This window comes from Cyprinodon tularosa, unplaced genomic scaffold (assembly GCF_016077235.1).
Source record: "Cyprinodon tularosa strain WSP-4 unplaced genomic scaffold, ASM1607723v1 ctg280, whole genome shotgun sequence".
Classification (NCBI taxonomy): Eukaryota; Metazoa; Chordata; class Actinopteri; order Cyprinodontiformes; family Cyprinodontidae; genus Cyprinodon; species Cyprinodon tularosa.
This window is the reverse complement of record NW_024038986.1, coordinates 480104-543545: the sequence shown is the minus strand read 5'-3', so window position 1 is coordinate 543545 and position 63442 is coordinate 480104. Positions and strand designations below refer to the sequence as shown.

At 37.9% G+C, this 63442-nt stretch overlaps 2 protein-coding genes across 3 annotated transcripts; one reads left to right on the top strand and one right to left on the bottom strand.

The window, feature by feature from the left end:
- Positions 1 to 17042: 17042 nt before the first annotated feature.
- On the top strand, positions 17043 to 18787 carry junbb (JunB proto-oncogene, AP-1 transcription factor subunit b). The gene has a single exon (XM_038290421.1). The coding sequence runs from the start codon at positions 17359 to 17361 to the stop codon at positions 18346 to 18348; it is 990 nt and encodes a 329-aa protein (XP_038146349.1). The 5' UTR covers positions 17043 to 17358; the 3' UTR covers positions 18349 to 18787.
- Positions 18788 to 35517: 16730 nt separating this feature from the next.
- Positions 35518 to 55998, bottom strand: rtbdn (retbindin). 2 transcript variants are annotated; one of them, XM_038290436.1, is made up of 6 exons: positions 55775 to 55998; positions 51377 to 51594; positions 51182 to 51281; positions 48949 to 49077; positions 43997 to 44093; positions 36276 to 36623 (listed from the first exon to the last, which is right to left on the bottom strand). In XM_038290436.1, the coding sequence occupies exons 2-6, from the start codon at positions 51528 to 51530 to the stop codon at positions 36276 to 36278; spliced, it is 828 nt and encodes a 275-aa protein (XP_038146364.1). In that variant the 5' UTR covers positions 51531 to 51594; positions 55775 to 55998. The 2 variants fall into 2 exon arrangements, with proteins under 2 accessions (XP_038146365.1, XP_038146364.1); XM_038290437.1 differs by lacking the exon at positions 55775 to 55998 and having other exon boundaries at positions 35518 to 36623; positions 51377 to 51530.
- Between the last annotated feature and the right edge of the window lie 7444 nt (positions 55999 to 63442).

Here is a 63442-nt window from a genome sequence, read left to right as displayed (position 1 = left end):
TCTTCTTTTTTAGAGGGGCCTCTTCAATCGCAAGGCCGGGTCGTTATGGATGCTAGCCTCTCGCCGCCAGCTATTATTCGGCTATTTCTGTCCAAGCGTTTTACAGTAAAAGGCAGAGCGAGGCCCCATTAGGACCAGAACCTGTGCTTGAAAACACAAGAAAAATCAGATTCTTTCCTTTTTCTCAGTTGAAAAGAAAACAAGCAAACGAAAATGGTTCTGTGAAGAAGGAAGAAGACGACTTTGTCTCAGAATCTGGTAAAAATTCACCATAACAAACTTTTCTTTGTTTTGGATCTAGATGTGATAATAAATGACTCTGTTCTCAGGCTGACACTGTGATGAGGAATGACAAAGCAGTGAACTGTTTGACAGGCACTGTGAAGATGACTAAGTCCAGCCTTTCAGAGTCAGAAATGAAAGGAGGAAGATGGAGTTTCTCTTGACATGAGGATAAACTATCGAAGACTTCAAATGCTGAAGATGTTTTTTCTGTTTTCTTTTTTTTTTTCCTGCATTGTGGTGCGTGTCAGCTGCTAGTTCTCTGGAAGATGAATGCTTTTAGTGTTATTCAGGTTTGTCTGCGTAACAAATCTTGACAGCTTTGAAACAGAGGATTTGCATTTAAGAAAAATCAGATAAGATTGACTGCATCTAAATGCTCTGATAAGGTGCAAGTCAACCTGCAGCAACAAAAAGACATGTTGCATCTTGTTCTTTTTTAATTTATAAGACAAAAACTAGCTTTATAATGGTGCAAAAATGTTTTCACATTTGTTTATGTTAAAACCACAGTATTCATTGTACTTCATTGTGAAGTGATGTGATATTGACCAACACAAGGTAGTAATCGTTTAGTATTTTTACATGTTTTTTATGATGAACTTCACAAAAATATAGCATACAAGGAAACGTGGGAAAGGAAATTCTTCAAAGAAAACTGTATGAAGAATCATTTGAAGTTTTGTTCACGAAAGGTATGCTCTGAAAAGATCAACATTGAAAATATCTTAGCCTGATTGCAAAACATGACAAAAAATAGTACTGCAAAGCATCTTAAATAAAAGGACCATCGCTGTGATGAAACACGATGAGAGCTTCATGCTGTGGGAATTATTATTTTCAGCATCGACAGCAGAAGTGGTTTGAGTTGGTGTGTTGATGGATGGAGGCCAAAATCATCCATACCCCTAGCAGATTTAGTTTTGGAGTAACTCTCTATTTTTACCAACATGCAACATTAAAGTTGTGGAGCGGCTAAGCCAGGGTCCTGACTAATATTTAGTGGGAGTTAAAGATAGATAGATATAGATAATAGATAGATAGATAGATAGATAGATAGATAGATAGATAGATAGATAGATAGATAGATAGATAGATAGATAGATAGATAGATAGATAGATAGATAGATAGATAGATATTAGTTAATAAAAATGAAAATATGTTAAAGTTTACAAACATATTCGCAAGGAAGTGTAAAAATTACAAATACAGGGGCTAGCAAAAGCAAATCATTGTATTTCTAAACTTCTTTGGCTTGTTATTGTTATTATCTCATTAAAGAGCTTTCCTCATTTAATTTCTAATACTTAAATGATATGTTTACCACAGTACAATCCTTAAAATACAGGGACATCCTCAACTCTCACTATTTGGAAATCTTCTCAGATTTCTTTGCTGGTTGGCATGGAAGTAAACAACCCAGCAAGACAAACAATTACACCATAATTTGTGATCCTACAAGGCTCTTAATTTACCCCAGACAGACTCTATTTTTGGTGCAGGACTTCCTAAATGCAGCACTTAGTGTAAACTGCATTAAATGTGAGGTAATTAGTGTGCTAAGAGTAGACCGCAAACTGCTAATTGTGCTGCCCGTGCTCGCCTCCACCTATCACAACCTCCTAATTCCCACCTCCACACATATCATGGGGCCTGTGTCCGAGCACGGAGCTCAAAAACAGTAATTGACAGCTGCGGAGAGACACAAAAACAAGTCTAATAGCAAACCCAATGCTCGGCATGTGAGCCCGCTTTAAAAACACATTTACATATGTGAGTAAGACTGAGGGAGTGTGTGTAAGCAGGTGAAATATGTGGGTGTTTGTAGGACTGTTGGTGAATTTTCTCTCTTTTTCAATTTATTTATGTTTTTTTTTTTTTTCTTCTTTTTTTCCAACAGCTACGGATTCGCCACAGGGCGTCCATGTCCAGGCTTGTTTAAGACGTGTCGTGTCCCGAGAGTTAGGAATGGAAGCTCAGTTACAGGATCACGCAAATCCTCCCTGAGGCTTAACGGGAGTTGCAGACGCAGACAAAGTCAGAGAATCTGCGGTCTCTGAGGTCGACAGTAAAGCTGCATGTGAGCATTTGCCCCCAGAAAGTGCTGGTGCTGCAGCTTTTCCCTGAACCGTCACCAACCTGTGGTAAAGCCAGTGAATTTGTGCCTCAGTTGCACAGCAGGAGTTTGACATAAACTCACAAATTAGAGCTGAGTATTTATATTATAGAGTATGAAGGCCTCTGTGAACTTCTTGTTTTCTTGTCATACGTACTGCATCAGGCGCTGGGTGTCTTTGCCAAGCATGACCTCATTTCTGACTAAATTCACCTTTGACTTTTTGTACAATTCATAACACAGCCCACCCCCCTCAGATGTGACTTTACCCTTGTGTACGGTATATACTATACCCTCTTTTAAATTCTCTGTCATACTTTCATCAGTATGCTGATGGCGCTGCAAAAACGATCCAGAAATAAAGATTTCCTTAAATTAAGTGTATTTACCCTTAATCTGAGCAAAATACAATGCTTAAATATGATGATCTGCCAATGGAATTAGTATTTCCACTCTTAAAATAATATAATTAGATGAAATACACTTGAAATAAGACAATGTGGCTGATTTTTCTTATTTTAAATGTAGATTGTCTTATTCCATTGGCAAAGTGTCTCACTTACTTCCTCAGTTCAACACAAAATGCATTTACTTTAAGAAAAAATTACTTATTTAGATTTCTATTTTTTTGCAGTGTGTACGTTAGTGTATATAGAGGAAGCGAACCAAACATAGATATCACTCTCAAAAAAGCCCTTTGCTATCCTAACAAAGGGTACTCCTGTTCACCGTCACTTTAAGAAGATGTAACAACTGTTTTTAACTATGTTTTCTCATAAATTGATGTTTATTAATGCTTTTGTGGAACCAAGAGTGGGGAAAGAAAATTTTAAGTAATCCCAACTAGAGATGCAAGTAATTGATTAACAATTTAATCTAAAGTTGGTTGATCTTTACGACTCACTAAAAATAACTCATAAGTGGCCATTTTCTTATCAACATGCAAAATCCCATAACAAGAAGGTCTAAATAGTATTTTACAACATGGTGCATATAAAAAAAAGACAACATCATTATATTTCAACAACTTATTGTGCAAGCTGTATGAAATATTGACTGAATAAACAAAAAGAAAAAAACCCTATATCAACTGAACTTATTAGAAGATATAACAAAGTTACAAAATGTATGTACAGGAAAGGAAGACATACAGAAACCTGTTATATTTACTGAATAAAATAGGTGAAATACTTATTATTCCGAATACACAGAGATGTACCATTATCATTGAAAGGCAGAGTATGTTGCTCTGAAATACTGTCAGGCTATTTGGCACTTCGTTTCAGTGAAGAGGACCCTAACTGTGATTCAGCTCTCTGTTTTTATTGTAATCCAGCAATCGGTGCTGAGAGAGACTTTTTGCTGTTAGTATAGCTTTAAAACAGCTTATTCTGGCTGTGCTTAAAGAAATGTTCTAACTTGAAGTGCATTAACTCACCAGAGCCTTCCCCATTTATTGTGCCTATTGCAAGCATGTATTTTAACATGTTTCATATTCTTACAATGCTCTCCTCTTTTCAATCACTTTTCAAGCGCAGCAGAAAAGTTAAGATGGTACATCATTTAGGAATGTATGGAGTGTTTATATTTCCAAACAGAACCACATAAAGTGCATTTTGCACCCTTTTTTGCCATTAGACAGTGTAAATAATCCCAGACTGATTTTAATTTAAGTTTCTGCTCTTTCTTAGTTTATGGAGTTGCAAGAATTTACTGTTATCTGCATAAATCCCCTAAAAGGTTTCTAACCACCCAAAAAAAGCCATAAATGGTCTCTCTATCTATGAGTTTAAGAAAATATAGAATATTTTATGTGTACGGTATATCTAGAAATCATTAGAAGCTTGCAACGTCCTAAAGGTAAACAAAAAACAGAAATGAACAAAAACTATCCAATAAAATAAAATAAAAACTTAAATTAAATAGTAAAAAAATGGTTCAGAAGTGTCAGAACTATCGCTGTGCAACTAGGTATTTCAATTCAATTCATTTCAGTCTATTTCTGTGGAAACATTTACAACACATGTCATCTTAAGATTGTTCAACCAGATCATACAGTCAGATTGGTTCAAAGTTTACTTTTTAAGGAAAACCAGCTTATTGCATAGGCCTCATTGATGCAAAAGTAATCCCTCACACCAAGCAGGCTTGTAGCGACAGTGGAGAGGAAAAACTCCCTTTTAACAGGAAGAAACCTCCAGCAGAACCAGACTCAGTGTGAGCGGCCATCTGCTGAGGCCGACTGGGGTTCAAGGAGACAGAAGCAGGCATCGAAAAAGAAGCAGAGATACAAAAGGCAACTGTCAACTAGCTGCACAGATGAGCTCCAAGCCAGCTCCCATGTCAGAGGATGAAAGGCAGCACATATAGTTAAGGCTGATTTATGCTCAGAAACCAGGTCGTCTGCGTGTGTGTCACAGTGAACGCAGATATGCCCCCACCCCTTCCGCAGACACTCTGGTGCACCTCAGACAGAAGGCATCTAATTGGTCAAATTTACATCCGCTCTACACTATAGGTATGTCCTGTTTCGTACCTTACCAGCTTGTTTTGTTTGTATGACCACCATTGTGGAAGCTAGAAGAACATGGTGTGCGAAAACGCTGGGACCCTTTTTCTACCCTGCTATTTTTTTACCCTCATGTCTCGCCTTACAGTATGTCCTCCACCAGTCTAATCCTATAGCAGCTATAAAGTCAATTTAAAAATATAGATATATTTTGGGCAGATCTTTAGCTAGATTCTGATGTCGTCATGTCTCTGTTTAAAAAGAGACCACACTTAACCGCGTTTGAAAAATGTCCTCCCTTGCTGGCAGGTTTATCATTCAGATGATCTCTATTTGGAATGGTACATTGGTCAAAGAGAGTTATGTGAAGGTGAATAAAGCTCTTATATGGAGGAGGTGTTGGGAGTCCAACAATAAGCTGGAGGATATCAGCTATTTACCATACAGGATATCAACTCACAGACTAGAAGTACTGTTTTCACCAGTCCAACATTCCTTGTCCACCTAATGTACCATATTACATCAATGTTCTCATGACAGGTATTAAAGACCTTTCTATTTCACACACCCACAATTTTATTTTATTTTTTACTTTATCGTCTTTTTTGGTTATTTTGGTTACTGTAACACTTTGAGATTTTGTTTCAAATGTAAAATGCATTAAAAATACAATGTACTATAATAATAATAATTATTATTATTATTTTTGCTGGTGAAGACTCTAAGTCATCCGGGTCATAGTCATTCATAAAAAGCAAAAAAAAAAAAAACAATCCACTGGACTTTTTTTCCAAGTAAGAAGACATTTCACCTCCCATCCAGGAGGCTTTTTCAATTCAAAATGTCAGAAATAGCGTTGAGTTTGAGGCTTTATAGAGTGGAACAAAAACAATGCCTTGTTTTGGCTTAGAAAACATGTAAATTGAATCGGACAAAAGGGTCCACCCCTTAGGAATGGGTGGTTGTTTGGCTAACAGAGAAAACCAAATTATGTGCACTTAAAACAAGCTTGTATTGTTTCATGAGTCCTATTCATTTGGCCAAGATTTAATTCTTTATTGGTTGGTCAGATTTGATGGGGATACAGATTAAGTTTAATACAAAGAAACCTAAAAGAATAAACTGTCAGGTGCTGTAGTTGAACAATTGTTCAAACTTCCAGCACAAAACAACTGATCATCCTATCAATCATGTTAGTCTTATAAAAGCTAACTGTATATAATTCTAAATGCATATTCTGTTTAGTGAGCTGTGGAGGACATGGAAAAACTGTGTAAGGCTGTTTGGAGTCAAAAGTACATAAAATACATTGGTAAGGATGGATATTGTAATATAAATATTACAATTTTGCGTTGCTAGATTGTATTTGAGTTGTAAATAAAACGTCACAATGCAAAAAGAAGAGACATAAAAAAAGATTAAGAAGACAATGTATAGAAATTATACAAAAAACACATTTGAACTAAAACAGGCTATTCTCTAATTTAATGGAAAGTCAGTCATGGCCTTATATATTTATATCTGGTGTCTGACTGTGGCTTTGTCTAAAAAAACTTCTTCCACTACCTTTACCCCCCAACCCCCCCAAAAAGGGATTCCCTGGTCTTACTTTAGCACCACTGTGATGACTTGATGTCTGGATCTAAGATATTTCATCTGGTTTCAGACAAGGAGGGACACCAGGAAGTGGAGCAGACACCGAGGATGAGACTCAACACAGACTAGAAACAATTGCTGACAGGCTGATGTGGAAACCGGACTTTTTCAAAGCAAACATGATTATTCCCACACAGACATTCACGACAGAATTCAGAGCAGCTGTTTTCCAGCATGCTGGTATAAAGAAAAAAAAACAAAACAATAAAAGAGGGATTCCTGCTTGTGTTGATGATTTATATAGCACACAATCGAAACAGATCATGAGCTTCTCACTGATGGGAGTGGCTGTTCTCTGGAGACATTTTTTTGTTTTGAGAAAAGCCAAAATGTTTGGACCATGTGGCAGATGAAGAAGCTAAAGCAAACACACTTCTGAGCTGCGGCTGTCTGACTGAGCCAAACCATAGCTGAGGAGACCCACTCAAAGAAAGATCTGATGCAGTTTGGCAGACACAGAGCATGCTGAGTTCAAATGTGCCGCAGACTTTGTTGGATAAGAGAAATCTGAACCATATTTCTTCTGCGCCACTTCAAGACTATGAGGATAAAATGTCAGCAGTCCTGAATTTCTGGCTTCTTCCCCAGAGATCCACAGATGAACCCGATCTAGGGCCGGCCGATCCCTCACCCTCCCCGTCCTCTTTCAGTAAATGTCCTCTTGCGCTATCGGCTCTCTGACTTTTAACTACATTAAGAGCTTGTTTTGCATTCATTAACTCGGTTTTCCGTTTCTGTTATAAAGTAAAACACAGGGAAGAACGAGGCAGGGCGGTGTAAAGGTTTCTGAAATTAAATGATTTTTTTGGCAGACTTAAAGCCAGGAAGGCTGCCCCACAGGTTGCAGCCTGACTCACAGATCCTGCAGACGGATTCAGGTTCACTGAGCCAATAGAAAGGGGAACGGGTCAAGGAGATCTCCGAGGCCTTTTACTTAAGCATGCATGACAAACAACTCTGCCAATAAGGTCTTAAGACGTTTCCATACAAAATATCATTTAAGTCAGTTTATGATGATATGGGATTAGAAAAAATAACTATTTTAATCAAAATACCTGAATTATTAATGGAGCGTCTCTATATTAAGTGGATAATTGCAAGTAGAATTGTCTCAGAGCTTACACGGTGGATCTTGGCAAAGTTAAAGCATTTTAGCAAGAAATGGCAAACAGGTTTAGAACTCATTTGGAGTTTTGCCTCAGGCATGGGTGTGTGCAGCTGTTTTCCCTCCAACTATCTCCACGTGTAGGATCAGCTTCAGTTTAGTTTGCTTTACCTTTGGGGTTATTCTTACCGCCATGTGACAGCCTTAGCGTCACATTTATTGTGTAATGGAAAGTTTTTTACAGCTTTAAAGATTTGATCTGTTTTTTGTTTTGTTGTGTCACTATATTTTAGATCTAAAGAATTAAAAAATTAGTTTTAAAACAATAACCTTATTCATTAAAAGTTGTCCAAACTAACTTGGCCATGCTTGAAAATATAATCACTTTATTTGTTAATTATAACTTAATATTATGAACCAATTTTTTTGACTCAATCAAACTGTCTACATCAGCTAGTTAATAGCAAAAGTGATTAAATCACTTGAAAAGAACCTGTCAGAAAACATGAAGTAGGCCAAAACACCTTTATAAAAACAAAAAACTAAGTAATGAAGTCAATGGCATGTATCAGATCTGAAACGATAATAAGGCCATTTTTAAGACTCTGCGACTACAGCTAAACCAGTCAGATGCTTTTTACAAAGAAACGAAAAAAACACGGAACACTAGAGAAGCTCAGGAGTGACCGGCTCACAAACATAACTCTAAGAGCAACATCAACGACTAATCAAGGAAATTGCAAAGGACCCCAAACTATGTCTAAACCTCTGCATGCCAGGCCTAACTTTCTACAGGTAAGTTAGCTTTCCTGATTCAGGAGTAAGAAACTGGGTAAAAATGGCCTCCATGGGGAGAGTTTTAAGGAAAGAACATTTGCTCTAAAGTAAAACAGACGTATATCCTATAGGCAAACATGGTGGTGGCAGCATGATGGTCTGGGACTGCTTTGTTGCTTCTGGATTTTGATGAATTTAGAAACCAGTGAGTACAAGTGAGTTCACCGCTGCTTGGTAAAAAAAGAGGGTTTTAAAGTGGCCTAGTCAAAGTCTGTGCTTAAAGTCAGAAAACCTCAAATATGTCGATGCTGGAAAACCTTTTAGTCGAGCTTAATTAAAACAGTTTGAATGAAGAGTGATCCTTGACACAAAGAGGGGCAGTATACTCAGTATACTGATTTATACCAGTATACTCAGAAACAAAGTCATCTGAGTGTGTGTCACAGTGAACGCAGATATGCCCCAACTCCTTCCGCAGAGACTCTAGTGAGCCTCTTGCGCATGCAATTGCAGGTGATCGCAGACAGTGCTGCAGACAGGAGGCCTCTGATTGGTCAAATCTACATCCGCTCTGCACTATGCGTATTTCCTGTTTGGTACCTTATCAGCTTGTTTTGTTTGTATGACCGCCATTGGGGAAAACAACCCATGCAAATGGATCTGCTAGAAGAGCGAGGTGCGCGAGAACGCTGGGACGCTTTTTCCACCTGGATCCCCGCTGTTTTTCGCCCTCATGTCCCTCCGTTGTCACACAAACTTGCCCCCACTTCCTCTCTGCCTTGGCCGTATCTCGACCTGCAGCTAGTTCCTGAATGTCCCTTTTGCGTTGTGGTGTGGAATAACAAGACCACGCTTCAATATTGGGCATAAATCAAAAATATCTGCAACAAGCTCACTGCGACACACTGCTGTAGGGAAGATAACCAGCCCTTAAGGCCGATAGAGTTTATCTAAATGCAGGGAAAACCTGACAATTATGTGTAATTTTTCTGCTTTGCAATCATGCACTGCTTTGTTTGTAGTTGTTTTATACTGTATCTATATTTCTGCTTCTGTTGCATACATGGTTAGAGAAGTAAAAAAGTTTCATATACAGTTTGAGCCACTTTAGAAGATGATGCACATAGATATAAATATGTTTGTTATGACCTTTGGCTGTTTACAGTAATTGTTAGTAGATTCCAAAAAATTGTGGACTTTCTCCTCTAACGCAGTTAAAGTTGTCCTGCCACTCAGCAGCTGCAGTTTTTAAACCAGCTCTCTGAAATAAAAATTGACGAAACAGAGAAAGTGAGGAGTGAACTAAGATAGCATTTCCTGGTAGGTGCTTACTCATTTCACAGTGTGACAACAAAGTGACAATTAACAGGAACATAAGAGGGGTGGGTAAAGGTCAAAAAAATATTTCATCAGAGGCCAGAGTGTTTACAAGAACTGCTATCCACCTGTTGGTCATAATGACCAGTGAATGTCCCTGATGGGATAGGAACATGTTATGAGCCTGAAAAAGTAAAGTATGAGAATGAAAAAGTTTTCTTACTTCAAACTTTTATTCATCATCCTACTGTTTCCCCTGAAGAAGTAATCCCAAGGGATAAATAAAGTTGAGTCTAAGTCTTTTAATGCAGTGGGACATTTTTTCCTTGTGTCCCATCTTTCCTTTGTATTAATTTCCTTCCCCTTATTCTGTCCTCCTTCTCTTCCTTCCTTTCTTCTTTTCTTCTATCCACCTGATCAACCTCCATCTTTTAAATATCTCCCAGAAATTTATAGGGAAGTTTCTTTTAGAGAATGTAAACTAAAAGCCTGGAAATTTCACATGAAAAACATGCAAGAATGCTCAATAAAACCAGTCAGTAAAAAATATTTGAAATATTTGTAATGAAAGTTAAAAACTTGATTATATTTGGCCACTGGATGCTACTAAGTGAACCTTAATGTGACCTAAGCTTTTGTAGAGCTCGCTTCAATTCTTGCTTTTATTTCATTATGCAACCTTTAACAGGTTTGCAGCTCTGATTGTAGGTAGAATATCTGCTTCATCCAATATTCAACCAGTAATGGTTTGTGCTTAAAAGTTTTATTGAATACTGTGGTAAGATGGTGTCTGATTGGAAAGGCAGAAAATTGCTGATCAGATGGATTGTAGAAGGCTGATGATTGAGGCAGTCCATGTTGTGACCAGAGTCAAAAGCTGATGAGAGTCTAACAGAGGAAGTACAAAATACAGAGAGCAGGCGATGCACACAGACACTGAATCAATCCTTATGTCGGCAACAAGGCAATCTGGCAGGGAATGACTGAGAGAGGCAGGTTAAATCGACAAAGTAATGGGAGGAATGAGAGCGATTAGAAACGAGGCAGGTACATCTTCTCACTCTAATTAACAGAGTGGAACAAGCAGCCAGCTAACCCAAAAATCATCTTAGCAGAGGCCCTGTCCAGCTTTCCTGACCCTTCCCACAGCATAATGCTTCCACCACCATGGAACCGACAGCAGTGTTTAAGATTTCAGCCAGAAAAGTTCAACTTTGGCATCATCTGACCAGAGCAGATGAAGCCAAACTCTTCTCTTTGCTTCCTGGAATACATCAAATATCGATCGTCTGTACCGTCTACTAAAGAGCTTTGGATTTGTTTCTAATGATGGCTGAGTAAGAAATTGAAATGTAGATTAACAGTGACCATGTGGAATCTATGGAGTAGAGAGGAGGAAAAACATCAACATGTCATCATGTGATGTGCTCACAAGAGTTCCCTATGATGGATCTCTCTATTAATAGATCTTGCAATGAAGTGACCACGGTCACAAAGGCGAACAACAACGCCACGGATGAGAGGCCCCATTATGTCCAAACGAAGGAGTCAGCCGCTTTGTCAAGAGAATGCATCGCAAACAAACCTCATCTGACCGAGCCGGCCTGTGTCTCCTCCAAGTGCCCACCCGCTCCCGCTGTGCTAACCTATGACCCGTTTCTGCAGATTGGGTGCCAAGCAGGAGTTGTGAAGGTCAGGGGGAAAGACTCTGAGGCTTCAGGCTTTGACCTCTGCTTTACTACCCCGCTGCACACACACACGCACACACGATCCACAGTGGCCAAGCTACTCTGAGTCACCCAGATAGAAGCAAAAAGGGAACTGCATGTGGAGAGGCAGACGACAAGTAGGCTGCAGCCCCCCTCCCATTGCTCTGACAAAAAGAGAGCTGTGCAGAGGTGGTGAGGAACAATGTGATGGTTTCAGAGGAGGAATTGAGGAGAGTGCAATCCTTAGCATAAGCACCTTATTGTAAGAAAAAAGATCTTTGCTGAAAACAGAGGATGCAGGAGTTGGAAAATAAGGGGATTTCATCTAAAGGGAGAAGAAGAGCCTCATTCTGAGCTTAACACTGCTGTAATGAAAATAAAACCCTCAAATATGATCTTTTCAATTTTGCACAGACTTAAATACAGGATATTTATATATATATATATATATAATATATATTACAAACAACACAAAGTATAGTGTTAGCAAGCAGATTCATTTTTAATTAAACAGTTTCTGCAGATAAAAGTCTGAAAATGTGGGTGTATTTGTATCCAGTCTAACACTTTGATTGGAAACTCAATATTTGACCTTTTCTTTACAAAATAACTCATTAAGGTTGGATGGAGAGCATCTCTCCTTCCAACAGCAGTTTGTAGGTCTTGCCATATATTCTAGCCTTCAGTAGATTTGGCTGTATGCTCACAGCGTAGGCCATGAGCCCCTCTCTCAACTCTTGCTTTTCTTGCTTTCGATTTTGCAGCCCCTACTGCATCTCCACATGAGAGGTGCTGTGCTCAAAATACTTTTTTCACAACAAAGTACTTTGCACCTTGGGGTGTGGCAAATTAATAACACTTTAACCAGATCCCTTCATTTGAGCTGCAGATCTCTGCAGCTCCTCCAAAGCCGGACGGTGTTTTTGCAATACATGTAAGCATTCGCTAATTCAGGCATTGCTGCTTCATTAGCTACCCACTTTAATGTTTATTTTGATTTGTTGTTAAATGTTTATCTTTTCATTCAATTCAGATTTAGTTGATAGTTATTTTTGTGTAATTTTTATCATGTAAATGATTGAAGAAAAAGCTAACTTGGTTTCAAGAATTTGCTCGTAATCAGCAGGTCATAACAGGCATCAGTTAGACTGATGTCAACATAATCTGTATCAGCATTTTCCTTTAAAAAAAACTGAATCCGTTGATCTCTACACTTTAATTCTATATATTAACTAAATACAGGGTCGTATGACGGATGCTGATACCTATTCTAATGCTCTTCAGTATTTTAGGCTGACATTTCATCAAACTTCTGACTTTTAAGACTTCTGTCTTATTTTTTCTCTTCTGATGTTATCGAGATTTTGGATTGATTTGCTACCACTACTGATCAAACCTCTCATATGTTGGCTTTTATGTCGATGTGTCTGACAAAATGTCGAAGTTTAGTTTTTAAAAAATGTATTCGAACGACATTTATTACATTTGGTCCCATTTTATTTTTTCACGCCACTGTAAATTAAAATAAATTACTCTGCTTTTCAAAAAGTTATGAAAGGACAAACTGTAAAAAGGTTCAGGTAACAGGAGTACTACAGATAACATTTCCCACAGAACAGTTGTTTATCTTTCTTATCTCCACCCTTAATGCAGATGTTCAGAATGCGGTAAAAAGAAGAATCCATGATCACACTCCGCCCTTGGTTATACACTGTTCACACACGCACTCACCCATACGCACATGGATGTTTCCTAATCTTACGGTAAACAGCTTCCATCCACCCTTAGGCCCTGCCTTTCCCAAACTCACCCAGAGGACCAAAACAGGTAACGCTGCGCTGGGTTTTGGCACACATCCATGTGATCCTAGCTGTTAAAACTCGGTGCTCTGCCCAAGCAGCTCCCACTACCCTCAAACTCCCGAAAGGTTCCCCCCTACCCCCCCAAAGAGAAAAACATTAAAAGGCAGCTCTATATATCCTACAGCGGGTTTTATACCTTGTGCAGAAAAAAGCAGAAGTCAGACAAAGGAATTTCTGAACCGTAGAGAAGAGAACTCTAAATCTAAACAGACTAAACAGAGATGTGACTAATCAAGATGTGACTAAGATGGCAGACAGTTTTAAATGTTTTTTTTTTTTTAAGCTGTAACCTGATAACTGAGGTGTTCTGAGCTAAATCTGCCTTTGATCCTGTTTTATGTTTGATAACTAAATCACTGATTAATAGAGATATTTCCAGCCAAAAACAGCATGTTTTAGCATGAAGCTGTGCATCTGTCCAAATCCCCTCCTCCCCTTCTTAAGTGAACCCTCTGTTTGTTACTAACATTCTGCTGGGATGGGCATGGTGCCATCGCACGAACGTTCCCGTAAACACCCACCACCCAGGACCCTGAGCTTTTGGCCTGTGCCAAAATGTCGCTGGGACTGTGGTGAACCTCGAACCGCAGCTCAGAGCAAACCCCAAACCAAAGCCTCGCCGCACCGAGCATCAGAGACAGACAGCTGCACACTGAGTAGAATTTATAGGGGAGGTGGCAAAGTGGAGGCTCCACGCTGCCAGGAACTGTTGTTTTTCTCTGTTTATCTGCAATTCCATGGATACTGAGAAAAAAATCTGGGTGAAATAGTCTGTCTGAATAGCAGAGAATTCCTTAAGATAAGAGAATTAAGATCAGGCATGAGATTCTGGTAGATTTCAGCAACATGAGAATAAATAGTCACTGTCTTAAGGTTTTCATTCACACACCTCCATCAGAGCACATCTGGAAAGCGCTTGGTGCTGATTTTTTTTCTAAAAGTCAAACATCAATATCTGTTTACTATCTTGCACCACTTGCCACAGCTAACCAAATGGATTTAAGTGTGAACTTTACAAAGCGCCACAGTGCTTTCCATTAAAATCTCCCACAGTCCTTCTGGCTGATAAGTACTGTAAACATTTGCGGCAACATTTAATCTCGCTGGAGAAAGAAAATACCCTCAGCATGATACTACCATTGCCATGTTTCACTATAATGGATGCTGAGTTCCAGGTGATCTGCTGTCATCTAAAGTGTTTTTGACATAGGCAGGAAAAGTCACCTTCTCACCAGTGTACCCTCTCCAAGGGGCCTGCTGTCTCCCCTACATTCATGCATTATGAAAACCTAGACTACATTTCATTCTATGACTTCTAAAAGTCATAGAGTCCCAAAGTATTTTAACCAGGAACATCAGAGTAAAAGAAAAAGAAGGCAACTACAGACCATACTTTGAACATCCTGAATCTCTTTCCTTCAACAAAAAACATTTACAGCATGACACTGCCACCACCATGTCCTGCCACAGGGACAGTGTGTTCCATAGTGATTTGCAGGGGTAATTTTTGTTAAATATCTGTTTGAATTCTAAACAACTACTTTTCAATTTTTTTTTACTTTTTCCTTCCTGTCTGATTGAGCTATTTGGCAAACATTTAACGATTTTTCTACAATGACACGGTCTCCAAAGCAGGTCATAGAACTCACTTGCAGACGAGGCAGAGTTTTTACAATGGATGCCCTTTTTAACAAACCAGGATCAATGACTTAAAGGGTCTCTTTTACTTTTCTTCAGGAATGACTTTCTTCTTGTCCCTACAATAAAAGAAAGATTTGAGAAGTGCATAATCTGTGCAGCTCCTCCAGAGTTACCAGTGGCCTCTTGGGATAAAAGAGTGCTCAAATGATGTTCAATACCTGGAATATTGTTTTATAATGTAACCCTGATAACCTATTGATAAATAACTTATAGATAACTTGATATGTAATGTTGTCTGGGACTTACAAAGAAACGGATGCCAATTGGTTTTATTTTGGGTGGTAAAAAAAGGGACTTAATGCAAATGCACACCTATATTTATATATTTTTATTGTCATTACACAGTCACAAGAACAGAGCAATGACAGGAACTCTTTGCATTTAACCCATCCACTTTGGGAGCAGTGGGCTGCCATTGTGTGGCACCCAGGAAGCAGTGTGGGGGGTTAAGGGTCTTTACTCAGGGACCCAGAGTGGCAGTCTGTGGGAGTGGGGCTTAAACTCAGAACCTCTGGATTTCACATGCAATGCCCTAACCAATAGGTCGCCCCACCCCTATATTTAAGATATAACAGTGATTTTATTATCTTATGTATGCTCTGATGAAAGTCTTTTTGATTAAAACCTCTCAAAACGAAATCTTGCAAAGATCAAGTTTGTTTGCTTCTGGAAGATTTTTAATGTAAAAAAAAAAAAGTAATTTTATTTCCACTTCAAAACTGTGATACTTGGTGTTATTCTGTTGCAGAGGGACTTGTTCTGGCTGGACACCCACAAGGGATGCTGCGGTGAGCGCACTTGAGCCTGCTTGTTTGGTCGTTGGAAAAAGTACAAACAGAAGACTAAGCTGCCCTTTAAAATACAAAAAGAAAGAAAAAAAAAAAAACAAGCAGACAGGTGCACAAGTGAGGAATCATGTTTCCTTACTCTGTGCTCCCACAAGCTCTTGACCTTTATCACTAGTGGAGTTTTGTTGTGAAACCAGCTTTGAGGATCAAAGGGGAAATTAGACGAACATGAATCTTGGGGTTGAAAACAACCGACAGAGCTTATGTTAGAAGACATTTCCTGTCTTTCCTGTCCCTGATCAAAGCGGCTAGCCGACAAAGGCAATGTTCCCAACATCGGCGGCACCTCACCAACCTGTCAGTATGCAAACAGTGGTTGTTTGTTCTGTAACTGATCGCAGACAGTGTTCTTTATGGTTTTTTTTTTTTTTTTTTTTTTGAGGCCTCAAACAGAAGTTTGTTAAGCAGTCTGCTTTATTCTTGTGTTTAAAACAAACTTTCAAAATTAGATATCTGCCTAAACAGATCACCTTGAGGAAGAGATCCCAGGATGTACTGATCCTGAGCTAATTTGCTCTCCTTTTCTGGGGTAGAAAGTCCCCAGCTTCCCACCGCATGGATTTAGTTTACACAGGAGAAGGAATGCTGCTGGAGAGAAGCCTGGAGGGGGGCGTGGCCTTATGGTTGTCTTTCTGGAGGAAAAACACGTCATCATGCCCATATAAGGGTCAGCAACTTCCTGTACAGTAAAGGAATAGAAAAATAAAAACATCTCAATCATGACTGCATGTTTCATATCAAACAGATAGAATAACATGAAAGGTGTATATATTTTATTTTATCTTAATATGCTTAGGGAAAAAAGACACTTTTATACATAGTGTGATAATAAGCGAATGAAAACAAGTGAGAGAGTTAAAAACAGAGAAGAGTTTGTCTCATAACCTCGTTTATCTAATAACTGATCTATTTAGACTGTACGCGCGCAGAGTGCAGTGCGTGGTTGGGTTGCGTTGGGTTACTGCTTTTGGTGACACTCCGTTGCCATCCCTCCTCGGTGCGCTATCTAGCCTACAGGCTTATTTACAGGCGCCTCTTCCCGGCATTAGCGTCACCGACGACGCAGTGACGTAGCGCGGAGAGGGAGCAGCGCGGACCAATCAGGGCGCTCCCTGAAACATGTGGCTGTGTGTAAGTATATATAACGGCTTTCACTGGCTTGGGCCGAACACACCTCTGTGATCAGCAGAAAGAGGAGCTTTCAGGAGCCAGGAAAACTTTACAGGACTGTTAGAAACCGCAGCCAGATCTGAAGGAACAACAAAACACTTCAACCTGCTGACTTTGAACTTTAGAGAGATTTGTTGGACATTATATTTTTTTTAAAGAAAGAAAAAAGCGTTTTGGAGACACTGTTGGCTCATACGCCAGAATTAATGCATACTTTGTGCTGGTACTGATTTATTATCTAGACTGATTTTCTAGAAGCAGCTGGTAAGCTTCCACCTTTTTTTTCTTGATCTCCCTACGACTTTATGTCAACAAAGATGGAACAGCCTTTTTATCATGACGACTCTTTTCTGCCGGCTTACGGCCACTCTGATGCAGCCATGCACGATTACAAGGTGCTGAAGCAGAATATGAACCTGAACTTGGCAGAGCCCTACCGCAGCCTGAAGTCTCAGCTGAGGGCCGAGGCGGACCCGTACCAAGGGGGGCAGCCGGACGTCGGCTCCCTGAAGCTCGCCTCCCCCGAACTGGAGAGGCTGATCATCCAGAACAGTAACGGGGTGATCACCAGCCCCACGCCGGGACAGTACTTCTACAACCGGGGCATCACCGATGAGCAGGAGGGGTTCGCAGAAGGCTTCGTGAAGGCGCTGGACGAGCTCCACAAAATGAACCAGATGCCCCCTCCTAACGTGTCCATCGGAGCCGGCGGGGTTACGACGTGTTCGGCGGCGGCGGCCTCTAGCGTCTTCGGCTCCGCGCTGCAGCCCGAAGCTCCGATCTACACAACACTGAACGCCTACTGCCCGAACACCAGCCTCTCTTCCGCGTCCAGCTACCCCACCGCCACCATCAGCTACCTGCCGCCCCACCAGCAGAGCCACGCGCTGACGCCTGCGCCTGGCGCGCACCACTTCCAGCACGCGCTCCCGGGCTCCGGGATGCACCCGCAGCGGCTGGTCGCCCTGAAAGAAGAGCCTCAAACCGTGCCGGATCTGCTCAGCAGCGACGGCTCGCCTCCGATGTCGCCCATCGACCTGGAGACGCAGGAGCGCATAAAGGCGGAGCGCAAGCGGCTGCGGAACAGGCTGGCCGCCACCAAGTGCAGGCGGCGCAAGCTGGAGCGCATCGCTCGGCTGGAGGAGAAGGTGAAGGTTCTGAAGAATGACAACGCGGGGCTGTCCAACACAGCGTCGGTGCTGCGGGACCAGGTGGCCCAGCTCAAACAGAAGGTCCTAACGCACGTGAGCAGCGGCTGTCAGCTGATGCTCACCAGCAAACTTGAGGCGTTTTAAGGACAGAGACTATTAAATGACTGAAAAGTGATAACACTGGAGACAAGGTCTTTGAGCACAGACCTGGATGTGCGGCCAGCTTCACAGAGCCGATCCCTGACAGCTCTGATTACAGGTGAAAACTGACTGACTGAAATGGTACTTCCGGATGCTGGTCACCGCTCAAAGGACCATTCAACCGTTTCAGCATCCAGCCTGAGCAGACACTGCGCAACTCAGTGTGGAACTGCCCACAAGTCGGGTTTACTAATGGTAGAAAATGGGAATTGCTATTGTACTACTTTGTACTTTTTGCAACTGTCATGCAATGCTGCAATTTATTCTTTGTGTAAATTATTTTGTTTGCCCGGTTGATCCAGACAAACTTTTGTCCAATGTTTACATTGTCTTTTTTATTATTTGTGATGTGTATTTAAGTAAATTGTCTTTTAAAATGAAAGAAAAAAACGTCTCGAGTAATCATTTCTCAATTGAAAGTGCAGAAAACAGCATTTTAGTTTTATTTGCCTACCTCTGAGCTAAGACCTGAAGTACTGCTTGTGCAAGCAGGTTTTTTTTTATACCTACGCACAGCACGTACTCTACGTATTGGCCTTTCCTAATTACGCACGGGCATGCCCATATATGGGTATGTTGGTGTATATTTCGTCATAAGGGAGGATTTCTGGGAACCCCCGACACCGGTTCCACCCGAGTCCCTCCTTGTAATGAAAAGATAAGAGGATCAAGTTTCCTCCTTATTGAGTAACACTTAAAAACGCACCAGGACAAAGTACAGATTTGTATCATCTGGTAAAGAGAGAAACTGTTTAGAGTTCAAGTAGAACCTTATACAATGTCTTCTAAAATAAAAAAAATCACCAATATTGATTTCAAAATTAAATTAATAATAGCTATCTGTTTTATTGTGTAGCTTTTAGTACCTTCTCAAGAAAAAAAATATATTTTAACAACTGGAAAGACTTAAATCTGTTACCTGTTCAGTTTAATTATTTACAGATTAAGATAATTTTATCTGGGTTTGAATTTCCATGTTTCCAGGAATAGAATAAGATTGGAAACTTATAAATAGGCTAATGATAAAAAAATGTTTTAGATATTTAGCAAAAAAAGAGAAAACTTTTACTTTTAAATCCAGCATATTAGATTGTAAACAATTATCAAAAATTGTTTAACCAATATTTTGGTAACAAATTTTAATTTGGTTACTTGCGGTGGGTGGTTTCTAGCCTGAGGCGGATTTGTTAATTCACAAATCACAAATTGATGCACTTTTACAGAATGGAAAAAAAATCCTGGATACAAGCATCCAATTAGGGGTCACACTCAGCCTATAGGGAGAGGGTCTCTGTTATCCAGGACTAGCTGAAAGTAAAGCTGCTGCTTCTACTCATTGAAAGGAGTCAGTTTGGTGGTTGATCTAGGTGCCTCCCTTTTTGAGGAATCTAGGTGTGAAGAAAACCCAGAAATTATATCCTAACATGCCAATAAGTAGGGTCTCCCAGGTTTGTTACATCTGTAGTTTTATACTAAATAAGCAGCAGGCAATGGATGGATGGATGGATGGATGGATTAAAGAACTGTTAGAACTGACTTGAAGTTGAGAACATTTCTGAGTTGGACTAAGAAGTTAAATTTGTTTCCAACTCTAACTAGTTTAACTGCAGCTGTAATTATACAGTCAAACCAACAGGGTGGAATTCAAAGCCCCATGAAGGATTAAATGATCCATTCCTCCATTTATAATCTATTTTCTTGTATTTATCCCTTTACTGAAGTGGTTCATTTACATGTAATATAACACATCAGCGTTATAGTCTCTGAAGGCTTGAGCCAACCTCAGATTTTCATGAGATTGATACAATTTGCTATGAAAATATAGTGGAAATTATCAGAATTTATATTTAATATGACTTAGGTTTGGTTTCAGGTTGACAGTACAAAGTCTGCAGCGTTAAAGATGTAGTTAATGTGTATTTCAGATTTTTTCTTTTAGAGGGGAAGTGACAGTGGCTACAGGAATGCCGGGGGCGTCTCAATATGCCACTCGGGGTTTGGCACAGGATTAGGCGCGAGTGGGCGTCCGGTGTTTGCACGCTGCCATGCGTAGCATTCCAGTTGGACGCATCACTGACCAAATATGTGCGGATACCAGAGGTCACAACAGGAGGAGGAAGTTATAAAGTCCAGATTTTCTAAACATCTTCATTGCAGCTCACCATAATGTTCCAGATGCAGAAATAAAGTAAAGAGTGTGCCGACTTGGATGTCAATGTTTATGCATTTAACATTTTTTTATTAGGAAATCCTAATACAACTTAATAAATTATAAGAACTAGAACTAGGTACTCAGATTTGACATAATGTTATTTTAACCCTTTATAGGCGCTCAGTAAAATACTTAGAAAATCCAAATTTCAAGCCAGCAGTGTTATTGGAATCCAGGACAAGACTGTATTACATTTGTAACATTCAAAATATATTGATTTCTTCATGGTAAAAATGAATGTCAATGTAATAACAAGAGACACCAACTCTCCAAAATATTTTAAGAAAAATAAGAAAAGTGCTTCTATAAGAAGTTCATGAAAAACACTCTGAGAGTAAAAGAAAATAATATTTTTTGGGTAAAAAATAACCTTAGAAGCATTAATGCTGATACTGTAAGTTACATTTTTTTAGTTTATAAACCTTAATATAATTGTTTACTAGGCCTATTAACTTTACTTTTTAACTTTTCAATTAGCCTTTTACCTTTTTTTCTTGACTTGTTAACTTTTTTCAACTTAATTTACAGTAAGTAATATAACATTCAATGGCCATGGGGGATGGGGATAAGGACAGGGGGTGACTCCATTTGTAAGGGGTATGCAAGTAATCAAAAACAGTAACTTGCCATATAATTCACTGGACATAAAGAGTAGAACATACTGCACACCTCCTCTGATATTTAGATAATGTAAAAGAAAAGTCAATTCCTTTTTTTGTCCCACAATGGGGAAATTCATTTTCTGCCATTGACCATCCCTTTGGGGAGCAGTGGGCTGCCATTGTGTGGTGCCTTGGGAGCAGTGTGGGGTTAAGGGTTTTTCTCAGGAACCCAGAGTGAAGGCTGTGGGAATTGAACCAGGTACTTGCAACCTTCTCAAAGCAGAAGTTCACTGCGCTATCTCACTAGGCCAACACTCCAGAGAAAGCGGTCAAGGAACATGTTCATTACCGCCCCTACTGTGATAATATATATAATGACTTACGTTAAAAGCTTCACCATGCCTTTGTTTATCATTCTCATTTTCAATGTGCTGACATTTCTCAACTGTGTCTTTTCTGGCTGTAAAAGTCTCTCAATGAGCTCCAGTTTAGGGTTAAACATTTACCTGAATTTATTCTAGCTACAAATTTGTTTTCCTGGATGTCTGGCTCATTATCTCATTTTAAAACCCAATCGGGTTCATTAATTGTCACAAAACAGATCCTCCTCATGATGTGGCTAACACTTTTACAGTTAAAACCTTTGTATTGACTCCTTTTGATAAACGTTCATGTGACTAAATAGGTCATTTGGACAGCTACAAATGGCAACTCACTTTATAGAAGAGGACATTATGGATTGTGGACTATGCTTGAGCCGGATCCAATCCAGGACAGTTTACAATTAAATGGCAACTTGCATTAAAAAAAATTAAAACAAGGATTAGATATGAGAATTAGGCCAACTAGGAGCTTGATGTCTATATATCCAAGCGTATATCTGAGCCTGTGCGTTTCTATTGTAAATGAGGAGTTCACAATATAATAACTTACATGCAAGTTGATTTTTTTGCATAATCACAACATCCTAAAACAAAAAAAGGAAATCAGGTATTAGATAATATATGACTCAGTAAACTAAAGACATTGTTTATATGAGAATGTGAGAAGAGGAAGTTTAGTTGCCAGGCTGACCATTGACCCAGACACAGAACCCCTGCAGAAAGTGGCCCCAACGCAGGAAAAGCTCAGGGGGATTTCTGTCCTGTGAATGCAGTAGGTGCACTTTCAAGTAAACAAGCCAACTGATCTGAGTAGTTAAAAACTCACGAAAGCCACATCAAAGGAGTCTGTGAGGGAAGGCTGTGGTTTGTGAGCGCTCTCACCTCACGGTGTTTTGGAGAACAAGACTTTAAGCCTTTTTCATCCGATACGCATTTAAATAGACTATATATAGCCTGATTTCCATCAATAACAAGTCCTGTTTTTTTCCGCTATGGATGTGGAAACAGCACTGGGCTCACCCACGCTAGTTTTTTTATTTTTCTGTCCTTTTTTTTAGGGTAAAAACCTTTTCTTTTTTAAGGGGGATTTACATCATTTGAGCTAATCTATTCAGCACTTTCAAATGGCACCAATCATGCACATTTCCTTGCTGGAAAAAAAAAAGAAAACAAAACACATGGCTTTTAAATATCACTGTAACGCATGAAAAAGAGTCTTGATTTACGCACACAGCAGGCCTGCATAACACAATGCGCACAAGAAAGCCAATATAAGCCATGCTGGCTCTCCACACGCCTCGGTCCACAGCCCACGCTGAGTGTCTGTGGGAACATCTGTGATGTGAACAGTGACGTATAAAGAGCTCTGGGTGGGTTTGACTTTCCTCTACTTGAGCCCCCTCTCCCTCCCACAGCCACTTGTTCCCTACCTTCTGTTATCTTCTCGAGAACTATGAATATTCCTCCCACCTTGCTGTGGCCATCTGAGCTTCTTTGAATCACCATCCAGGGCGGCTGATAGGAAGATGGGGATTTTTTTTTTTTTTGGTGTGTGTTTTTTGGAAAGGGGCGATTCTTGCTTTGCGTGCCGCATAGTTGGAGGGAAGGTTGAAGCGGCCATGAAAAACAATGAGAATCACGTAAATGTCAGATTATTCACTAGAATCCTTAATGTCATATGTTTTTTTTTTTTTTACTCATAATATAATATAATAATAATGAAATAATAGGAATTTCACACTAATGGAAGGCAATGTCTGTCTGATAATCCCATGCAGACAGGTCTTTATAAGCATTAATTAACAGTGGCCCATATTTATTCACAGTGGCGGTTCTAGACAAAATTGACCGGGGGCCAGGAGGGGGCCAGTGTGTTTTCATGGGGGCCCAGAAAAGCATGAAATAAAATAAGAGAGCAAGGAATTCAATATATTGAGAGAGCTGCATGAAATAAAATTTCTGTTAAATTAGGTTTAATTGAAATTGTTTTTCTTATTAGGTCAAAAATAATTCATAACTTAAGAATTTTTCAGATTTTTCACTTAATTTAAGTTTAAATGACCGTTTTCTATAAAATCTGAATTGGAACTCAATAAAAAAATTACACAAATTTTTTTTTTATTTGTTTTGAAAAGAACATTTAGCAGATGAAAACTGGGATTCTATCTCAATACAACTGAAAGTATCACCTTATTGTTTTTAAATAATTAGTAAAACAGAATTTGTAAAGAAAAAAAATTAAATAGTATTCCAGTGCATAGCATCATTAGAAGTTCTTTGAGTATTATGTCTTCAGTACAGGAGCCAGGATATGATCTACAGGGGCACTGGCCCCCGTTGGCCCCTGTCTAGAAACGTCCATGTTTACACACATGTGCATATCAATTTATTATGTGTATATAGCAGTATAAATAAGAAAATACTATCATGAACAAAAAAGACAAAAGAAATGAATAAAAGATGAAGAGAGAGGAGAATCTTGATTATTCAAAAAATCAACAAAACATGAGAATCTACTGACTATATACACACCTCTCTGTAAAAAGTAAGAAATTATTTAAAAAATATATAAATATATATAATCTTCATTTGTAATAGTGCAACCACCATTTAATCAATATTGTTACAGTATAATATATTGTATGTTTTTCCAAATATATTTATATTTGGGGAAAAATAACTATTTTGTTTGTCTAGATTATTTTACATATTTAATATCATAAACTAAATTGCAATGGGAATTTTTTATTATTTTTGGTATATCATTTGTAGTATTTCAGTAATACGCTGAAGTTCAAGCCATGCTGTTTAGGCTTCATGAAACCTTTTAGAGAATTGTGTGGTCAAACACTGCCATCTGCTGGTCAATTTGTAGCAGAGCAGACAAGCGCATGTTCATTACAGACCCTTCAAAGTATCTCCTTTTTTTATTAAATCTTATTGTTTTGGATTTTCTGGGGATTAAATCTTTCATAACTGGGAAATGGCAGGAAAATTATACAGAATGTTTATGCATAGAATGCTTCACATTGTGAGAGTCATACTGCCTCTTCAATCTGAGACTCCTAAGTAAAATCCATGAAGATAAAATGATTTGGCTTTAAGTTTTTTTTGGGGGGGATAACTGCCTGTAACATCCAACTTTCCATTTTTTATCTTATCAGCTATAGGCTTCGATTGCTGGGGGACATAGGGACCCCCATTTCATCATTCTGCTTCCTTCTGTCTCTATTCTCCCACTCTACAGAATCTGTTAGTTCAATCTCTAACGTTATGCTCTCTCTGCTTTTTCTCATAGTAGCTTCGCCTCGTCTGTTTGGCTGTGACTCCATCTTGGAGAGAAATATCAGCTGTGCTGCTGCCTTCAACACCTTTGTTTATAGATGTTGGAGATCGGCCTGTTTTCCAGTGTATTCCTGTTTCTCTGACTGTGACTGGCTGGATGTGCCCTCTTCATCCTCTAACATGGGAGCTGGCTCGGAGCTTGTCTGCCTGGCTGTGTGTTTCCTGGACGTTCCGTATTTTACAGTTGTTTTTGTATCTCTGCTTTTGTCTCCTTGAACCCCAGTCGGCCTCAGCAGATGGCCGCTCACACTGAGCCTGGTTCTGCTGGAGGTTCCTTCCTGGGAGTTTTTCCTCTCCACTGTTGCTACAAGCATAATTAGTGTGAGGGATTGCATTTGAGTCAATGAGTCGATGTAATCAACTGGTTTTCCTAAGATAGAAAACTTTGAATAAATATGACTGTATTATCTGGTGAACTGTAAGGTGCCTTCATATGACATGTGTTGTGAATTGGGGCTATAGAAATAAACTGAATTTAACTGAATTGCTTTCCTCCAGGCACCAAAATATTATTCTCTCTCACTACATTTGAGGCTTTCCTTTTCTTGATGAGGATATATCCTTCTCAGCTCAAATATGCTCCAATTTTGCACTGCAAAATTGCTAAGCATCATCTATTAGAGTACTCTCAAACTATTTTTTAAAACAGAGTTGGTATAAAATGACTCCAACAGAAGTGATGATGTTAAAATTCTGCTGTCTACCACAATATGTTTCATATAGTGTCACAAAAGCATGAATTGGCTCAGATTGTCGGTCAAAGCTTCATGTGTTTTAGATTAAAATGCATGTGGTGATCTGTTCCATCTGATTGCAGCTCTAGGTGTATATTTAGAGTTGTTGACCTGCTAGAATGTAATTCTCTGGGCCTAATCTTTTTGAGCCTCATATAGTTTTTTAAATCCGGTTTTCTGTTCATTTTCTCTTTACATCCAATAAGCTTTGACTTCCTAAATGAAGAGAGTCCTTCTGAAAATTATCTGTGCCTCATATAGGTTTTTTTTTCAGATTTAAATGAAAAAAAGCTCATTGAGTACTGTATGAAATAAATGTGAGTGAATTTTGTTTCATTGGTGTTGCAAGTAAAAAGCACATTTTGTTTATTAAAATGTGAAAACAAAATGCAATCAAGTGATAAAACTTTTAGAAAATGTCTGAATCAAAAAAGGTTTTGAGAGTAAGTATGCTATTTTCCAAGTTTAGTTAGTTTAGTTTTTCTTTTTCAAATTCTACTTTTTTACATCGAAATCCCCCCTTTTTCTTTCTTTCTTTCTTTCTTTCTTTCTTTCTTTCTTTCTTTCTTTCTTTCTTTCTTTCTTTCTTTCTTTCTTTCTTTCTACAGTTTTTATAGTTTTTAAAAAGATTTTCTACTTCAGCAAGGCTCTGTAGAAACATTGTTTAAAATGGGTTATGTCCACTAAATTATTCATTAGATTGATTTGTTGTGAGAGCAGTAAAGGAGCTCTGCAGTTATGTTTTTCATGTAGGAGGGGGGAAAAAAACAAGAGTCAAAGCATCTTCCATGAAGGTCAGATGTTGATTTTTCTCAATCATTTTGCCTTGTTGCAGACGTCAGAACAATGCTAAAAGAATACAAAGATAACAATGGTTCGTCAGTTTCTCAATACAGTTTGTCAGGCACTGGTTCATTGCTAGCTTACAGCTCAGATCTGTCTTTGTAGTGAACAAACTATACAGATATGACCCTTTTCGCCCTGCCTTGCCATTTGTAGTGATGACGAAGATAGCGGACCTTTAATTAGCCAACATCATCAAGAAGCTGCAGCTTAAAACAAAAATAGCTCCCAGGCACACACAGCTCTTACAATTTCATGCACACACACACATGCACACACACAATTGTCCTTTCACCAGAAAAAAAGGCAACTTGTGTTTTTCATTGTCACTATGATGCACAGTTTCATCCTGCAGATTACAATGTACAATACACTGTAGAATTGAGAAATTACATTGTAGACAGTGCAAAAAAAAAAAAAAGAAAAAAAAAGAAAACACACTGTTTTGAATTTACTGTTACAAAGTATTAAATAGTTGTGAAGTGTGGGAGGAAGGACAAATGGTTTTAAACATCTGTCAGAAAAATGTGGCAGACATGCATGTTTAGGCGTTCTATATCGGTAACTGTGGCCTAGTGGTTAGAGTGGAGCGGTTCATTCTGAGAGCACTACAAGTTCTAGTTTCATCTCCAAAGACTGTAACTCTGGTTCCTTTTACACCTAGAAAGCTTCCATTACCTACAATCTCTGTCCTGCTCCCCAAGAGTGAAATGTTAAAAAAAAAAATCATAAGAGGTTGAAAAATTGCAACGAGAAGATACTTTGCAGATCCACTATTCACTGCAACTATATCACGCACACAAAGGGACAGCGATGTTTTCTCTTTCTTATGAGCAAAATACCCCAAGGTCTGTTAAATGCAACTTTGCAAAAGACTTGATTATAAATCTAGCTGAAGTTAAATCTAGACTCAACTATAAAATATTAGCAGAGGTGGGTAGTAATTAGTTGCATTTACTCAGTTACATTTACTGGAGTAACAATTTGAAAACAATGTTCTAGTAATAGGTTAACTGTACTTTTTACTTTCCTACTTGAGTAAGATTCTTGGAAAATATCACTATTTCTACTTGAGTAAAATCTCCGACTATTCTGTCCCCTGTGAGTAATTTGAACTATTCCAAAATCAGGCAAACTTACAGTAAACAACATATATTAACAGTGGAAGTTTGTTATCCTGTCCTAACATATATACAGTCCTCATTGTAAGCAAAGGTTTTCTAAGTTTAGTGTTGAAAAAAAATATTGGTTAAAAATAATTCCTCTGCACAAATTCGTCCTTTCATATTCATGACATTTATTTGTATTCTTTAGGCATTTAAGTCTTTGAAATGCCAGAAATTGTGCATAAAGTTTTTTTTTACCATCATCACTTATAGACATTAAATCTGACGTTATTATCCAACAGTTAAGCAATACTCAAGTAGCCCCTTAACAAATACTTTTTTATACTTTTACTTGAGTCTGTTCTTTGATTACATTTTTTTTTTTACTTTCACTGGAGTAAAAAATTTTAAAGTAGTGCTATTCTTATTTGAGTACAGTTTTTGGTGTACTCTACCCACCTCTGAACATTAGATTAGCCTTTTTTCCTCCAATTTGAACAATTTACCTGAAAAAATATATTGAACACATCAAAAAACACAAAGGTGGTCTAATAATTCTTTCCAAGACTTTAGGTCTTGACTTTAACTATAGGCCATTCAAGCTCCTATCACTTTGTTCCCTTCACCGTTCGTGGGGTCAACAACTAAACACTATGCACAGCAGGAAAGGAACCTTAGGCAGCTTTGGTAAATCCGAACAGGCTATAGCCTCGCTGATGTAGTTACACAATGGACACATGCATGATTGACCACAGCCTTCAGGAAAAGAACTAGAATCTTTCTCCCCCATATCTTTCTGACCGGCATCCTTAGATCCTCCTCTTCCATACATCTCACTGTTCACTCTGCCCATCTTGTTACCATGGGGAGCAGAGCCTTTAGCCGCTCTGCCCCCCTGCTATGGAACTTACTCCCACCTGATCTCCATAACACCAATTCTGTACCCCTTTTTAAATCTAAACTCATCATTTTAAAATTGCTTACTGTAACTAACTTGAATTGTCTGTTTTATTTTAATCTTGTTTTTATTTATCCGACTGTTGTACTGTGTGTGCTGTTGAAGGTTCTCACTCATCCAGGTCACAGTCATTCCAATAAAGGAACATTCAAAAACGATCCACTGGACTTTTGTAATATCCATAGCGGAAAAAACTTCAAATTGGAACAGAAGAAGAGGTCCACCCCTTTGGAATGGGGGGTCTTTTGGCTTCTTTTGTTAGCCTCTTGTTTTGGTTGTACTATGTGTTTGTTTAGTTTATGCTTGAAATGGAAGGAGACCTTGAGTGTCACTTTACATTTCAATAGAATGTAATATTATTAGGAGTCAGTTGAGGTGGCTCGGACATCTTCTTCGGATGCCCCCTGGACACCTCCCTCGGGAGGTGTTCCAGGCACGTCCCACCGGGAGGAGGCCCAGGGGACGACCAAGGACACGCTGGAGAGACTATGTCTCTCGGCTGGCCTGGGCTAGGGCTTCCCCCAACAGAGCTGGAGGAGGTGTCGGCGGAGAGGGAAGTCTGGGAGTCTCTGCTTAGTCTGCTGCCCCCGCGACCCGGTTCCGGATAAAGCGGGAGACGACGAGTACGAGTACGAGTAATATTATTATTGAAAAAAATATAATGAACTGATAAAGCTCAGCATTATAAAACCAAAACATTTGAAGGTGAACTTTAGCATGTATCATACACACCAGACAAGACTATAAGTAATCTTGTTAAACTCTTTGAGGTGGGCTGCCCCTATGTCACCAAACGGATTGGGCAACCGTGTAGCTCCTTGCAGCAGCTAGGAACATCAGAAGGTCCCTATGCTAAATTAATGGGTGCTAGGAAGCATCCTGCTTCCTTGTCCTAGTCCCTCTTCATTCATAATATTACCTTCTGATGGAATTCTGCCTTGAATAAAGTATCTTTACTGATTACAGGTTAGAGCTACAGTGTCTTACATGTACAATGTGCAATGTGCAAAGCTTTCAGTTTACCCAACAGCATTAATTATGCAACTTATTAACGCTATTGAGACTTGCAGGGAGAAAAACAAAAAAGATTTTAATTTGGGCCACTTAATTAAAGCTGAATAAAACTAGAATAGAAACACTTTCTTACATTTTTATTTGCAAGAAAACTATTAATTATACACGTGTTTTACTCCACCCTAATAAAATCTAAACATATATATATTAAATTTGCTGTTTTGAACATTACAAAAAATGTATTAAAGCTGTTTGGATAATTATCAAGGATGTGTGAAGTTTATTGCACCGTTTTATTAGCTGCCTGTTGAATGTCAGAACTGATGTTTCCCCCAGCAGGTTATCTAATTAAGACAGTTCCTCTGTCAGGATATACAGTTATAATCTTCATTTTGTAAGTGGCAAATATTTGGGAATGGAATGAGAGCGGTGTCCTTCAGCTAAAAACAAAGTGCAATATTTTGGGGCTGGAGCCATGGATGCCTCCTCATCTGCAAACGTGCATGATGTAACAATGCGATGATGTGGCAGACTGGCGTATAAAGTGCTTCTCTACCTGGTTGTCAGGGCCACATCCCATAAAGTGAGCCCAGTTGATAAGAGCTGCCTTCTGTAACCCTAAGCAACTTCTCTGATCTGAGTAAGATTATAATTATTTAATATATATATATATATATTTATGAAGTGTTATTTAAAGAATTTGTCCAAAGTAATCTCTTTCCAGGGAAAAGAACCGTAGAGATAGAGCTTCAAGGAGCTTATCTTTAACAAGCTTAATGACTTAAACTATGTATTGTTATTTCAGAGACTGGAGTATGAAAAAGTGCACAGAGCAGGTAGAACACTATAAAGATGCAAACATTTGGATTTTCCCCCCAAGATGTGAAGGCAGAAAGAGTGAGTGACGTGTCTGGGTGGGAGGGTAAACACACTTGTCATGATGTATCTGTAAACAAGAATTTGTTGATTGTGAGGAGAAATTAATGAGAGAAGAAAAAGAGGCTGAGGGCTTGCTTTAGGACGCATGGCGCATTACTGGAGTGGAAGAAGGGCTCAATATTTATTCAAAGAACTTAATTCTGTAAATTCGCTGAACTAAAAGACGGTGTTCTTGGTTATATATTAAAGAAACAGACAGATAAGAGGTAAGGAATTAGGCATACATGGTGAGATTTGTGGTGAACAGGTTCCATATAAAGAGCTTTGAGGTTTTCTGACTCATCTTGTAGAGACGTAGCGCCTGGTGCCACTCAGCAGGAGGTTCAGCTTTTAGAGGAAAGAAACACAGCAGCATTTCTGAATAAAGTGACAGTATGCAGAGTCCACCTGATGTTATGTGGAGCTCCTAAAGATTTTAAAGATATTCAGATTTCCAAATAGTTTCCCACTAAAAAAGCAACACATCATGATGAAAAATGCTTTATTCTCTTCTCCTTTATAAATCCTTATAGGATTTTGTGAGCATCTCTATTTATGTCTTCTAGAATTTATACTCTGTGTATTTATTAAATATCCACAGAAAAGACTTACCATGTTTCATGATTTTACTTAAGTTCAGACCCAAAAGCAGAAGACCAAACAGGGAGACCAGGAAAAAGGTTTATTAGGAGATTGTGAAGAATCCAGTGTTGCTCTGAACACTGCTCATCCGGAACTGAAAGGTGAGGAGAAGACACTGCGTTTAGTTCAGGCTCAGTGGGAAATTAGATTCTCGAAATAGAAGAGGAGAAATAATTTGCTGACTCACGTTTCCAGAGAAGTTGTTGACTCTCTGACTCCAGTCTGTGTGCTGTTGTTCCACAGGGTTACCCAGAATGTGGTTGTTTGTAGGTGAACGGAGAAGCTGACTGCCCCTCAGATTTCCTGCGGTACTTGAACGGGTCGTAGTGGAGATGAATCCCTTGCTCACTGTGAAGCTCAAACGATCTCTTGGGGAAAGTAGATTCAAGCCTCCAGTTTAAATCCTTAGCTCAGTATGAAGCTCAGATGATCCTTCCACGGAGACAAGGTCCAAAACATCCAGTTTGCAGGATGACTTCCTGCCGAGAGGCAAAGACAAAAAACCAAGATTAAGACTCAGATTGACAAGAACTCGGTTTAACTCAGCAAAACTCAGCTTGGCTAGAGTACCCAAAACTGGCAAAACAAAAATTCAGGTTAGACTCTGCTAAACTAAGCATGGCTAGAGTACCCCCAAACTGGCAAACACTCTGGCCTCGAGGTAGTGGCAGTCAGCAGCTTAAGAGCACTCCACAGGTAATGAGGCAACGAGCTGCAGGTGTGCACGGAGGCCCAATGAGGACGGGGCACCACCTGGTGGAGGAAAAAAGGAAACACAAAAGCCAACCCACAAAAACTGGATTCCTGACACCATGCACTTCCTTGATAAAGTTAACACATACCTTATTCCCATCATGTAAGGCTAAAAATACCCCAGCTATAATTCATTCATTTAAAACAAAGCAGCGTGTGTATGAGGTCATCCACGCGCCAGACTGGAGTTGTGACAGGCAGCCTGGGCCACAGGCGGCTACGCTCAACCCCTTCTATTCATCTGGCTATTCACATCTTCCAGGCATGTGAGTAAAACTAGCAGCAGTTCAGTGGACAGGATGAATGAATGGTAGCCGGCGCGCGCGGATGACGTCATACACACTCTGCTTTGTTTTTAAAAGATATAAATATTAAAAATATAACCGCAGATGTCTGGGGGACAGTGATTCGCCTACATATTATGAATTCTGGCGTACCATAAAGAATAAATTATGAACAGTTTAGTTTGTGCCTTCAACTCGTTGCCCATAGAAAGACGTTACTTGGATTACAAAATCGAATATCTTCAGAACGGCTCCAAATGACACAAAACTAATATGGGTGAGTAGAACATGATGTAATAACGTAATATCAAGGGCCCAATGTAAAAAAAAAACGGTGTTCCCCTTTAACTTCTGTGTGCTCAATACTATGTTGAGACTAATTTTCTATGAATTTCTGCATCAATACTTTATTAAGCTTTATTTTTTATCTGAAAATGGGAAGTCATACTGCGAAGCATCACTGCCATTGTTTTAATTTTCAACCCAAGTAAGACCTTTTAGTCAGTGTCTCTGGTTTAGAAATGGCTTGACACTGGGGATCCAACATTTGTAGTATCCATGTGGCAGCTTTAGATGCCCTGGCCAGGCTCAATTTAATTCCATAAAGGCTGTGGCTATTCTGCTGCTTGTGTGCTCCCAATCAGTAGAGTTACAGTATTAGACAGCATGGGATTAATTTTCACTGTTATGCTGATGATACCCAGCTATATCTGTCTATAAATCCAGATGAAGCTAACCCATTGTATAGTTTACAGGCATGTCTTGAAGACATAAAAACCTGGATGACTCTAAACTTTCTCCTTCTGAATGCAGACAAAACAGAAGTTATAGCCTTTGGACCAGAGTCTTTGAAAAATAAGCTGATTAGCCAGTCACTTCATTTGGATGGGATTAAACTGATTTCAGATAATAAAGTAAAAAATCTTGGTATTATTTTTGGTCAGGACCTGTCATTAAAATCCAATATTAAAGAGGTTTCTAAAATTTCCTTCTTTCATCTGCAAAATATCCTGTCCAGGGGTGATGCTGAGAAACTAGTCCATGCATTTGTTACTTCAAGGCTGGACTATTGTAATTCTTTACTCTCAGGAAGTCCACCAACTGTAGTTAAAAGCCTTCAGCTGATCCAAAATACTGCAGCCAGAGTTCTAATGAAAATTAAAAAGAGAGATCATATCTCTCCTATCCTGGCTTCTCTTCATTGGCTTCCTGTTAAATCCAGAATAGAATTTAAAATCCTCCTTCTCACATATAAAGCCTTAAATGGCCAAGCTCCATCTTATATCAGAGATACGATTGTTCCTTATGTTCCTAACAGAGCACTTCGATCTCAATCTGCAGGTTTACTAGTGGTTCCTAGAATTTCTAACAGTAGAATGGGAGGCAGATCTTTTAGTTATCAGGCTCCTCTCCTGTGGAACCAACTACCAGTTTTAGTCCGTGAGGCAGACACCCTGTCTACTTTTAAGGCTAGGCTTAAAACTTTCATTTTTGATAAAGCTTATAGTTAGAGTGGCTCAGGTTATTCTGAGCTATCTATATAGTTATGCTGCTATAGGCTTGGACTGCTGGAGGACATAGGGACCCCTATTTCATCATTCTGCTTAATTTTATCTCTATATTCCCACTCTGCAGAATCTGTCAGTTCAATCTACCACTATGCTCTCTCTGCTTTTTCTCACAGTAGCTTTGCCTCGTCTGTTCCTGTTTGGCTGTGACGCCATCCTGGAGAGAAATATCAGCTGTGCTGCCGCCATCAACGTCTTTGTTTATAGAGGTTCAAGATTGGCCTGTTTTTCAGTGTAGTCCTGTTTCTCTGACTGTGACTGGCTGGATGTGCTCTCTTCATCCTCTGACATGGGAGTTGGCTCAGAGCTCGTCTGCCTGGCTGTGTGTTTCCTGGACGGGGCCACCTTTGTAGCTGGTTTACAGTTGCATTTTTTATCTTTGCTTCTCCTTCTTACTGTATATCTGCTTCTGTCCGCTCACGCTGAGCCTGGTTCTGCTGGAGGTTTCTTCCTGCTAAAAGGGAGTTTTTCCTCTCTGCTGTCGCTACAAGTGTGCCTCGTGTGAGGGATTGCCTTCGAGTCAATGAGTCGATGCAATCAACTTTATCAACTTTTTTCCTTAGATTAAAGGCTTTGAATCAATTTGACTGTATGATCTGGTGATCTATAAAGTGCTTTGAGATGACCTGTTGTGAATTGGTGCTATAGAAATAAACTGAATTGAACTGTACCTTTGCATGCCAAACTTTTTTTCCATCCACTCAACTCTTTGTGAATATGCTTCGATAAAGTAGATTGGGAACAAACATGTTGCAGAGTAATTACACTTCTGCGGCTTACGCTCCTCTTTTAGTGTCAACAAATGGTCTGTAGACCCCTGGCAAGTGAACATTCTTCCTGATTGTGTCATAGGTCATAATTATATAAGACTAACCAAATACAAATAGTTTTTTTTTTCATCTAAATTGGTGTTATGTAATATTCTAATTTTCCTTAATAAAGCATCCTCTATGACATTAACTCTATCATATTCTATTTATTTTATATATACCTGCAATCTAAATGTAAGGGAAAGAGAAACCCAACAGAAGGTAAATCAACGTTAATCTGCCATTAATTTACATTCATGTAAACCAGGGATGTCCATAGTATCCCCCTAAGTCTTTTAATAATCCACAAATCAAACTATTTGTCTCTTTTAAGCTAATGCTGATGAAGATTCTCAGCCATCCAGGTCATAGTTATTCTGTAAAAGTAAAAAAAAAAAACCCAAATAAACCAATCCACTGAACTTCGTTTCCAAGGTTTGAAGACGTTTTGAATTGAGAAAGGTTTCTGCACGGGAAGCAAAACGTCTTCAAACCTTTCAAATCAAGTCCAGTGGATTTTTTTGCTTTTTCATTTTTTTTATTTATTTTTTTTTTATGGAAAATCTTTTAAGCTAAGTGTTCATAGTAAGCAGGACCACCCTGATCCAAAGCTGTTTTCTGATAACAAAGTGTTGTTTTGGGGGTTAAAACCTTACTCTTTCATGTATGATGTGTAGAGGGTGCAAATAGGAGAAGAAAATCAAGGGACGGATTTGTTAAATGCAGAATGAATATTTGTCCCTTCAAAGGATTATTTCTGGTCAGAATCCCTGCAGCTCCTCCAGAGTTACCAAGACTAAACCCCTGGTGATTTTTTTCTCCCCTGGGAAATTTCTTGCAAATATCTTGGTAAGTTTACAGATGAGCCCTAATGTTTCCAATGATATATGTGCAGTGTAATCCTTTTTTTAAACGTCTCCTAAAAGACAGAACCAAAATGCTACGTTTAGAACGGTTGTCTTTATTCAGGACGTAAAGAGAGAGAAAAAAACAGACAAAACAAAAACACCAATTTCATCAAGCTCACCATACTTTAGACAAACCAGATCTCCTTTTTTTAAAAACATTTACATCTAACAGCACTTTAACCTCTACAGAAAATTACAAAAAGAACACTCACAGAAACTAGCAGAGCCATCTTATGTGGTATGAACGCTGCCTCAGAGGACTTTCCCCGCTGGGTAGATTTTAAATCTAAATATTCCAGCTACTTCCCAACTATCAGCTCACATGCAACACAGTTTCCAGTCAAAAAACAAACAAAAAACCTAGATTACATTCATAATTATGACTACACTCAGTGACTGTCTCTACTACTTAATGACGAGCAGACTGCACAGAATAGAATCACAACAGTAAGATCTTCATTTAAGAAGTAAGTAACGAACAGCCTAAAGTCAGCTAGATGTCTGAGAAACATTAGATTGTAGGTTTATGGGCATGTAAATCATGTCTGAAGTTGCTTTTAATAATAAAGAATGATTTATTGGATTCATGTATTGCAGAATTTAGCCCAAGCAGAGAAGGGCATGCCTCCATGTTGAGGGAAAACTGTCCAAAAATTGCATTAAAGCCTTCAATTATCTATGTATCAGTGTGGTAAGTCTATTAAGAGGAACAAGGTGAAGACTTTATTTTGACAGTTTAATGCATTGGAAACTGGAGCCATATCTTTACCTAGATGAACATCTAACAGGATCTACAAACCACTCCCACTCCCCTCCACATCCTCTATCTCCACCGACCGCTTGCGGAGCACAGAGTTTGCCCTCCTGCCACTCTTGGTCTGCATCGGCATCTTGGCCTTGCAGGGAGCGCGGTACTGAGGCAGGCCGGTCTTGGTGGTGTCCAGCTCCTCCGGGTCATCCTGCTGGGCTCGGAGGGCCGCGATCACATCCTTATCTGAGGGACTGAGGGTCAGGCAGCCACAGGGACGGCCCTCCCCAACAGTCTCTCCTGCCTCTCCCACTTCCTGCTGGTCGTCTTCTACGGTCATAAAGGCGTCGCCCCAAAGGCTCTCACACAGATCCCTGCCATGCTGATACATCTGAAAACAAAAAGGGCACACAGATGAAAATTTGGTAGAAGCTACAACTTTAAAAGCAAGAGTAACACATTAATTAAAGAAAACCTTACTATTCCTCTTTGATTGGGAGGGCTGTGTTCTCTGATTCAAAACGTGTAAAACATTAAATCAAACAAACAATAAATTTTTTAGTTATAGAAAGTACAAATCAAAGTAAATTCTCTGAATCTCTTTTTAGGTCGATTAGTTACTAATTACACTCCAATGGATAAGCAAAGCAACTAGACTAACTTAAGCTCCAGTATTTCAGTTATAAATCTGCACCTCAAAGATTTCCTCTCTTATTTCTGATTTTTGAAGATCCCAGAAAAGATTAAAAGCCTGCCGGCCTGACCTGCCTCAGTTAAGAAAGAAACTCAGCAAAAGCGGCATTTATTAGAGAGATTCAAGATACAGCTGTAAAAAAACGAACACAAAGAGAAGTCTCCCATTGACCACAAAAACATGATGATGATTCCAAAACATTTTTAGTAAAATATTCTCTGGAAAGACATGAAAAACATGGCAGGTTTTGGAAAGTGTCTGTCCTGTTAAATTAGGTGTGAAACTGACAAACTGTTTTAAGAAAGGAGCATGATGTCCAGAATACAACAGGGTGGTACCTTAAACTCACCAGCTAAATGTAATAATTAAATAATCCAATTCATATAGCCTTCAAAAAGTGGAGACTAGGAATTAGTCCTGCTAAAGTATGGACTGAAATGTCAGATTCTTAAAGGATTTCTTTTTCTTAAAGTCATCATTACTTGGAACTTTTCTTATCAAAACGTTTGTGCTGGGCTTAAGCTAAAACCTATCAGCCAATTTTTTTATTTATTTATTTATTTTTTTTTTTTTGTGGCCTTATTTGTTAAAACCAGAAAAGCCCACAAGGGTGCACTATCCAAAGAACAAATCGTGCTATCTCCCCTTCCATCTCTATTCCACAAAAAGGGTAATTCAAACAATCAGGGACTCACCTGCAGGCAATCAATATGTGTCACTTAATACATTTGTACCTATTGTGTAAGAGACTGGGAAATGATGGGAAACAAAACATGGCTAACTGCTAACATTGGTAACGCTACATCCACATTAAAGCACATGCACACAAGTTAAATTCTCATGCGTATTATTGTCACAGAAAGGGCGGTATTAAATTGGGTCAGATTAAGCTGTTGTTAAATTTTTTTTTCACCAAAAAATGATTGAAGATGAATGTAAAGTCAATTTCAGAAGGGTTTTCTGTTAAATACCACCTAATGACTCCTGTAAATATAATTATGCAGTTATGACTCGCCAAAGGATTTTAAAAATATAATTACAACAAATCAAATAGTTTACAACAATAAGATTTTTATGAAGTGGAAACATATCTTCTGTCGCCCAGAACGGTGGGAATCACCATAGCAACCAATGACATAGCTTTTTCTCTGGCTTTGTATATCATTCAGCACATTTTATTTCCTCTTATAAATCATTATCTAGTAAGAATTAATTCTTTTTGAAAAATAAGTTCTCCTGTAATGATATAGTCTTCTGCACAAAGAGCAACAGCATGTGTCACAGCTGCAGAGCTTTTGTGCATCTTAAGCAAGGGCATGCTTATAGATTTGAAATCGAAGGTGTCTAACCAGCATAAATAAATGTAAGGAATTCCAATTTGCAATCTAGAGGCCGCGTACATATCTCATAATGGTTTTAATCAAATCTAAGCTGAACATGTCCCTTCAACTGCAATGCTGTGGACCATAATAATATTATTCACGGTGTAGGCCTTGCATACAAATGCAATCTTTGCACACTGGCTATAGAGGATGATAAGTGAAACATAGTGTAAAAAGTAATTACCAAAAAAAAACCATTTCCCATAGTTGGGGAGCATTTGAGTTTTAGAATATGGTGTAGGATATTTACTTGTTCTTTTTCTGGGTTGTGTATAAGTGGACGGGTTGTATAGCATCTGTTATATGGAACATCTAAGGGTGTTTTATACATACAGTCTGTAGCAAAAGTATTTATGTATGTTGGGACTTTCATTTTGATTTTGGTTTGGGATTTTATGTGATTGATCAGGAGAACTATACTTTAGGTCAAAGAAAAAAACAAACAAACAAACAAACAAACAAAAAAAACTATGAGTTATCTTGTTTATTTGTCTTTTTAAAAGTGTGATCTGACAGTTTGAACTGATTCTCCTGCTGGAAAGAAGAGAAAGTGTTGGGAGCTGGAGAAATACACCTTTTCTCCAGCAGAGTCCGCCCTGGATCCTCCCTGCTGAGCTGCTCTGCACACCTGCAGCTGATGATCTCATCTGGAGGACCTGGACTACTTAAGCTGCCTTCAGACCTTGCCTCGACGCCGCAGTGTCTTAATCAGTTGGTTAGCACTTAAGCCATAGATCCCTAGTGAACCAAGTCTCCTTTGAGTCCAACCTGGATTCTAACCCTTTTGTCTCTGCTTCCAGGTTTCCTGTTCTTTCTCCTGTGAAGCTCTGGAAGAGCTTAACCTGCCGAGCCAGCCCTCCGAGCCAAACCTGAAGACTCACTCTCTGGATTTCCTAGCAGCTCTGGATACCGAGCTGGAAACACAAGCCAAGGTCAAAACAGCCTTTAGAAGTAAGACGCTGAAACAGCTTAAGGACTCTGCCAACCCAAGCTTTCTCTGGACCCAACAGTTCCGCTCCCAAAGCCTCCTCTACGTTTCATCAAGGTACAAACCTGAACACAATCAGTCAAGTCTCAACCAAGCCTTCGCTAACCAAACTGTCTTTCTCACAGACGCCAGTGAACCGGTCCCAACCCAGAACCATTGCATCAGTCTTTATTATATGTGTGAATTTGCCAATAAACTCTGTTAAACTTTCCATCCATGTCGTCAGTGTTCTGCATATTGGGTCTCCCTGATACCCATCATGACAGAAAGAGGGTGTATAGTTTGAAGCGCACAATCTTTTAAAGTGAGCTATAGAAAACACTCCGAACCCCCTCTCTCTTTCTGGTCTTTTGTTTAGCTTTTATCTTCTTGGAACCAGGAATAAATAGGTGCTTGTATTTTGCAGCCCTCCATACCCACCAGCTTGGTGCTGAGTCCTCCTGATGCTTTCCCCCTGGCCTGCCTGAGCCTCACCTCGCTGCATAAACATCCTCTGAAATAATTGATTTTGCCCTTTTCACAGCTGCTCTGGCCTTGAAAGCGCTTTGCCTCTGCCAGGTGTTTTTCTCTCTCAGGTGGCTTGTTCTACTCCTGCTGCTCTCCTCACCTTGACAACAACATCATCCTTGAGAGCAAATCAGGAAACATGACTATAAAAAACCTTCAGGTTTTGTATAACAGCCTCTGACACCTCCAGCATGCCTCACAGAGTAGATAATAAATGTGAACTGACCCTCAGTCGAGACAGATTGATTAAAATTCCAGTAACTTCTCCTATTTAGGCTGTTTACAGTGTACTGGAAAAGTATTCCTACCTCCTGAACTTTAAATCCTCAATGAGGATTATTAGGATTTTATCTTCTAGAACACAAACCACTACATAATTATGTAGTGTGATGAAAATAATACAAGGCTATTTTCAATTATCCATCACTGTAAAAATGTCCAGAGCTGGATATTGGTTATTTATTCTCCAAGGGGCAGTTTTACATTGTTAAAACACTTTACAGTACAGTATTTTATTCCTTTTCACTATTATGTTATTCTTATACATTTTTCTAAGGTCAATATTTGTGTGAACCTTTTTTCTAGAATCTTTTTGCTGCTTTAAACACCAGAACTTTCCCATTGTGGGACAATAAAGGGATTTTCTATTCTATTCTATTCTATTCTATTTTATTCTATTCTAAACCCTTGGGAATTTTTAACTGTTTTGTTTAGTGACTAAAAGCAGTATTATCTGGTAATTGTTTATTCCAATGAATTCTATTTACCGTACTCAAACATTGTAGCACCTTTTTCCCAATTTCTAACTTTATGTTCAAGTAACTCATTTATTATCATACAAACCATTTGGCCATCAACAAAACAGTGTATTCTGGCAGCTATAGATACTTTTTATACATGTGGCAGCCATCTTGACTTTTGAATTCGAGGTTGGTGAAGAGTCTCTTGCATTCTAAGCTAGAATGTCAACTGTATGCAATATATTTGATGATTTTCTTTAAGTATGTGTTTTTAATGGTTTGCTCTACGATTTAAACCGTCACATTGTAGCTGGTTCTATGTTTATGGTCTATTTAGGGTTTCTCTCAGCCTTACTATGCATTTATGGAGGATTAAAGGGGATAAAATTAAACAGATGAATATATATTGAAAATAAACAACATGAAAAAAGTCATAGAATAAATAAACGTTGCATTGAATTTTCCATCAAAAATTCAGATGTAACATTTATATGTTAATTCATAATGAAACATTTAAATGTAGCATTAAATGAACAGGTGTGCTGTGAAATATCCCATTAAATCATTAAAACTTAATGAAGCACTTTTCAGCAAAAATATTGACCTCAGACTCAAAGCAAACAAGAAAAAAAGCTTTTCTGTGTGGCTGATTGTGAAGCAGCCAATCAGTCTCTACAGAAGCCACAATGATCCCGCCCATTGAGTTTAACAGGGGAAGTTGACAGTTTAGATAATTCCATAATGCATCTGCAGGAAAGACGTCATAAAATAAATAGATACAGTATGAAATAATACAATGTTATTAAATGTAAGAAAGATGAACGAGAAAGATCAAAAGAAGAAAAATAAAATAATTGTTTGAATTTCACAATTTAAAAGGCATTTTTAATTATTCAGTTTTACATTAAATAATTTTATGCTCCATTTATTTGCTTCATGAGGTACTAAAAATCAATAGTAGATATGGTTATTTAGTGGAATAGTTATTAATACATTAATTTATATTATGGTAAATTTGATATATTCAATAATCAAATTATTTGTTAAATAAATGGTATATTTAATTGTTCTGGACATTAAATGAAACATTAATTTACATTTATGTATGTATTTCATGAAATCATTTTATTTAATTTTGTCCCCTTTAACTCTCTATATAGGTTTAGGTCTTTTCTTGTTCTTTGATTTTCCCAGTAACTCAGACCAGCTTCTCTACTTCTGTTGAAGAGAAGCCCTCCCACAGCATCATACTGCAAAGTGCTGTATTAGTGAGCAAGGAGGCCAAAGTGTTCCATTTGGGCTTATCTGTCCAGAGCACCTTCTTTCTCATATTCTCAGTGTGACCGAATGGTTTTTATCACAAATCCCAAACTGCATCCTTCTTCAAATAATGGCTTGTTTTTAATTTTGATTGAGCCCAACACCAATAGCTGCTCTATCACCAGATTCTCCCCACCTGAGCTTTGATCTTTTGCTATTAGTTACCTAACTTCTGATGAGATTATTGCTGTGCCACATTAGGTAGTAGTTTTCAGTAGTTCATTAGTTTTCCATTTGGATATGTCATGGAAAAGTTCAAAGAGAAGGAATACGTTTGCAATCTTCTACTTTTTTGCTACTTCTTGTTATATACGAATTATAGGTCTTGTCCTCATGTTAAGCTAAATGCAACAAATGTAGCTCTGGAGGTCTGAGTGCAGAACAGTGATGTGTTGTTTTTCCAGTGCTTACCTCTCTCCATCACAATCAGAGGCACTGAGTGTCTAACTCTAACAGAAGACCTTGGAAGGTAACAAAAAAAAAAACTAGAAAGAAAAGAGTGAAGCAGAGAGCATCAGAGATTAGCTTCATTTCAAAGGTGTGCTTTAAGATGTGAAAACTGGATGGAATTCATACTGACATCTTTCACAGTCTGCATTCACACATCCTGCTTTCATCTATGCATATTTGCTGTTCAATCATACATTTGCACACATCATCAGATGTTATCCTTGCCGTTTTGCTTTGCAGCACGGCACATATCAGGTAAGCTTAGCCCTATATCTCTGTTGGCAGGACAGAAATGATGTACCGGCACCAATGTGACCCTTTTAAAAAACAAAATGCTCTTGGGATGTGATCTGTTAAATTGTCTGACTGCTTTTAGATTTTTCTAATTGCATTTTCCTATTTAGAACATTTCTGCAAAACAGGCTTAAATTTTTTGCAGCTTTTTGCAGCATTAGCGTTGCCCTACATGAACACAGGCCAAGGCGATCGCACAAAGCCCTAGAAATATGCAGACAATACACCCACAGAATCACAAAGATCTTCTCTCTGAATTCTCGCCCTTAATACACTTTGCAATTTCTGCTTATCATCTAATAACCAGCAGGCAGCCTTATTAGATCTGTGGTCTGTGGGTGTGTGCTCATTCATTTGTGTGTGAGAACGTTATGATAACTGAGGAGAGGATGAAAAAGATAAGGAGGGGCAGTAGAAACACAGAGACAGACAGGCGCATTATGAGACAGATTGTCATGGGGTGTGATGTGTGAGAGTTAGTTTGCTGCAGGCCTCGGCCGCACACCAGTCTCTGCTGTCACGCTTCTTTTCAAATCACCCAGCTGGCCCCTGCCTGGCGAAGCAGGGCCAGACTCTTTCACGCTCCAGCCCACTGCTTTGCCCTGCACTGTTAACCCCCTCTCTCAGCCGCTAACACACTGCGACGCAGATTCAAACTGTCTACCTGCAGAAGACGGAGGATAATGTAGGGGAATCAGAGGGATTCCAGCCACTGAGTGGTTTTTATTCAGTCTGAAGGTTTCAGCTGAGGTGTTTTCAGCTTCAGCTGATGCTAAAAGAGCTGGACAGACTATGTCTGTTTGAAATTTACAGTGCTCTGCAAAAGTAGTCAAGGAATCTTTCAGTTATCACAGCCACAAAAAATTATTGCTGAAAATTACTTGAAACTCCCCAATTTGCAGTTTGTCTCCATCTATGCAGGGAGCACACCAAATATACAGAAGACTCTCGTCAGAAGACCACAAATAAGCTTTTCTGCTTACATGGAAAAATATTAGCTTTACAGGAAAACTGATGCTGTATGCCACCATGAGGATAAACTCTGCATCTTTGTAGTGATATAAAATGGAGGCGGCATTTTTTCATGCAGTTTAAAGGTGATTGGGAGAGGAATGAAACTAAATGCAGTGCAAATACAAAAAAATATGACAAGGATAAAAATTATTCTTTAAGGGGTATGAATTCTTCTGCAAGAGAGAAACTATTACATACAAAGTACAAGTAATAGTAATAGAAACAGTGGTAGGGTTTTCTGGTGTGTGTTTGGACTGTGATGCGGTGACACATAAAACCTGTCTGTAGGACCGTCACTTTGAATATATTAGTGTGTATTCATTAGTCAATTGATAATTATAAAGGAAATGACAAAAGTGCAAGGATTCAGTTTACCTGCTGATACTGAACACAGGTCCCAGTGCAGTTCTGTCCCCTGGGGTCTCTGGCCCAGTTCCGAGCACACGTCATATCCATCCTACAGACATCAAACCTGAAGAAAGGATGCCACAACAAAAAAATAAGAAATGTAAAAAAAAAAACAACCAGCTGCTAAAGCATAGATATTAAATATAAATCATTTAAAAAATGAATCTCTAATTCTCATTATTTGTGCATCTTACAGTATAAGATGCTGCAAATGCTCAGGTAGAAATATGCATTAAGACTCAGAATAGATTAAACAGCTAGCAGCTTCTCTTCAGCTTAGTTTGACATGCTGATGTGTGTGTGTGTGTGTGTTTTTGCAAGCATAACATTCGTAATGAAAAAATGGCAGATATGACTGCTGTTTGTGTGACCAAATGCTTTTAAACTCCTCCAGAATATTGCAGAACAGCGACAAGAGTATATTTGCTGTAAAACACGAAATAACACATAGCACATTTACCCAATACAATATAATCACTAGTAGGTCTTAATCTATTTTTTATCTAATTTAGAATTTTGTTTCAGACAGAAAAAAGGAAAAACAAGCGAATACTAAATATAACAGGTGCGTCATTTTAAAACCTGTTTTGCATTTCATTTAGAAATGGCAAGTCAAATATAATTTTAATCTTTAGTTTCTACAGATTCTCTGCATCACCACACAAACATTAATAGCCCTTCCAGTTAGAAAAAACACATCAAATGCAAATATTACCTCGTATCTACATCAGCAAGGAATATGACACTTATGCTTAATAGATATGGAAATACACAATAACTTTAAGCTAAAAATCTTTTTAAATTCTGTTTTTAAATTAGAAATCCATCAATGTAGGTAACAACATGCAAAAAATATTCCCCTGTTAAAAACATAATTTTAAATATTCCACATTTTTCAATTAAAGAGTTCATTTTGGAAAGCCAGTTTTGTTTTTTTTCTCTTTAGTTTTTACGGTGAGGTAGGCTTCCAGGCTTCCACTGGCTGATTTAAGCCCATGTAATTGTTTTACTCACATCTAAAGCTTAAGACAGCTTGAGTGCCGAGCTTCTACCCTGCAAGGGTAGATGTTCTCAGTTGGCAGGACACACAAAGAGGGCTGTGTTTATACTGCTGGGACAGACAATGTCGGGCAGTTCTAATCAAATATTAGGTTAAGAAATGTTGACTCAGAGAAAATTATCATAAAGAGCGTCATCATTGGAACCCCCCTTTATTCAAGCAGAATAACATATTAGCCTTTAATCTGCTAATAGTTACCACAGGTATGTTCAATATCTATGTTGGGAGTAACTGCATCACTTAAAGGTATAGAGGATGATCTTTTATTTCCGGGTGGATCATCTAAATAATTGGTCCTCCTAATTGTCAATCATTCTGGTGATATGTTTATGTAAGGCTGTCCTACGTGCTCGTCTTGTTAGCTATGTTTTTCTGCGCATGCACCCTTAGGCGTTTATGTGTGGTGAAATACGGTTTTAGACAGTCATTGAAGCTCATCTTTCTCACCATAGTTCTTTGAAAATGGCGAGGGATGTAAGAGAAAAAGTGTCTACGAAGTGTATGAGAAGAAAAGAAAGGCCTCATTAGAGGCAGATATATCCCAGAATGCTTTGCACAGAGAGCTCTCCTCAAAAAGCACTATGGGATTTGCTGTCACTGTGGCCTGCTGTCTCCATGGGCTGTCGTTACCCGACAGCAGCGACTACAATAATAGCAAAGATGGCGCAGGCACCTGGCGGTGGAGGAGTGACGTGACTAACGGAGCAACAATCAGTGATCATCCACTATATAGTCCCCACTCTATATAGTAACCGAGAGATTTAGGGGTTAGGGCGGATGTTTGGGCACAGTAAGCTTGTATGAGCTATGAGAACAGCAACTTTTAAACAGAGCGTGCAGGAGGAGAAATGGCTTGTGCATGCTCTCGCGCATTTTTTTGAGAGGGCGGGTCTTTTAAAAAAACTCACGAAAATCCTCCACAATACCTTTAATAATGGTGCAAGTAACAGCGTTATCTCTGCATTAAAAATATAATCTAATTAATAACTACTTTTCAAATGGTGGTAACTCAATAGGAACTGAACTGACTGCTTTCTTGAACAAAAATGCTCGCTGAAGTCAAAGGTTAAATATTTCTGTGATTTGCTCATTATGTGCGGGAAAAATACTTAATGTATGTCAATAGAAAGCATTTTTAATATTTAGAAGCTACAAATCTTAACTGACAGCTGGTTGTCTTTATCAATACATATTCTTTACTTTTCACTTGAATGATGTAGCATTTTTTTTCCAGACTCAGTGATTATGAGGTTCTGATGCATTTTTGGGGGGGCTAGTGTAACCCTTGTTTCATTATATTGCAATGTATATTTCATTTTTGTTTATTTGCTTTGAAAGCACATCATCATACCTTTTTAAATAGACAATTGAAGACTGTCAGTGTGCAAAAACTAACTCTAAGACATCTAATTTGCTTTATTGTTCTTTTATTATAAACAAAAACTTAATCCTAAATCTAATTTCAGAATAGATTAAACAGCTAGCAGCTTCTCTTCAGCTTAATTTGACATGCTGATGTGTGTGAGTGTGTGTTTTTTGCAAGCATAACATTCGTAATGAAACAATGGCAGATATGAATGCTGTTTGTGTGACCAAATCCTTTTAAACTCCTCCAGAATATTGCAGAACAGCGACAAGAGCATATTTGATATAAAACACAAACACACAGCACATTTACCCAATATAATATAATCACTAGTAGGTCTTAATCTATTTTTTATCTCGTTTAGAATTCTGTTTCAGACAGGAAAAAGGAAAAACAAGCAAATACTAAATTTAACAGGTACGTCATTTTAAAAGCTGTTTTGCATTTCATTTAGAAATGGCAAGTCAAATATAATTTTAATCTTTAGTTTCTACAGATTCTCTGCATCACCACACAAACATTAATAGCCCTTCCAGTTAGAAAAAAGACATCTAATTTGCTTTATTGTTCTTTTATTATAAACAAAAACTTAATCCTAAATCTAATTTCAGAATAGATTAAACAGCTAGCAGCTTCTCTTCAGCTTAATTTGACATGCTGATGTGTGTGAGTGTGTGTTTTTTGCAAGCATAACATTCGTAATGAAACAATGGCAGATATGAATGCTGTTTGTGTGACCAAATCCTTTTAAACTCCTCCAGAATATTGCAGAACAGCGACAAGAGCATATTTGATATAAAACACAAACACACAGCACATTTACCCAATATAATATAATCACTAGTAGGTCTTAATCTATTTTTTATCTCGTTTAGAATTCTGTTTCAGACAGGAAAAAGGAAAAACAAGCAAATACTAAATTTAACAGGTACGTCATTTTAAAAGCTGTTTTGCATTTCATTTAGAAATGGCAAGTCAAATATAATTTTAATCTTTAGTTTCTACAGATTCTCTGCATCACCACACAAACATTAATAGCCCTTCCAGTTAGAAAAAAGACATCTAATTTGCTTTATTGTTCTTTTATTATAAACAAAAACTTAATCCTAAATTTAATTTCTACATAATTATTTTGCAACTCTTGCGATTCTTCTTTTCTGAAGTGGTCCTTTTAATTAACTATTTCATGTATTAATTATTATAAAAGCTTCTTATATTTCATAATTGAACCTCCAGTCATATTTGAAGCTCTGATAACAGTGAATGTATTAAATTGTTTGACATTTAAGATCATAAAAGGAAACTACTTACTTGATTGTGCAGTAACTAAGCCCTTACCCAGTTACTTTTTTAGAGAAGTATGTAGTAACTAAGTAACCTTTTTAAAGTAACATTCCCAACTTTTGTTTATTATTCATATTCTGAACAACTAAATAGTCAAACAAATAATAGAGAAAGTAAATATTTAAAACAGCTTTTTATAATAAATGTAAAGTTTGTTACTCAGTGTCAACTATTGGTGAATTGAAAGCCTTTATGGAAATTGTGAGAATGTATATATGGCTTAACAAACTGATAAAATAATTAATTTCAAGTTCAAATAGTTTTTTGTTTTTTTTAATCCAATTTCCCTGTTGGGAACTAGTCGTTGACTATATTGTGACAGGAATTTGGGACAGGTGGCAAAGGTCAATGGACAGAACTGAGGCCTCTGAAGGAGGGTTGGTTGCTTTACATCTACAGAACCTGTGAAAGGCGTTTCTATAGAAACATCGGTGTCACTTTAGCCTGGTTTATGGATAGAAATGCTAACCCAGTATGCTAGCTCAAACCCACAACACAACCCTATATAACTGAACAACTGAAGCCTGGATGGCTCCATATCTGACAAAATTCTGTGTCAGCAAATTGCATTGTGTTTAACATGGCACCTATTAGGATGTAGAAAATGCAACTCTTGTCCATTTTGCGCTTTAGACCACATGATCTGCAGTCAGACTGTGGATTTGTCTCTTCAAATAATCTGCACAAATAGGATATTGTTTCTCTCATTTTGGTCTTGGAAAAAACAGCAAGCACGTTTGATGTCCAAATGTTTATTCAGATGCAGCTTAAAGCCTTTCAGAACAAATTCCCAAAGCATGAAAGCAGATTAAAAATCTGAGTTCAGTGGGAAGTTTTTAAACGTTTTTCTTTACGAGCTCTCAAATGACTTGTCTCAGCCTCTTCAAATCCTCTTTCTGTGTTTGCTGTATTTTGCTTTGTCTGATATTCCAAGGATTATCTCCTATTTCCATCCACAAAAAGAACAATAAGACTCAACCCCAGCTCCTTGTTTCTCTTCTGAGCCAAGAAATTTCAGATTTTATTTATAGGGCACTCTCCCCTGTACTGAACACTGTTTTTTCAACAAAACTGCCACCTTTCCCTTGTGGAGGTTTAAGTGAGAGGAGGACGGGTACTGAGTTTCCATTTTGTGTTTGGCAGCCTTACCAGTCGCGGCAGAAGCTGTGGCAGAGTGGCACCGCCTGGATGTATGAGCGGCGGTGAGGATGAGGCCAGCGGGAGGCGTCAGGGGAGCAGCGGTAAAAACACGACACGCGCTTCAGATAGCCTTCGCACCTGCAGAGACAGATGGAAACGTTTTTTTACCCGCATGGGAAGTCATCAAGCACAAACTCTCGCTGACCCAAAATGTCACTAGATAGATAAGGACAGGAAGGACAAATCAAAAAACATGACATTTAACCTACTGGGCTCATGCAAAAACAAATTTATAAATATGTGAAACTTTCAAAAGTCTTTGCTTTCCTTAGGTCTTTTAATATACATTTCAACATCTTATACCAGGATGTACTTTTTCTTGATGTAACATGAAGGTTTGAAGTTCACATACTTTGAATCAGGTGGATTATAACCTAATGTGACCAAATATGGAAAGGATCAAGGGGTGTGGCTACTTCTGAGAATATGATTATAAAAACACCTGCGTGGGCTGCACAAGCATGCAGCTTGTAGCACTGTTGCCTTGCAACAAGAAGATTCCGGGTTTGAATCCCATCTTTATGCATAGAGTTTGCATGTTCTCCCTGTGCACAAATAGGTTTAGGTACTCCAGCTTCCTCCCGCAGCCCCAAAACATGACAATTAAGTTAATTGGGATGACTTAATTGTGTGTGTGAGTGTGTGTGTGTATGCTTGTATGTCTATGTCCCTGCAATACACTGGCGACCAGTCCAGGGTTTACCCCAACTGCCGTAGATAGCCCACGCCCCACTGCGACCCGAACAGAATAAGCGAGAGAAGATGGATGGATATACAGCTGTGCTTGAAAATTGAAAAAGTAATAATAAACAAATGTTTACTAAATGATAAGTTAGTAAAATAAAATATTGATTTTGAGTTTTTTTTTTTTTATAAATTATAAAAAAACAAACTGTCCCTGAAAAATGAAAGTTAATTGCTTGTGAACAGTGAACTAACATACCAAGAGTGTAAATTTGTGATGTAATTTGTAGAGGAAACTCTAAGGGTGGCGGCTGATGGACCTACTGTTACTCGACTGGAACTCTTTCATTAGTTGTTAGTATTTTCCAAAAATGCCTTTTAGTGCATTAATGCATAAACATAAATGGTAAAATTGGAAATATACTTTATTGCATGTTGCATATTCTAGTAAATCTGTTTCACCTTTAAATCTGCAGCTGTCCCTACTGCTTTATGTGCTCTGTTTAAAAAGATTTTTTAACCTCTTTACTAATATAATGATGCCAGAAATTAAATTTCAAGTTATGTAGAAGCTCTATAGTCTGATTCTGTCCGTACAATAAGAAAACATGTAAATTTTAACCTGTAACTGAGAAGCCAAGCTTTTAGAGTGAAGAAGAACACAACATTTAAACTATATTTTCTCGAGCTTCTTGCATTATAATAATAACTTGTATAAACTTACAATCTTTTGCCGTTTTTGCGGAAAAAGCTCTATATGTCTAATGAATGGATTTTTCAGAGGCATCTCTAATTTTTTTTTACCTACATGAAAGTAGCTGCTGGTTAATATTCAGTGAGCGCTGCTGTGTGTCTCTCTTTCAACCACGTAGCTACTATTTACACAGTGAAATGCGACCGTAAAGCAAATGTCTCAAAACAACAAATCCCATGATGTTACACCGAGAGGCGGGACATGGGAGCAGTGCGAGAGAGGAAAAAACCACAGACTCAAAATGCTCTGAAGACAGATAGCTGCACCCAACATCTGTTACCTTTGGCTAAGGAAAATGAGCGGAAGGGGGGGAAAAAAGGAAATTATTAGTGGGGACATGTCCACACCAGTCCTTTATAAAGTTACGCCTGTGCAACATACACGTCAAAAGGTGCAGAAGTCTTATTGAACATTTCCTGACATTACAGAAAACAACTGATTCCAGTGGTGGCCTCTAAGTGTTGCTCAAAAAAATTTTAGTTCAGGAGCTCCACCAGGCTTTTTTGACTTGTTTTACTTATTAATGCACACACTAAGTATATATGTACTTTCTTTCTAATCAATGTAATGATTTCCATTTCTTTTTAATTTGACATTACTTTTTTCAATTTCAATATATTTTACTGGCAGATTTTTTTCTGTCTTTAATGGTACGTAAACTGTCAAGCACAACTGTAGGAGACGAAGAAATAATGAAAAAGTTAAATGAGAGGATGGTGTAGCAGGAGAACAGATGTAACTTACTCAGGGCTCAGAGGGCCACACTTGTCCCATGGTTCATTCTTATTGCTGTCAGAGGGAACATAAGCAATATCCTGGATATCTTCTTCAGTGCAGCAGCTGTCTGCAGCAGAGAGAACAAAAAAAAGAAACATAACAGTTACTATCTTATCTGCCTGCTCACACATACATTTAACATCATAGAGCATGCACACTCACTGTCGGCGTACAGCCCACACTCAGATAGGTTTGGCTCTGGACCGGGCGTGGCCTTGTGCTTGCCGTCTTGGAGACAGACGCCCTCTGAGCGGACCCCGCTGATGGCTGCCAGGTATATGCATAGCAATAGCAGAGGGGGAGATGTGATGGCCATCTCAGCTGATATATGCACCAACGGAAAGGAGTTCAGCACAATGGAGAGCGGCCGACGATGCACCCTGACATCAAAACACAGTGTAAATAACAGAACTACTGCCTGATGACACATAACACTGATACCGTATTTAGTTAGGGTGAGTTGATTTCTGAAGTGTGGAAGCAAGCTTCTGCCATCTTCAATGCTTGTTTTTTAGATAATTGATTAGGGCAGTTCCCCAGCATGCACGGCAGAAATGGGCATTACAGCCATTCTTTTAGGAAACATTTCTATTTTCAAACCAAGCTTTCCTTAATTTACTTTGTATATCTTTGATATTACAGCAAACCTTGGCTTTGAAAGACTTTACTGTAATTTAACTGCACATTAATAATGACGATAAGACAAGGGTTTGTGTGTGTGTGTGTATTAGGGTTGTCACGATACTAAACTTTTCAACTCGATACCGATACTAAGAAAAATATTCGATACTCGATACCATTTTCGATACCACAAAAATAAAAACAAAGACTCCAAAATTCTACAGAAATATTTTCATTAATAAATAAAATACAATAAACAAATACAATAAAGGTTGTATGCTGTGCACAATATTAGGCAAGCTTGATAAAAAACTTTAAAATTAAGTGTTCCTTCCTTGGCTATGCTTTGCACACATAACAATAACACTAGCCAAACCGGTTAAGAAACAAAAATAATTCTCAGCAGCTGCACCTCTTTCAAAAACAAAGTCTAAAACTAAAAAGTGCACAGAATTATTCAATCACACAGTGTTCTGAAAGTGCATTGTCCTCTATTCTGCACTTTAGATGAATGACTGCTTAGGTGCCACTGGTGGTGGCACGGTATCGATACTTTTAAAAATGTTTCAGTATCGATACTTTTTTGAGTATCGATACTTTTGACAACCCTAGTGTGCATGTATATGTATATATATTTATATATAAGGTATGTGCAATAAAGACTGAACTGGACAAAAATATTACATTTGACAAGAATAAAGACAATATAAATAGTGAAAGTATCTGTAGCAGCAGTGAATGTGATCGTGAATATGGTGGTAATGTAAATGACGCTGAAAAGGATTGTTAAACTTTTTTTTTTATACTTTAGATTCTTTTTATAAACTTAAGTCATAAATAGAAAACATCTAGGTTGCTTAATCTCCTAAGCCCTAAGATCTATTTTTTTTTAAATGTACATTCAAACTTTATAAGGCATTTTTGAACTTGTGCAATGTCTAAAAGAAGAAAAAATTAAAATAGGCCACATAAATACCACCATAGCTAGGACTTTAGCAAAGGTTTTTCCACAATCGGGCCTCAATAGACTGTGCCCTCCTACCTGCATGTCACTGAATGTTACTATCAGCTAACAGAACGTTCTTTGACGGTGATGAATATTTGATAGTCATTTGTTTTGGAAAATATTAAATGGGGTTAAATTCCCAAAGAACAAAATTTCAGCTAAAAAAACTAACAGATGTTTACATACAAAATGTCTTACTCTTGTTGAAAAAAAGTAAATACACACAATAAATTGAATCTAGAATTGTAGCCAATCTCGTGTCAACTCAACAAGCATTCCTTAGTTTTGCTTAAGGTTTTTTGCATTATCAGAAATAGCTAAAGAAGGGTAGAGTCAGAGGCATAACTCATGTATTTGTACCTGTCCTAAACATCAAATTAAACCACCTATCATTGTTTTTTGGGCGAATTTGATGATCGGTAAGTGGAAAAATTTTTAGAGTAATCCAAATTATTGTTATTGTTATAAATTGCGTTTTGCTTTTTTGCGTGGCATTTGTGCTGTGGGCAGTGGATATAAGAATGAGGTAATTACTTTTGTAGAGGAGTTTCAAGTTTTTAATCTGGACATGCAGTGTGTGTGAGTCTCAGAGTTAGTTAGCATCTAATATTATTGTTACTAAATAGGGCATTTGAGAAACTTTTTTTAAAAACATTATTGTAACAATATTTTAAAGATTTCTGAAATCCATATTTTAAATTCCTGGAAACACTGACGCGTAAGACAAACAACACTGACTGCAATGGAGTTTCACTGACATGAGAAATAAAGACTTCAGCAACACTTGGTTCTGCTGGAGGTTTCTTCCTGCTAAAAGGGAGTTTTCCTCTCTACTGTCACTACAATCATTCTCACTGTGAGGGATTGCCTTTGAGTCAATGAGTCGATGCAATCAGCTGGTTTTCCTTAGATAGAAAACTTTCAATCAATTTGACTGTATGATCTGGCTGAACTGTAAATTGCATTGAGATGACGTGTTGTAAACTGGCGCTATATAAATAAAGTCAATTGAAATAGTAGGGATGCACGATATTGGGATTTTGGCCGATATCCGATATGCTGATATTTTAAAACTCATGTAGCCGATAACCGATATCGATACCGATGTTAAAGCTGGACAAAAATAAGTAGCCATTGAAAATAGCAGTTTTATTATCCATTTCTGACACTTTGAAAAATAATATACTAAAATATATTTTCATATGCTGATATCAAATTGATTTTTTAAAACGCGGTATCGATCTATTTTACTTTCAAAATCTCGTGAAATTTCATCGTTTTGTTACAAACTCTCGTGATATTTTGCAAATTCTTGTGAGATTTTGTTAGTAAAATAGATCGATACCGCCTCAATATATCAACATATAAAAATATGGCAAAATTTCGTGAATTTTCGGGGTATTTCGTAGCATAAGGATGACATATAGCAATATTTCATTAGTAAAAGAGATTGATATGGTGTTTTTAAATGGCAATATATCAGCATATGAAGATATTGTGATATTTTAATGTATCAATATTTTTCCCTCGTCTTTAGAAGTTTTTAAGTCTGTAAAAAAGAAGTTTTTGAGGAAGAAGAAGTAGTATTTTTTTTTTTTTAAACTTTAGAAACTCAGAAGCTGATCAAATATCGGGTTAAATATCGGTGGGGTGGCCGATGTCCGATATTCAGTTTTGAGGCCGATACAGGCCGATACCGATAGGGGGCCGATTATATCGTGCATCCCTATGAAATAGCATGTCATGGTTGAGATGATGAATTAGGATAATTAAGTGAATTTTCACCTATATGGTGCCGTTGTGAAAACTCTAAATTGTATCCCTCTTTGGAATCAGATCCACCTTAAGTAAGGATAACCATCGAAATATTTACTTAGAGCAGTGCTTTGGGTGATTTGGGTGCCCTAAGTGCAAATGCTTTGTTGAAAAACAACAAAACAACAAAAAATGACCCATTTGTTAATGACAAATTTTCTTGTCCTAAGGAATTTCTATTATTCAATCAACAAGTTTATGTTTGCAATAGGTGATAGATTTCCATTGCCTGTGGTACTTGTGGTTTTCCATTGTGAGGGAAACCATTCAAGAACAGCCACCCAGCTGACCCAGACATTGTGGGCCTAATTAGCAGGCAGTGAGGCAGGGTGCAGAGATGGAAGACATGCATAGTTGTTTAATTTGAGCAGCTCCTGGCCAGTGTGCAGACTAACCTACATAGCACTACTTAAACAAATCTGTCTGACGTGACTGAAATAAACTCAGACTTGGACCTCCATGTGTTTGTTGTTTCACACTTGGGGAATCAACTCAACAGGAAGGTTTTTGGAGCTACATGGAGATTTAAAGCCTGACCAAAATATAGAATAAAAAAATAGACCTTATTTATAGCCTCATAAAACAATAACATTTTATTCAACAAACATTATTTATCAAACATATTATGTTAAATTTGAATGAATATTTCTAAAAAGAACCATCTTTATAATCAAACAGTTGTTTTTAATATGAATTATGGAAATGTGAATTAATTCAATGAAAAACATTTTTTACAGTGTAGTAAAGCTTCTGACCCAAGGTGGGAAGACTGGAGAAAGAAATATAAACAGGGGAATTTAAAGGTATCTGTTGGGATTTGCTTGACCTGTTCTGCAATGTTAGAAGCGAGTCTCCATCAATATGCTGGGGTCTGAGTAACTGGGGCTAAAAATGAGATTTTCAAGTTAAGGCGATTTATAAAAGCTTCAACTTAAACATCCAAAAGTGCTTTTCATTAGTGACTTTGTGACCCCTTTAATGACCTTTAAATGCGCATATTCCTCCCTTTCCTTCCCCTATATTTTTAATAGTGATGTAGATTATTGGCTTTTAATTCCTAATCTCAGTGTCAGTCGTTAAATAAAATCAAGCCCAGCCGATCTGCGCTGCTCTCTCACCTGTTCGCGGGGTTAAAATAACGCTGGTCCGTCGGAAGCGGCTCGGTTGTGCGCGGTTCCCCGCCCCGATGTGTTGCTGAGTCTCCAGCGGCTGCAGACTGCGCGCTCCTCCTGCTCCTGTCTCTGTGCTGCCTCTGGTCTCCGCTGCTCCAGGGGGCCACTGCTCCTCACTTTGTCACCGGTTTAGATGAAAAACATGTCAGCCCCTTCCAACAAGCTCCTCACCCCCTCCTCCCTCCTCCATCTGCCACATGCTGGGATGTCCTGTCCCTCCCTCCCTCCCTGCCTCCCTCCTGCACGCACGCACTGAAAGAACCGAGCTCTGTCCTTGTTAATCTCCCAATAGGATGTTTTCCAAATCCTCCTTGTTGACAGCCTTCCTTCCACCGCTCCAAGTAAAGCTGTAGATGTAACCCCAGAAAAATAAATTTGATTTAAAACTGAACTGCCCTTCAGTCCCAGAGGCAAACAAACAGGTGCTGAGTCACACCTGTCCAGCCTCACACTCCCTGAGGTCAGGACTTTTTTGCAGATGACAGGGTGAAAGTGGCGGTTACAGCTGAGATTTAATACTGGCTGATATGCTGAGGCCAGAGAACATGAATCTCTGCACGGTGAACTCACTGCGGCAGAAACCGTTTCCCCTTCAAAAAGACAGAGCTCACTTCAGATTACTTGTCTGTTTCCAGTTCTGCTAAATAAAAGTAGACTGATTTCTAATTAAAATGAGGTAAACAGTTGCGCTGAAGTGCATAAGCTGAGGTGTTATGTAAACATGTGAGCAGGTTTACCCTCAGTGTCGCCTCTTTCTTGTAATCTCACATCCTCTTGGGACCTGTTGTGCCTGCCTAATCCCTGACTGGGTTCATCTCTTTCTCTCTGGCTCCAGAGCTCTCCTTGGACTTTTGGCCCTAAGAGCAGATGGGGACTGTTTTGTGGCCTAGATATACAGGTTTAAGTCATACTCCTTAAACTTTTTATCTATCTTTTCATCATAGAGAGCACTGTTCATTCCATCATCTGGATATGGAAAGACTTTGAACTGGATGTGGGCGGATTCATCTTAAATATCAATCATATCAACACCAAGCTGGTATCAAAAAGATGATATCAATACCATCATGGGGGGAATTGTTACTTTACCTTTAGATTTATTATTTTATGCACTGCTGCTATTTCAGGAGATCGCTGTGTTGCTTTTTATTATTATTATTATTATTATTATATATATATATATATTTTTTTTTTTTACAGCGTCCTGTCTGGCAATGTGGCAATAAGAATAATTGTCTTGATGCCAAAAAGAGCCCAACAGATTTTTCTTTCGCAAGTGGAGCAATACGGCTATTGCCATAGTGTTCCGCTTGTTTTATGCATATAAATTGCTTTATTATAATTATGCAGGGAGTATTACAGATTATATGGACACTACAATGTAAGAAGAGGAAAAACAGAAAAAAAGGAGAAAAGATGAAAGAAAGAGGAGATAGAAGGGAGATAATGATAAAACATTTTCAGTCTGCTTCATCACCTGCAAAGAGATGGAAAAAGAACAGCACAACCAACAGACATGGTACGAGACATACAACAAAGTAACACCTAGATACTATCGCTGAAGAAGTATTATTTAATCTGACATGTACTCTACGTTACCTGAAGATAAGAATATGGGCTTTCGCTCTGTTTCACTGCAAAGTGGATTCAGTAAAATCCAGAAAGTACCTGGGGTGAAATGTATTTTTTTTGTAGTTTATGAACTCTCTACCTAATAGCAGATTATGTTTTTATCTTTACCCTCAAATATGTTTTGCAAATTTTTTAGTTCAGAAAAAAATGCTAATATTTGTCCTATTTTCTATTATTTCTGTTTGTTTACATTAATATCATGTTATCAAAGTTATTCAACAAAGATAAAAGCACAGAAAAACATTTAAAGGTTGGAAGTTTGATATGAAACTTAGACATAAAAAACTATCTGTATTGATATTGTTGATATTATCAGCAGAACTTGCTTTGCATTTATTTAGCATTAAAACAGTACTAAAATAAGCAATATGGCACACCTCTGAACCAACTACAAAACTATTAAGATATAGCTGTCCGCCTACAGTAAACAGGGTTTTGTTTTTGTATTTAAATGGGCTATGTAAAAAATGTAGCGCTGACATGGTAACTCTGGAGAAGCTGTAGAGATCCACAGCTAAGGTGGGAGAATCTGTTGTTATAACAATTATCGTTTTTACTCTCAATAAACCTTGTCTTAATCAAAAAGTGGCAAGAAGAAATGGATTCCAAGAATAAAACTACACTGTAAAAAAAGAAAAAAAAGAAAAATAAGCATGACATTGATATTAATAATGTTGGTCATTTTAAAACATATTTCTATTTGATGCAGATCAGTGTGGTGGTTGGATGACTGAAACAGAGCAGCAATGCCAGCACTGCGGTCCGTCTTTTATGGTGTCCAAAGGACAGGAAAATATAGGATATCTTTTAATGGTAAATATTATCAGCCATAACAGAATCAGAAATACTTTAATAATCCCAGAGGGAAATTACTTTATTCTCTGCATTTAACTCATCCCCTTGGGGAGAAGTGGGCTGCCATTGTGCGGCGCCCGGGGAGCTGTGTGGGGTTAAGAGTCTTGCTCAGGGACCCAGAGTGGCAGTCTGTGGGAGTGGGGGATCGAACTCACAACCTCAAAGCCCTATGCCCTAACAACTAGGCCACCACTCCCCCGAACATTTATGTCAAATATCTGAAATATTCATCTCAGTGTATCCCTAAATCTATTCATATAGATCACAGTAAAAAAAAAAAAACAACAACTATAGATTAAAAAGAGTAACAGAGAGTGCAATAAAAAATACTAACATTACAATTTTAAATACATGAAATTATTTTTTATTTTTAGTTATGATATGAATGATATAAACCTCAGCCTTTTTTGTGAAAATCAGATCAGTAAGCTAAAAATAACTGTAATATTTGGCTTGAATTGCATATATTGTTCACAATCTTAGTTCTGTCGTTTACTCCACGCTTATGAAATAAACATGAGGAAACGTTTGTTGTGAGCCTCAGGATAAAAACAGGAGAGAGAAACAAACGAAAGCAGATAATATTAACAAAATGAAAAAGGAAAACAATCTGAAAAGAAAGATAACAAAAAAATTGGGATGTTTTTGTGGGAAATAATTATATGTAAAGAAAAATTATGTGTTAGATAACATTAATAGTTAAAGTATATATAGCTGTAGGATTACAATGAATGTTTTTTTGTTTTTAGTATCTTTAGGCTTAAGTGACCTTTATATCTACAGCTTTTTATTTTAGAAAGTTTCCAAACCAGAAATGGGATTAGAGAGACGGCAGGACATGGAGCAAAGGTCAACTGGAGCAAAGCCTCTGAGTCTGGGTCATGTGCTCAACTCACACCACCGCTGCGTCACGAGCATTATTTATTTAATTACATTGATATATAAATGATGATGATTATGATTATTTATTCTTATTATATGATTATTTAGTCAATCGTTAAATTATTTGTTTTACAGACAAGACAAACAGCATAATCAGAAAAAATTACTAAAACAAGTCAGTAGTATGATGCTTGTATTTGTAACTGTCCTCACATCAGATGAAACCACCTATCATTGTTTTAGAATACAGAAAAGCAGAAAATAGAACATTATGAAAGCAAAAATACAACTTTTCTTAAATATAAGAGTCAATTGTTAAGTGTTATAAAAAAGAAGAAAGGGTAAAAAAAAATACAAAATACAGTTTATCAATAAAAATATATTTAGCCCTCAAATATTCTCACTATTATATTTGTTTTGAAAACTGATAATGAATTAAATCAATTCTATTACTAACACTCAACAACAGAAACACACCTCCCATGATCTCCGGTATACCTTGTTGTTTCCTACATTTATAGACCTGTCTCAAGTCTTATTTAGAATCGTATAATTTATCATATCATTTAAAGAATGTTAGCACATCTACAGCAAATAGGTTTCATTTTACTTTATACATTATTTATATGTTGTTGTAATAGATTGAATTCTTAGATTTAATCATATTGGATTTTACAAACAGTGGGTTAGTATGTTCAAACTGGAAAAACAATCTTGAAATAAGTAAAAATGTCTTAAATTAAGTGTATTTATCCTTAATTTGAGTAGGTAAATGAGATAGTTTGCCAATGGAGTGAGTATATGTACTCTTAAAATGCGATAATTAGATAATATGCACTTGGAATAAGACAATGCAATTATGTTTTCTTATTTTAAGTGTAAATTGTTTTGTTCCATTGGCAAAATTGATCTTTTATCTCCTCAATCCAAGAACAAATGCACTTATTTTAAGAAAAAAATTACTTATCTGGATTTAGATTATTTTTTTTTCCAGTGCATAGTAAACAACCATACTGGCAAAAAGCTAAACTTGTGGCTAAACAAATGTGGCTCTCATTGTCAAAATATCACTTTGCAATGTTTTGCAGATTTGGATTGCATTTTCTACAGTAAAATTCTGGCAAATTCAGCTGCTGCTAATTAGTTATTTTTTTATTTATAGTGTCTCAAAAGATTTTTTTTGCCTTTAAGGGGACATATTAAAAATGTAGATTTCTACATTGTATGGTAGAAAACTAGCACTGCATATCCACTGGAGCAAACCATCCCAGTGGTGGCACATGGTGGTGGCAGTTTAACACTCTGGGAATGCCTTTTCTTTAGGTGGAACTGGGAAACTGGTCAGAGCTCATCAGGAGATAGACAAACCAAAATACAAGGCAATCCTTTCAGAAAGTCTCTTGTCTGTAAAACAAACCTTCCTGCAGGAAAACAACCTTAAACATACATCAAAACCAACATGGAACAATCAGAAATTTGTATTAAAGCATATTAATGTGTTATAAACTCTCTGTCAAGCTTTGTACCAAAATCCTTTTGCACACATATTCACATCTATTTAATTTCAACATTTGTGAAATTTCTTAGACATAATTCAAAAAGATAAAAAGCCTCAGTGGTTTTGATAAGTCTTTCAAGGAGAAAACGTTGGCTCCCATGGCCTATGTGATCTACCAGACTGTTTCATAACTGTACAGGGTCATCACTACTGAGCACTTTATTTCTGGGGTGAGATTGTTGGAGCGAGAGGCATACAGACAAACAGCTCTTCATCCGGTAATTAGAGACAAAATAACAATATCTTTGTGCAAGAGCTATTCAGGGAAGTGAAAGAGAGGACAAAGAGGGCCAACAGAGATCTCTATGTTGAACCCCACCTCCTATCCGCTTTTAACCAGTTTGTGGCATCACTTGTGTTTGAACCCTATGTAAGCCCTCAGTTGCTATGAAACCTTGCACACCCTTATTGAGTGACTGATCCCCCTGTTCGGTGCTCCTGTGATTTGCTCCACTGACCTAATTCTCTGAAATGCTAAAGACCATTTACTGGAAAGAAAAATCTTGGAATTAGGAAACACTGCAAAGTATTGATCCTTTTAAATGACCCTCGGTATTTGAACCTCCAGCAGAACATGACTTGTTTGAACAACCGTTGTTGGGAAGTCGAGCAGTAAGACCTTTCTTGTGTTGGTCACCGAGTTTATATGCCCAGTTTACAAAACTCCCTTTAATCCCTTTAGTTTAATGCTTATTAATTGGTAGTTTAAATCCCAGTTTGTTACAGATTATCTGTAGCGCTAATTTTTGTGCAGCAGCTTTGACATTCCTTAACCACAGTATGTTCTCTTTCAGGCCACTCCTCAGTTGCCTTGGTTACTCCCTTGGCAGCATGTCTTCTGTTACTGAGATGTTTGAAGACCTGTCCACAATTCATCCACCGTGCTGTGGTAAAAGGTTTTAGACCAACATGTAACAGCACATCTGTCATAGTCTTGGTTCTGTTATGTTTTATTTTGTGTATTCTGTTTTACTATGTTCCATGTTTTCTAGTTTTAGTGTTTTAATTGTTATTTTTTTGTGCTTTCTGGTTATATTAAGTTTTCAGGTTTTTATTTGTTGCCCTCTGCTGCCCTCTTGTGTTCTCCTTTTTCCTAGCTCCTTTCCTGTTTCCGCTTTGTTCACACCTGCTCCCAATCCGCTCGTTAGCCCTCTCTTTGTTTCAGTCTCCAATAAATACTTTCTCTGTGCAGTTCTTCAGGGCTGGTTCCTCGTCAAACTTCCTCCAACTCTGTCTCATTGAGTCTTCCTCCTCGTGACTGTTTCCCCCAGATGTCTCCATGGTTTTTGTTTGTTTGACTTTGTTTTTTTGTTTGATTTTTGGATTCCTGCCTCAGTTGTTTGAAAACACTTCATTAAATCATCAAGAAACCCACCTCTGCCTCCCTGCCTCTGCATTTGGGTCCTCACACCACAACCAAATCCTGACAACATCACCACATCCATAGGTCCCCCAATAAAGAGAAGTCATGATGAAGCCCTAAGAAGTAAAAAAAACTTTCCCAAATGTTTTCTTCTCTGTGCTTGATTGTTTTTCTTAATCAATCTCAGCGCTTGTCTTCCTCCAAACAGAAGAGATCAAGGTGATGCTAAAAAGCAAAATTTTAGTCCCCACTTGTCATAGGACTATCACCAAAGCCTCCTCTATTCACTATCATTTAGATATTGACTTTCTCCACATAATGGTAAAGATTTGCAGGATTCTGGTCAATATATGAAAAGACTGCAGTCATGAGCAAGTGTTTCTTGAGTTATTACATATAACGCCCCTCACTCTGTAAACATCTTCAAAAAGCCCCAAACTTTTTAACCCTTTAAAGCCAAGTGTAACATATCTGATAAATTAGTTTTTGACTCTTTTGCATCATCAGTGTGATAGTTTTGTTCTTGAAAACCCCGACTTAAACAATCAGACACATGCAGCAAACAGATGATGTATAAAAGACTATACAGAACTGGTTACTGTATCAAAATTGATGCAAATTGATGCTCTAGTTTAACTTATTCAAAAAGTATGTTTTTTTATTTAATTAGAACTGACAGTTCTAATTAAAAAAAAAATAGAATTTTCTGTCAATTATTTAACTGGTCCAGGCTTTAAAGAGTTAAAGAGTTTAATCAGATTGACAGCCATGGGAATTTTATAATTCAAAAAACTCCCAAGGTTTTAGTTACAACATTTCTGCATAGATGGAGGGGTAGTAGCAAAACCCGAGACTCAGTGATGAAGTATAAAGGGGAAAAGTTGTAGCGTTACTTAACAGCACAGCAAGTGAACGATTTCATATGTTAATAATGTTTTTTTTTTCTTTTGATCATTCTAATCCGATCTGGAATTAAGAGAAAGAAAAATGAATAAAAATAATTTCTAAAGTATGGTTCTGAGGTCCTTAGTGCAAGAATGGAGGTGATCTTGAAATTGGAATGTAACACCTGACAGCATAACCTAAGTAGAAACAAAAAGCCTTTAATTAATTAGGTAAAAATGCAATGCGAGCCAACTTGGCCCTATATGAACAAGTCTTTTTTTATTCTTGTTAAAAACAGATTTTACTGTTATTAACCAAGTTATTTCTCTTTATTTCTCTAGTGGCACCCAGGGTTTTTTATTCCCTGGGCTAAAGGCACTTCTAAGACTTAGGGACTTGGAAAAAAAAAAACATTGTGAGGATATCTCAACCAATAGAG

Bases quoted from the DNA above. Each gene is read 5' to 3' on its own strand.
- rtbdn (XM_038290436.1), bottom strand. From the start codon at position 51,530: ATGGCCATCACATCTCCCCCTCTGCTATTGCTATGCATATACCTGGCA. The intron at 51,282-51,376 runs GTGAGTGTGCAT...TCTCTGCTGCAG, and splicing joins GTGTGGGCTGTACGCCGACA to ACAGCTGCTGCACTGAAGAA. The intron at 49,078-51,181 runs GTAAGTTACATC...CTGTCTCTGCAG, and splicing joins TGTGGCCCTCTGAGCCCTGA to GTGCGAAGGCTATCTGAAGC.
- junbb (XM_038290421.1), top strand. From the start codon at position 17,359: ATGTCAACAAAGATGGAACAGCCTTTTTATCATGACGACTCTTTTCTG.